This window comes from Taudactylus pleione, unplaced genomic scaffold, assembly GCF_031769625.1.
Source record: "Taudactylus pleione unplaced genomic scaffold, aTauple2 ptg000997l, whole genome shotgun sequence".
NCBI lineage: Eukaryota > Metazoa > Chordata > Amphibia > Anura > Myobatrachidae > Taudactylus > Taudactylus pleione.
In genome coordinates this window covers 766,370-832,344 of record NW_028285398.1, presented here as the reverse complement: position 1 = coordinate 832,344, position 65,975 = coordinate 766,370, and the positions used below count along the sequence as shown (strand labels likewise).

The 65,975-nt window shown below is 50.1% G+C and overlaps 1 protein-coding gene across 4 annotated transcripts; it reads left to right on the top strand.

The window, feature by feature from the left end:
* Nucleotides 1-20,685: 20,685 nt before the first annotated feature.
* Nucleotides 20,686-65,324, top strand: CGN (cingulin). 4 transcript variants are annotated; one of them, XM_088460959.1, is made up of 23 exons: nt 20,686-20,788; nt 38,551-38,667; nt 45,132-46,254; nt 46,376-46,464; nt 46,556-46,625; nt 46,854-46,952; nt 47,134-47,279; nt 48,860-48,998; nt 49,387-49,590; nt 50,731-50,879; nt 51,945-52,086; nt 52,573-52,785; nt 53,230-53,442; nt 53,584-53,790; nt 53,874-54,131; nt 54,219-54,389; nt 54,737-54,898; nt 55,953-56,042; nt 58,765-58,848; nt 59,106-59,224; nt 61,331-61,439; nt 61,572-61,735; nt 64,055-65,324. In XM_088460959.1, the coding sequence occupies exons 3-23, from the start codon at nt 45,148-45,150 to the stop codon at nt 64,182-64,184; spliced, it is 4,065 nt and encodes a 1,354-aa protein (XP_088317085.1). In that variant the 5' UTR covers nt 20,686-20,788; nt 38,551-38,667; nt 45,132-45,147; the 3' UTR covers nt 64,185-65,324. The 4 variants fall into 4 exon arrangements, with proteins under 4 accessions (XP_088317085.1, XP_088317083.1, XP_088317084.1 ...); XM_088460957.1 differs by having other exon boundaries at nt 47,131-47,279; XM_088460958.1 differs by lacking the exon at nt 38,551-38,667 and having other exon boundaries at nt 47,131-47,279.
* Nucleotides 65,325-65,975: the final 651 nt, after the last annotated feature.

Below are 65,975 nucleotides of genomic sequence, written 5' to 3'. Positions count from 1 at the left end.
CAGCCTATCCAGTCACTAGGAACCAGTGACATCACTGAGAGTGCAGCCTATCCAGTCACTAGGAGCCAGTGACATCACTGAGAGTGCAGTCTATCCAGTCACTAGGAACCAGTGATATCACTGAGAGTGCAGCCTATCCAGTCACTAGGAGCCAGTGACATCACTGAGAGAGCAGCCTATCCAGTCACTAGGAACCAGTGATATCACTGAGAGTGCAGCCTATCCAGTCACTAGGAACCAGTGACATCACTGAGAGTGCAGCCTATCCAGTCACTAGGAACCAGTGATATCACTGAGAGTGCAGCCTATCCAGTCCCTAGGAAAAAGTGACATCACTGAGCATGCAGCCTACTCAGTCACTAAGCGCCAGTGACACCACTAAGAAAGCAGCTCATCCAGTCACTAGGAACCAGTGACATCACCGAGAATGCTGCCTATCCAGTCACTAGGAACCAGTGACATCACCGAGAATGCTGCCTATCCATTCACTAGGAACCAGTGACATCACTGAGCATAAAGCCTATCCATTCCTTAGGAGCCAGTGACATCACTGAGCATGTAGCCTATCCAGTCATTAGGAGCCAGTGACATCACTGGAAATGCAACTTATCAAGTGACTGGGAACCAGTGACATCACTGAGAGTGCAGCCTATCCAGTCACTAGGAGCCAGTGACATCACTGAGAGAGCAGCCTATCCAGTCACTAGGAGACAGTGACATCACTGAGAGTGCAGCCTATCCAGTCACTAGGAACCAGTGACATCACTGAGCATGTAGCCTATCCAGTCACTAGGAGCCAGTGACATCACCGAGAGTGCAGCCTATCCAGTCACTAGGAACCAGTGACATCACTGAGAGTGCAGCCTATCCAGTCACTAGGAACCAGTGATATCACTGAGAGTGCAGCCTATCCACTCACTAGGAACCAGTGACATCACTGAGTGCAGCCTATCCATTCACTAGGAGACAGTGACATCACTGAGAGTGCAGCCTATCCAGTCACTAGGAGCCAGTGACATCACTGAAAGTGCAGCCTATCCAGTCACTAGGAACCAGTGACATCACTGAGAGTGCAGCCTATCCAGTCACTAGGAGCCAGTGACATCACTGAGAGTGCAGTCTATCCAGTCACTAGGAACCAGTGATATCACTGAGAGTGCAGCCTATCCAGTCACTAGGAGCCAGTGACATCACTGAGAGAGCAGCCTATCCAGTCACTAGGAACCAGTGATATCACTGAGAGTGCAGCCTATCCAGTCACTAGGAACCAGTGATATCACTGAGAGTGCAGCCTATCCAGTCCCTAGGAAAAAGTGACATCACTGAGCATGCAGCCTACTCAGTCACTAAGCGCCAGTGACATCACTGAGCATGTAGCCTATCCAGTCATTAGGAGCCAGTGACATCACTGGGAATGCAACTTATCAAGTGACTGGGAACCAGTGACATCACTGAGAGTGCAGCCTATCCAGTCACTAGGAACCAGTGACACCACTGAGAGTACAGCCAATACAGTCACTAGGAGCCAGTGATATCACCGAGAGTGCAGCCTATCCAGTCACTGGGAGTCAGTAACATCAATGAAAGTGTAGCCTATCCATTCACTAGGAGACAGTGACATCACTGAGAGTGCAGCCTATACAGTCACTAGGAACCAGTGACATCACTGAGAGTGCAGCCTAACCAGTCACTAGGAACCAGTGACACCACTGAGAGTGCAGCCTATCCAGTCACTAGGAACCAGTGATATCACAGAGAGTGCAGCCTATCCAGTCACTAGGAACCAGTGACATCACTGAGAGTGCAGCCTATCCAGTCACTAGGAACCAGTGATATCACTGAGAGTGCAGCCTATCCACTCACTAGGAACCAGTGACATCACTGAGTGCAGCCTATCCATTCACTAGGAGACAGTGACATCACTGAGAGTGCAGCCTATCCAGTCACTAGGAGCCAGTGACATCACTGAAAGTGCAGCCTATCCAATCACTAGGAACCAGTGACATCACTGAGAGTGCAGCCTATCCAGTCACTAGGAGCCAGTGACATCACTGAGAGTGCAGTCTATCCAGTCACTAGGAACCAGTGATATCACTGAGAGTGCAGCCTATCCAGTCACTAGGAGCCAGTGACATCACTGAGAGAGCAGCCTATCCAGTCACTAGGAACCAGTGATATCACTGAGAGTGCAGCCTATCCAGTCACTAGGAACCAGTGATATCACTGAGAGTGCAGCCTATCCAGTCCCTAGGAAAAAGTGACATCACTGAGCATGCAGCCTACTCAGTCACTAAGCGCCAGTGACATCACTGAGCATGTAGCCTATCCAGTCATTAGGAGCCAGTGACATCACTGGGAATGCAACTTATCAAGTGACTGGGAACCAGTGACATCACTGAGAGTGCAGCCTATCCAGTCACTAGGAACCAGTGACACCACTGAGAGTACAGCCAATACAGTCACTAGGAGCCAGTGATATCACCGAGAGTGCAGCCTATCCAGTCACTGGGAGTCAGTAACATCAATGAAAGTGTAGCCTATCCATTCACTAGGAGACAGTGACATCACTGAGAGTGCAGCCTATACAGTCACTAGGAACCAGTGACATCACTGAGAGTGCAGCCTAACCAGTCACTAGGAACCAGTGACACCACTGAGAGTGCAGCCTATCCAGTCACTAGGAACCAGTGATATCACAGAGAGTGCAGCCTATCCAGTCACTAGGAACCAGTGACATCACTGAGCATAAAGCCTATCCATTCCCTAGGAGCCAGTGACATCACTGAGCATGTAGCCTATCCAGTCATTAGGAGCCAGTGACATCACTGGGAATGCAACTTATCAAGTGACTGGGAACCAGTGACATCACTGAGAGTGCAGCCTATCCAGTCACTAGGAACCAGTGACACCACTGAGAGTACAGCCAATACAGTCACTAGGAGCCAGTGATATCACCGAGAGTGCAGCCTATCCAGTCACTGGGAGTCAGTAACATCAATGAAAGTGTAGCCTATCCATTCACTAGGAGACAGTGACATCACTGAGAGTGCAGCCTATACAGTCACTAGGAACCAGTGACATCACTGAGAGTGCAGCCTAACCAGTCACTAGGAACCAGTGACACCACTGAGAGTGCAGCCTATCCAGTCACTAGGAACCAGTGATATCACAGAGAGTGCAGCCTATCCAGTCACTAGGAACCAGTGACATCACTGAGAGTGCAGCCTATCCATTCACTAGGAGACAGTGACATCACTGAGAGTGCAGCCTATCCCGTCACTTGGAGCCAGTGACATCACTGAGAGTGCAGACTATCCAGTCACTAGGAACCAGTGATATCACTGAGAGTGCAGCCTATCCAGTCACTAGGAGCCAGTGACATCACTGAGGGTGCAGTCTATCCAGTCACTAGGAACCAGTGACATCACTGAGAGTGCAGCCTATCCAGTCACTAGAAGCCAGTGACATCACTGAGAGTGCAGCCTATACAGTCACTAGGAACCAGTGACATCACTGAGAGTGCAGCCTAACCAGTCACTAGGAACCAGTGACACCACTGAGAGTGCAGCCTATCCAGTCACTAGGAACCAGTGATATCACAGAGAGTGCAGCCTATCCAGTCACTAGGAACCAGTGATATCACTGAGAGTGCAGCCTATCCAGTCACTAGGAGCCAGTGACATCACTGAAAGTGCAGCCTATCCAGTCACTAGGAACCAGTGACATCACTGAGCATGTAGCCTATCCAGTCACTAGGAGCCAGTGACATCACCGAGAGTGCAGCCTATCCAGTCACTAGGAACCAGTGACATCACTGAGAGTGCAGCCTATCCAGTCACTAGGAACCAGTGATATCACTGAGAGTGCAGCCTATCCACTCACTAGGAACCAGTGACATCACTGAGAGTGCAGCCTATCCATTCACTAGGAGACAGTGACATCACTGAGAGTGCAGCCTATCCAGTCACTAGGAGCCAGTGACATCACTGAAAGTGCAGCCTATCCAGTCACTAGGAACCAGTGACATCACTGAGAGTGCAGCCTATCCAGTCACTAGGAGCCAGTGACATCACTGAGAGTGCAGTCTATCCAGTCACTAGGAACCAGTGATATCACTGAGAGTGCAGCCTATCCAGTCACTAGGAGCCAGTGACATCACTGAGAGAGCAGCCTATCCAGTCACTAGGAACCAGTGATATCACTGAGAGTGCAGCCTATCCAGTCACTAGGAACCAGTGACATCACTGAGAGTGCAGCCTATCCAGTCACTAGGAACCAGTGATATCACTGAGAGTGCAGCCTATCCAGTCCCTAGGAAAAAGTGACATCACTGAGCATGCAGCCTACTCAGTCACTAAGCGCCAGTGACACCACTAAGAAAGCAGCTCATCCAGTCACTAGGAACCAGTGACATCACCGAGAATGCTGCCTATCCAGTCACTAGGAACCAGTGACATCACCGAGAATGCTGCCTATCCATTCACTAGGAACCAGTGACATCACTGAGCATAAAGCCTATCCATTCCTTAGGAGCCAGTGACATCACTGAGCATGTAGCCTATCCAGTCATTAGGAGCCAGTGACATCACTGGAAATGCAACTTATCAAGTGACTGGGAACCAGTGACATCACTGAGAGTGCAGCCTATCCAGTCACTAGGAGCCAGTGACATCACTGAGAGAGCAGCCTATCCAGTCACTAGGAGACAGTGACATCACTGAGAGTGCAGCCTATCCAGTCACTAGGAGCCAGTGACATCACTGAGAGAGCAGCCTATCCAGTCACTAGGAGACAGTGACATCACTGAGAGTGCAGCCTATCCAGTCACTAGGAACCAGTGACATCACTGAGCATGTAGCCTATCCAGTCACTAGGAACCAGTGACATCACTGAGCATGTAGCCTATCCAGTCACTAGGAGCCAGTGACATCACCGAGAGTGCAGCCTATCCAGTCACTAGGAACCAGTGACATCACTGAGAGTGCAGCCTATCCAGTCACTAGGAACCAGTGATATCACTGAGAGTGCAGCCTATCCACTCACTAGGAACCAGTGACATCACTGAGAGTGCAGCCTATCCATTCACTAGGAGACAGTGACATCACTGAGAGTGCAGCCTATCCAGTCACTAGGAGCCAGTGACATCACTGAAAGTGCAGCCTATCCAGTCACTAGGAACCAGTGACATCACTGAGAGTGCAGCCTATCCAGTCACTAGGAGCCAGTGACATCACTGAGAGTGCAGTCTATCCAGTCACTAGGAACCAGTGATATCACTGAGAGTGCAGCCTATCCAGTCACTAGGAGCCAGTGACATCACTGAGAGAGCAGCCTATCCAGTCACTAGGAACCAGTGATATCACTGAGAGTGCAGCCTATCCAGTCACTAGGAACCAGTGACATCACTGAGAGTGCAGCCTATCCAGTCACTAGGAACCAGTGATATCACTGAGAGTGCAGCCTATCCAGTCCCTAGGAAAAAGTGACATCACTGAGCATGCAGCCTACTCAGTCACTAAGCGCCAGTGACACCACTAAGAAAGCAGCTCATCCAGTCACTAGGAACCAGTGACATCACCGAGAATGCTGCCTATCCAGTCACTAGGAACCAGTGACATCACCGAGAATGCTGCCTATCCATTCACTAGGAACCAGTGACATCACTGAGCATAAAGCCTATCCATTCCTTAGGAGCCAGTGACATCACTGAGCATGTAGCCTATCCAGTCATTAGGAGCCAGTGACATCACTGGAAATGCAACTTATCAAGTGACTGGGAACCAGTGACATCACTGAGAGTGCAGCCTATCCAGTCACTAGGAGCCAGTGACATCACTGAGAGAGCAGCCTATCCAGTCACTAGGAGACAGTGACATCACTGAGAGTGCAGCCTATACAGTCACTAGGAACCAGTGACATCACTGAGAGTGCAGCCTAATCAGTCACTAGGAACCAGTGACACCACTGAGAGTGCAGCCTATCCAGTCACTAGGAACCAGTGATATCACAGAGAGTGCAGCCTATCCAGTCACTAGGAACCAGTGACATCACTGAGAGTGCAGCCTATCCATTCACTAGGAGACAGTGACATCACTGAGAGTGCAGCCTATCCCGTCACTTGGAGCCAGTGACATCACTGAGAGTGCAGACTATCCAGTCACTAGGAACCAGTGATATCACTGAGAGTGCAGCCTATCCAGTCACTAGGAGCCAGTGACATCACTGAGGGTGCAGTCTATCCAGTCACTAGGAACCAGTGACATCACTGAGGGTGCAGCCTATCCAGTCACTAGAAGCCAGTGACATCACTGAGAGTGCAGCCTATACAGTCACTAGGAACCAGTGACATCACTGAGAGTGCAGCCTAACCAGTCACTAGGAACCAGTGACACCACTGAGAGTGCAGCCTATCCAGTCACTAGGAACCAGTGATATCACAGAGAGTGCAGCCTATCCAGTCACTAGGAACCAGTGATATCACTGAGAGTGCAGCCTATCCAGTCACTAGGAGCCAGTGACATCACTGAAAGTGCAGCCTATCCAGTCACTAGGAACCAGTGACATCACTGAGCATGTAGCCTATCCAGTCACTAGGAGCCAGTGACATCACCGAGAGTGCAGCCTATCCAGTCACTAGGAACCAGTGACATCACTGAGAGTGCAGCCTATCCAGTCACTAGGAACCAGTGATATCACTGAGAGTGCAGCCTATCCACTCACTAGGAACCAGTGACATCACTGAGAGTGCAGCCTATCCATTCACTAGGAGACAGTGACATCACTGAGAGTGCAGCCTATCCAGTCACTAGGAGCCAGTGACATCACTGAAAGTGCAGCCTATCCAGTCACTAGGAACCAGTGACATCACTGAGAGTGCAGCCTATCCAGTCACTAGGAGCCAGTGACATCACTGAGAGTGCAGTCTATCCAGTCACTAGGAACCAGTGATATCACTGAGAGTGCAGCCTATCCAGTCACTAGGAGCCAGTGACATCACTGAGAGAGCAGCCTATCCAGTCACTAGGAACCAGTGATATCACTGAGAGTGCAGCCTATCCAGTCACTAGGAACCAGTGACATCACTGAGAGTGCAGCCTATCCAGTCACTAGGAACCAGTGATATCACTGAGAGTGCAGCCTATCCAGTCCCTAGGAAAAAGTGACATCACTGAGCATGCAGCCTACTCAGTCACTAAGCGCCAGTGACACCACTAAGAAAGCAGCTCATCCAGTCACTAGGAACCAGTGACATCACCGAGAATGCTGCCTATCCAGTCACTAGGAACCAGTGACATCACCGAGAATGCTGCCTATCCATTCACTAGGAACCAGTGACATCACTGAGCATAAAGCCTATCCATTCCTTAGGAGCCAGTGACATCACTGAGCATGTAGCCTATCCAGTCATTAGGAGCCAGTGACATCACTGGAAATGCAACTTATCAAGTGACTGGGAACCAGTGACATCACTGAGAGTGCAGCCTATCCAGTCACTAGGAACCAGTGACACCACTGAGAGTACAGCCAATACAGTCACTAGGAGCCAGTGATATCACCGAGAGTGCAGCCTATCCACTCACTAGGAACCAGTGACATCACTGAGTGCAGCCTATCCATTCACTAGGAGACAGTGACATCACTGAGAGTGCAGCCTATCCAGTCACTAGGAGCCAGTGACATCACTGAAAGTGCAGCCTATCCACTCACTAGGAACCAGTGACATCACTGAGAGTGCAGCCTATCCAGTCACTAGGAGCCAGTGACATCACTGAGAGTGCAGTCTATCCAGTCACTAGGAACCAGTGATATCACTGAGAGTGCAGCCTATCCAGTCACTAGGAGCCAGTGACATCACTGAGAGAGCAGCCTATCCAGTCACTAGGAACCAGTGATATCACTGAGAGTGCAGCCTATCCAGTCACTAGGAACCAGTGATATCACTGAGAGTGCAGCCTATCCAGTCCCTAGGAAAAAGTGACATCACTGAGCATGCAGCCTACTCAGTCACTAAGCGCCAGTGACATCACTGAGCATGTAGCCTATCCAGTCATTAGGAGCCAGTGACATCACTGGGAATGCAACTTATCAAGTGACTGGGAACCAGTGACATCACTGAGAGTGCAGCCTATCCAGTCACTAGGAACCAGTGACACCACTGAGAGTACAGCCAATACAGTCACTAGGAGCCAGTGATATCACCGAGAGTGCAGCCTATCCAGTCACTGGGAGTCAGTAACATCAATGAAAGTGTAGCCTATCCATTCACTAGGAGACAGTGACATCACTGAGAGTGCAGCCTATACAGTCACTAGGAACCAGTGACATCACTGAGAGTGCAGCCTAATCAGTCACTAGGAACCAGTGACACCACTGAGAGTGCAGCCTATCCAGTCACTAGGAACCAGTGATATCACAGAGAGTGCAGCCTATCCAGTCACTAGGAACCAGTGACATCACTGAGAGTGCAGCCTATCCATTCACTAGGAGACAGTGACATCACTGAGAGTGCAGCCTATCCCGTCACTTGGAGCCAGTGACATCACTGAGAGTGCAGACTATCCAGTCACTAGGAACCAGTGATATCACTGAGAGTGCAGCCTATCCAGTCACTAGGAGCCAGTGACATCACTGAGGGTGCAGTCTATCCAGTCACTAGGAACCAGTGACATCACTGAGAGTGCAGCCTATCCAGTCACTAGAAGCCAGTGACATCACTGAGAGTGCAGCCTATACAGTCACTAGGAACCAGTGACATCACTGAGAGTGCAGCCTAACCAGTCACTAGGAACCAGTGACACCACTGAGAGTGCAGCCTATCCAGTCACTAGGAACCAGTGATATCACAGAGAGTGCAGCCTATCCAGTCACTAGGAACCAGTGATATCACTGAGAGTGCAGCCTATCCAGTCACTAGGAGCCAGTGACATCACTGAAAGTGCAGCCTATCCAGTCACTAGGAACCAGTGACATCACTGAGCATGTAGCCTATCCAGTCACTAGGAGCCAGTGACATCACCGAGAGTGCAGCCTATCCAGTCACTAGGAACCAGTGACATCACTGAGAGTGCAGCCTATCCAGTCACTAGGAACCAGTGATATCACTGAGAGTGCAGCCTATCCACTCACTAGGAACCAGTGACATCACTGAGAGTGCAGCCTATCCATTCACTAGGAGACAGTGACATCACTGAGAGTGCAGCCTATCCAGTCACTAGGAGCCAGTGACATCACTGAAAGTGCAGCCTATCTAGTCACTAGGAACCAGTGACATCACTGAGAGTGCAGCCTATCCAGTCACTAGGAGCCAGTGACATCACTGAGAGTGCAGTCTATCCAGTCACTAGGAACCAGTGATATCACTGAGAGTGCAGCCTATCCAGTCACTAGGAGCCAGTGACATCACTGAGAGAGCAGCCTATCCAGTCACTAGGAACCAGTGATATCACTGAGAGTGCAGCCTATCCAGTCACTAGGAACCAGTGACATCACTGAGAGTGCAGCCTATCCAGTCACTAGGAACCAGTGATATCACTGAGAGTGCAGCCTATCCAGTCCCTAGGAAAAAGTGACATCACTGAGCATGCAGCCTACTCAGTCACTAAGCGCCAGTGACACCACTAAGAAAGCAGCTCATCCAGTCACTAGGAACCAGTGACATCACCGAGAATGCTGCCTATCCAGTCACTAGGAACCAGTGACATCACCGAGAATGCTGCCTATCCATTCACTAGGAACCAGTGACATCACTGAGCATAAAGCCTATCCATTCCTTAGGAGCCAGTGACATCACTGAGCATGTAGCCTATCCAGTCATTAGGAGCCAGTGACATCACTGGAAATGCAACTTATCAAGTGACTGGGAACCAGTGACATCACTGAGAGTGCAGCCTATCCAGTCACTAGGAACCAGTGACACCACTGAGAGTACAGCCAATACAGTCACTAGGAGCCAGTGATATCACCGAGAGTGCAGCCTATCCAGTCACTGGGAGTCAGTAACATCAATGAAAGTGTAGCCTATCCATTCACTAGGAGACAGTGACATCACTGAGAGTGCAGCCTATCCAGTCACTAGGAGCCAGTGACATCACTGAAAGTGCAGCCTATCCAGTCACTAGGAACCAGTGACATCACTGAGAGTGCAGCCTATCCAGTCACTAGGAGCCAGTGACATCACTGAGAGTGCAGTCTATCCAGTCACTAGGAACCAGTGATATCACTGAGAGTGCAGCCTATCCAGTCACTAGGAGCCAGTGACATCACTGAGAGAGCAGCCTATCCAGTCACTAGGAACCAGTGACATCACTGAGAGTGCAGCCTATCCAGTCACTAGGAACCAGTGACATCACTGAGAGTGCAGCCTATCCAGTCACTAGGAACCAGTGATATCATTGAGAGTGCAGCCTATCCAGTCCCTAGGATAAAGTGACATCACTGAGCATGCAGCCTACTCAGTCACTAAGCGCCAGTGACACCACTAAGAAAGCAGCTCATCCAGTCACTAGGAACCAGTGACATCACCGAGAATGCTGCCTATCCAGTCACTAGGACCAGTGACATCACCGAGAATGCTGCCTATCCATTCACTAGGAACCAGTGACATCACTGAGCATAAAGCCTATCCATTCCCTAGGAGCCAGTGACATCACTGAGCATGTAGCCTATCCAGTCATTAGGAGCCAGTGACATCACTGGGAATGCAACTTATCAAGTGACTGGGAACCAGTGACATCACTGAGAGTGCAGCCTATCCAGTCACTAGGAACCAGTGACACCACTGAGAGTACAGCCAATACAGTCACTAGGAGCCAGTGATATCACCGAGAGTGCAGCCTATCCAGTCACTGGGAGTCAGTAACATCAATGAAAGTGTAGCCTATCCAGTCACTAGGAACCAGTGACATCACTGAGCATGTAGCCTATCCAGTCACTAGGAGGCCGGTGACATCACCGAGAGTGCAGCCTATCCAGTAACTAGGAGCCAGTGACATCACTGACAATGCAGCCTATCCAGTCACTAGGAGCCAGTGACATCACTGAGAGTGCAGCCTATCCAGTCTAGGTGCTAGTGACATCACTGAGAGTGCAGCCTATCCAGTCTAGGTGCTAGTGACATCACTGAGAATGAATTATTATGAACACTGGTTCAGCCACATCATTACAGCCTCTACATGTGCATGTTTCAGGTTTACTTTCTTACGGAATATAAGAATCTTATTAGGGCTATTTCACACACAACGGTTTTGTCCGTCCTGAAAAAAAAAGAAAAAGAAATTTTTTTACAATTGTTAAACTTTAGTGGACGTTAAGAATAGATTAGGGCTTCCACGCTGCATGAACACGGCATGGTCGCCGTGTTACAGCCGTTTTAACCACTGACTAAGATGTCTGCCGTGCACAGTTTAATTGTTAAGGATTGATTACACACGACAAAAAACACACACACGGCACAAAACCGTTGTGTGTGAAAAGGACTGACCCACAGGAAAACAAAGGTCATGTTTTTATTTCGGTCAGAAAAAATAACATTCTGTGTGAAACTAGCCTTATGGCTATTTCACACACACTGGTTTGGACAGGCCGGGCGTTTTTTTGACGTGTACTAATTTTAGGGAACTATGGGCCTGATTCAGAGCCGGACGCTCTGACAAGACCACTCGCTCTGAATCAGGGCCGTCCTACCTATTATTGAAGCGTCCTCCTGGCCGCTCGCATAGCTGTGGGTGACCATCCACAGCTTATGCGAGCGGCCAAAAAGATGGTCGCGATGGTCTTGACCATCGCGACCATCGGGCTTGCGACGAGACCCTTGTGGTAGGGTCTCGTCTGCCGCAAACCCGGAGTGCTTTTGGCTCTATCAGAGCCAAAAGCACTCCCACTGACATCACTAGTGATGTCAGTGGGGCCGGACCCAGACGGTAGGCGTTTCCATGGGAAAGCCTCCGTTTGGGCAGCAACGCCCCCGGCACGCCCACCAAAGGGGGCGTGCTGTCACTCACCATCGACAGCACGCCCCCTTTGGTGCGAGACCCATAGTGACGGCTTGGCCGTCGCTATTCGGGTCTCGCTCAGCGCTCGCGAGCGGGTCTGAATCAGGCCCTATGTAAATAGATGGGTCTAGCACGGACGCCGTGTTAGAGACAAGAACATCCACTGACAAGTACGGCTGCCGACCATGGTTTCAGTGTTAAAGATTGGAAAAAAATTCATACACACCGCAAAAACCACCACACACGGCACAAAACCGTCGTGTGTAAAAGGAACATATACACAGGCAAAAACAAACACACCTTTTTTTTGACAGCCGGTCAAAACCGGTGTGTGTGCAATAGCCCATAGGCTCATAAAACCACCTTTAATATCCATTGTTATATAAATACACTATATATTACTTGACCTAAAATATTCTATTGTATTTAAATGATTTGTAATTGGATGACGCTGCCAGGCCAGCCTGCACAGACAATACGAGGTGCTATCAATTATACCAGATCCTTCAATTGATTCTAGCAGAAATAAGTAAGACAGGGTGCTTTGTACACTGAGTAATATCTTAATTACAATGCTGCCTCACTCATCACACTTTACAGGGTTAATAAGCCATCAGCCATATACAAGTAATTACATTTACAGGGCTGTGATACAAGGAATCCCACTGAGAGAGCTGAGATAGGGAGTCACCTACTAATGCTGGCTGCTGTCACCCCCAGCGTGATGGGGCAGCTCGGTGTGATGTCATCTCTCCCTAGACTGGACAAGTGGGTAAGATCCTGGAGCGGCCGGGGACTGTGACTGTACAGCCCACATACCTCTAACTACTGGAAGCCTTGTGCACCTGCTCCCTATAACAGTGAATAGGGAAGGTGGGAGACTGCTATCTATTCCAAACATGACAGCTCACAAGTAGATAGGATGCAATAACATTAAATGATAATTCCCTCCATTTCTTTCTTTTTTTTTTTACACAAACCAGATGTGCGATCATACTGACTATTGACCTGCCGTATTATAGACAAACACAGGGGGGGGGGTCCTGTTGCCCGAAAATCCCCTTTTACCAGCCTGCAGCTAGAATCATGACTATAGAAGAAGTGTATAATGCAATGTTACCAGAGCTGCGGAAAGAACATATAGTATAATTGACGGGGTGAAGTTGCTGCCCATGCTCAGTGGTAGCAGCTCCTGCTATCAAGTCTGTTGTGTGTGGATCTGAGTTCTCAATCAGCGAACTGTACCATAGAGACCAGAGAGCAGTTACCAGCCAGAAGAGACGGGATTCTTACCATGAGGTGGGAGAATGTGTGCCTATAGAGATCAGTTCTGACATCTACTGGTTATTTTATGTATGTTTCTTTTCTAAGAGATGTTTAACCATTTCAGCTCAGACGGGCCGGCCCTACTGGCGCATCTAACGGCTCGTGGCGATATGTTACATACACTTTGTATGATCAGACTATAGCTTCAGTGCTAATTATATCCTCTACATGGACTGGCCACAGTCACTAGTTATCCCACACTCTCATGTAGGACATCAGTACCCAATTATAATGGCTGGTTCATGTACCTGAACATGTAGGAAATATCATTTCTAGTTACAACAATGTGATGTGAATGGTAAGATATTCTCTGTAAAGCGCTGCAGAATATGTGTGCGCTATATAAATAACTGGTAATAATAATAATAATAATAATACCAATATCACATGCAGGTACATGAGAAATATGAGTAATCAGCTTAACGGGGATCATTAGAGAAATGGATAATAAACACTTTCATAATCGCCTGATCTGCGACTAATGCTGAATCTTTCTGCGCAATTCTTTGGATATGCGCAGCCGCCATAAGGCGTCTAAATACAGATTATTACATTACTGACCTCTCTAGTGATCTGCAGAACATTGCTCTGTCCCATCTACCCCCTGACAGCTATATAGTGATATATTCTGCAGATTATTACATTACTGACCTCTCTAGTGATCTGCAGAACATTGCTCTGTCCCATCTACCCCCTGACAGCTATATAGTGATATATTCTGCAGATTATTACATTACTGACCTCTCTAGTGATCTGCAGAACATTGCTCTGTCCCATCTACCCCCTGACAGGTACATAGTGATATATTCTGCAGATTATTACATTACTGACCTCTCTAGTGATCTGCAGAACATTGCTCTGTCCCATCTACCCCCTGACAGCTATATAGTGATATATTCTGCAGATTATTACATTACTGACCTCTCTAGTGATCTGCAGAACATTGCTCTGTCCCATCTACCCCCTGACAGCTACATAGTGATATATTCTGCAGATTATTACATTACTGACCTCTCTAGTGATCTGCAGAACATTGCTCTGTCCCATCTACCCCCTGACAGGTACATAGTGATATATTCTGCAGATTATTACATTACTGACCTCACTAGTGATCTGCAGAACATTGCTCTGTCCCATCTACCCCCTGACAGGTACATAGTGATCTATACTGCAGATTATTACATTACTGACCTCTCTAGTGATCTGCAGAACATTGCTCTGTCCCATCTACCCCCTGACAGGTACATAGTGATATATTCTGCAGATTATTACATTACTGATCTCTCTAGTGATCTGCAGAACATTGCTCTGTCCCATCTACCCCCTGACAGGTACATAGTGATATATTCTGCAGATTATTACATTACTGATCTCTCTAGTGATCTGCAGAACATTGCTCTGTCCCATCTACCCCCTGACAGGTACATAGTGATATATACTGCAGATTATTACATTACTGACCTCTCTAGTGATCTGCAGAACATTGCTCTGTCCTATATACCCCCTGACAGGTACATAGTGATATATTCTGCAGATCATTACATTACTGACCTCTCTATTGATCTGCAGAACATTGCTATGTCCTATATACCCCCTGACAGGTACACAGTGATATATTCTGCATATTATTACATTACTGACCTCTCTAGTGATCTGCAGAACATTGCTCTGTCCCATCTACCCCCTGACAGGTACATAGTGATATATACTGCAGATTATTACATTAGTGATCTGCAGATCATTGCTCTGTCCCATCTACCCCCTGACAGGTACACAGTGATATATACTGCAGATTATTACATTACTGACCGCTCTAGTGATCTGCAGATCATTGCTCTGTCCCATCTACCCCCTGACAGGTACATAGTGATATATTCTGCAGATTATTACATTACTGACCTCTCTAGTGATCTGCAGAATATTGCTCTGTCCCATCTACCCCCTGACAGGTACATAGTGATATATACTGCAGATTATTACATTACTGATCTCTCTAGTGATCTGCAGAATATTGCTCTGTCCCATCTACCCCCTGACAGGTACATAGTGATATATTCTGCAGATTATTACATTACAGACCTCTCTAGTGATCTGCAGAACATTGCTCTGTCCCATCTACCCCCTGACAGCTACATAGTGATATATACTGCAGATTATTACATTACTGACCTCTCTAGTGATCTGCAGAACATTGCTCTGTCCCATCTACCCCCTGACAGGTACATAGTGATATATACTGCAGATTATTACATTACTGACCTCTCTAGTGATCTGCAGAACATTGCTCTGTCCCATCTACCCCCTGACAGGTACATAGTGATATATACTGCAGATTATTACATTACTGACCTCTCTAGTGATCTGCAGATCATTGCTCTGTCCCATCTACCCCCTGACAGGTACATAGTGATATATTCTGCAGATTATTACAGTACTGACCTCTCTAGTGATCTGCAGAACATTGCTCTGTCCCATCTACCCCCTGACAGGTACATAGTGATATATACTGCAGATTATTACAGTACTGACGTCTCTAGTGATCTGCAGAACATTGCTCTGTCCCATCTACCCCCTGACAGGTACATAGTGATATATACTGCAGATTATTACAGTACTGACCTCTCTAGTGATCTGCAGAACATTGCTCTGTCCCATCTACCCCCTGACAGGTACATAGTGATATATACTGCAGATTATTACATTACTGATCTCTCTAGTGATCTGCAGAACATTGCTCTGTCCCATCTACCCCCTGACAGCTGCATAGTGATATATTCTGCAGATTATTACATTACTGACCTCACTAGTGATCTGCAGAACATTGCTCTGTCCCATCTACCCCCTGACAGGTGCATAGTGATATATACTGCAGATTATTACATTACTGATCTCTCTAGTGATCTGCAGAACATTGCTCTGTCCCATCTACCCCCTGACAGGTACATAGTGATATATTCTGCAGATTATTACATTACTGACCTCTCTAGTGATCTGCAGAACATTGCTCTGTCCCATCTACCCCCTGACAGGTACATAGTGATATATACTGCAGATTATTACATTACTGACCTCTCTAGTGATCTGCAGAACATTGCTCTGTCCCATATACCCCCTGACAGGTACATAGTGATATATTCTGCAGATTATTACATTACTGACCTCTCTAGTGATCTGCAGAATATTACTCTGTCCCAATCTGCAGAACATTGCTCTGTCCCATCTACCCCATGACAGGTACATAGTGATATATTCTGCAGATTATTACATTACTGACCTCTCTAGATATCTGCAGAACATTGCTCTGTCCCATCTACCCCCCGACAGGTACATAGTGTTATATCATGCAGATTATTACATTACTGACCTCTCTAGTGATCTGCAGAACATTGCTCTGTCCCATCTACCCCCTGACAGGTACATAGTGATATATACTGCAGATTATTACTTTACTGACCTCTCTAGTGATCTGCAGAACATTGCTCTGTCCCATCTACCCCATGACAGGTACATAGTGATATATTCTGCAGATTATTACATTACTGACCTCTCTAGAGATCTGCAGAACATTGCTCTGTCCCATCTACCCCCTGACAGGTACATAGTGATATATACTGCAGATTATTACATTACTGACCTCTCTAGTGATCTGCAGAACATTGCTCTGTCCCATCTACCCCATGACAGGTACATAGTGATATATTCTGCAGATTATTACATTACTGACCTCTCTAGAGATCTGCAGAACATTGCTCTGTCCCATCTACCCCCCGACAGGTACATAGTGTTATATCATGCAGATTATTACATTACTGACCTCTCTAGAGATCTGCAGAACATTGCTCTGTCCCATCTACCCCCTGACAGGTACATAGTGATATATTCTGCAGATTATTACATTACTGATCTCTCTAGTGATCTGCAGAACATTGCTCTGTCCCATCTACCCCCCGAGAGGTCATAGTGATATATTCTACAGATTATTACATTACTGACCTCTCTAGTGATCTGCAGAACATTGCTCTGTCCCATCTACCCCCTGACAGGTACATAGTGATATATTCTGCAGATTATTACATTACTGATCTCTCTAGTGATCTGCAGAACATTGCTCTGTCCCATCTACCCCCCGACAAGTACATAGTGATATATTCTGCAAATTATTACATTACTGACCTCTCTAGTGATCTGCAGAACATTGCTCTGTCCCATCTACCCCCTGACAGGTACATAGTGATATATTCTGCAGATTATTACATTACTGATCTCTCTAGTGATCTGCAGAACATTGCTCTGTCCCATCTACCCCCCGACAGGTACATAGTGATATATTCTGCAGATTATTACATTACTGACCTCTCTAGTGATCTGCAGAACATTGCTCTGTCCCATCTACCCCCTGACAGGTACATAGTGATATATTCTGCAGATTATTATATTACTGATCTCTCTAGTGATCTGCAGAACATTGCTCTGTCCCATCTACCCCCACGGCCTAACGCAGACATTAACGTGGCAAAGGGCCTAATGCCCGTTAAAAAAAAAGATAATACCCTGGTGGTGGAGTGACTATAGGAAAGGTAGCGACACTACACTGGGGCTTATCTAACTTAGCCAACTTTAGCAGGCACAGAGGGGAACACCCTGCGCAAGACCATCCCCGCAGGGATCAGCGATGCTCCTCAACATCGCAGAATCCTCTCTAGGCATTCGCTTGACTCTCGCCAGGCTGCACCATGACAGCGAGGGGACATCAGATTTTTGCTCAACAGCCTCCTTTGGCGAAAACACTCAGGTGTATATCTTCTGACCCGATCCGGCATCTTCCTCCTTCCTTCCAGCTCCTTTTCTCTCCTTCCATCTTCTGGCATCTTCTATCTCCCTCCCGCTGGGTCTTCTCTCCTCTGTGGCATCTCTTCTTCTCTGCGATCTTCAGGACCTCTTCTGTGCTACCGCGCCGCTGGCAAACCTTCCGTGAGCCACTCGCGAAGGCTAATAAAAGCTGGAGTGAGGGGCCGGAGCCATAAAGCGTCGAGCTGTGATTGGCTCACCGCGGCGGCCCCCAATTGGTGGAGCCTGAATCCTTTCTCTGGGAACCCTGCTACGACTGACATCTCTAGAGATCTGCAGGACATTGCTCTGTCCCATCTACCCAGACTTGCCTTCTTCAGGGAGATTGTGAAAGCAACACCTATGAGCGAGGTGGTAAAGTGGGCGTATACTGTTATATCCGAGAGGCGTGTCAAAAAATGGACTTACTTCCAAATGTAAATGAGCCCCAAAACAGTTAGTAAGAGCTACTTGTATTTTTTTTTACAAGTGGTTCCACATAAGTGGTCACGAGAAACCTTATATGAAAATGCACGTAGCCATAGGGATTATTGTGCCTTATAACCAATGCAAGGAAATGGCGCTGATGATCCCATTTGAATGTGTATCTATATTTCCAAGTATATAACAGCTACATAATGGGGGTAAGGTGCAATCAGGGAGATTGCTCAACTCTTCAGGGAGTCAGGGAGGGAATCGGTATTTAATGCCAACGGATCAAATACCGACAGCGGAACCCCGACGGACCGAATTCCCCACTGGGGCTGGATTACTTCTATGTCAGGGAGTCTCCCTGACAATCCGGGAGAGTTGGCAAGTATACATCTACCGCCTGACAGATACATAGTGATATATTCTGCAGAGTATTACATGACTGACCTCTCTATAGACACATGCAGAACATTGCACTGTTCCATCTACCCCCAGACAGATACATAAATACTGATATAGGCAGACATGGGGTTCTCTGTGTAAATAATCCATTCCTTGTAATACATAACCATGATTATATGATTGTTGAGCATATAGTTCTGCATTAAGTAACATACAATGCTATATTGTTCCTACACAGTATGTGGATTTTGTCTCTTTGGAATGAATTTATTGCTGCGATAATACGTGGTGCACTGTGCCCTTTCCCGCTGACACACCCTATGTGATATTAGTATGGACTGTGCATCTCGCGCCTGTCTCTGTGTAATGTATATACTCTCCCAGTAAATCTGCATTATCAGTAAATCGTACATGCGATATAGTTTTGCTTTACGTCACTGATATAAGCGATGGAGCGCCATCCCACCGACAATCCCTACTATCTGTCAGCCGTGAGGAAAGCATTGCCCGGTAACCTGCCATAGCTACGCATGCCCTGGTAAAACATGACACCGCCTGAAATGTTAGGGACTTATTTATTATTACCCCTTTGATGGCACTTAAATTCTTTACTTGTATCATTGCAACAATAGATCTCTTAGTGACGCAATGGTTTGTTAAAAAATTATCAGAGGCGGCTGAGCGATACTGAGCGGGAAGAGTTAGCTCCGCCATGACGATAATTTTAAGTAAGTGTAAAACTAGATTCAGTTTCTAATAAACTTTTCTATTTTGTTTACAGTTATTAAAATGAATCTGCTCCGTTGCCACCGACCGACAAAATTATTATTATTCTTTATTTATATGGCGCCATAAAGGTTCCGCAGCGCCTTACACAGTACATAAATGAGCACACAACAAAAACAGTTAGTAGTAATACAAAACAATGCAGGACAAGGGCATGGCTTATACACATAGCCAAAAGAATGGATGCTGAGGAGCGCACGGCAGAGGAGGCCATTTTGTGGGGTAAGGTAACATTTGTGGAACCGCAGACCACCCAGGCAATGGATGCTGAGGAGCGCACGGCAGTGGTGGCCATTTGGTGGGGTAAGGTAACATTTGTGGAACCGCAGACCACCCAGGCAATGGATGCTGAGGAGCGCACGGCAGTGGTGGCCATTTTGTGGGGTGAGGTAACATTTGTGGAACCGCAGACCACCCAGGCAATGGATGCTGAGGAGCGCACGGCAGTGGTGGCCATTTTGTGGGGTGAGGTAACATTTGTGGAACCGCAGACCACCCAGGCAATGGATGCAGGGCATGAGGTGCTGCTTAATAGACAGCTAAACTGACTGACTTCATTCTTCCTGTCAGCAAATGACTAACAGCTGGCACCACAAGCATTCTGCATTGCTGCATGTGCTAAGCAATAACATGGCTGCTAGATGATCCCACCTGTACAGTATATAGGACATATATATCTGTCAGTGATAACATATAGGGGACTTTGTATATTAGCCATGTACACACAGCACAGGTGTCACCAGCCCTGGTTGCTTAACAACCAAAAACATGGCTGCGGCTCGTCAGCTGTCACGTGACAGAAACCAGCTCCACTCCAGGTTGTGCCTGAGCTCACCTTCTGCCCCCGCCCCCTCTTGCTATAAGCCAGTAAGACGCAGGGGAGGCTGAGCGGTATGCGGGATGAGGGCGTGTGATTGGTGAAGGTGCGGCTAGGGGGCGGGGTAGCAGGGAGGGGCAGTATGCGGCTGGAGGTGCAGTCTAGTGTCAGGCTTGCCACTGGAGAGGAGACGGACTGAGTTCCGGAGGTGAGAGCCGGGAAGGGGCTACGGAGGGTGGACGCCTTCTCCGGGCAGTGAGCGATCATTATATGTGCCTTATTATGTATTATATTTATTCCATCCATTTCATCTATCACTAGGGGGGTTGTTATATATACATTCCCTATATTATTACATACGCTCCCTGTATTACACCTGTCACTGGGGGTTATTATATATACATTCCCTATATTATTACATACACTCCCTGTATCACACCTGTCACAGGGGGTTATATATACATTCCCTATATTATTACATACATTCCCTGTATTACTCCTGTCACTGGAGGTTATTATATATACATTCCCTATATTATTACATACGCTCCCTGTATTACACCTGTCACTGGGGGTTATTATATATACATTCCCTATATTATTACATACACTCCCTGTATCACACCTGTCACAGGGGGTTATATATACATTCCCTATATTATTACATACATTCCCTGTATTACTCCTGTCACTGGGGGTTATTATATATACATTCCCTATATTATTACTTACACTCCCAGTATTACACCTGTCACTGGGGGTTATTATATATACATTCCCTATATTATTACATACATTCCCTGTATCACACCTGACACTGGGGGTTATTATATATGCATTCCCTGTATTACACCTGTCACTGGGGGTTATTATATATACATTCCCTGTATCACACCTGACACTGGGGGTTCTTATACTGTATATATATATTCCCTATATTATCACATACTCTCCCTGTATTACACCTGTCACTGGGGGTTATTATATCTACATTCCCTATATTATTACATACATTCCCTGTATCACATCTGACTCTGGAGGTTATTATATATACATTCCCTATATTATTACATACATTCGCTGTATTACACCTGTCACTGGGGGTTATTATATATACATTCCCTATATTATTACATACATTCCCTGTATCACACCTGACACTGGGGGTTCTTGTATATACATTCCCTATATTATTACATACACTCCCTGTATTACACCTGTCACTAAGGGGTTTTTATATATACATTCCCTGTATCACACCTGACACTGGGGGTTCTTATACTGTATATATATTCCCTATATTATCACATGCTCTCCCTGTATTACACCTGTCACTGGGGGTTATATATACATTCCCTATATTATTACATATACTCCCTCTATTACACCTGTCACTGGGGGTTATTAAATATACATTCTCTATATTATTCGATACACTCCCTGTATTACACCGGTAACTGGGGGTTATTATATATACATTCTCAATATTATTACATACACTACCTATATTACTCCTGTCACTAAGGGTTTTTTATATATACATTCCCTGTATTATTACATACATTCTCAGTATCACATCTGACACTGGGGGTTCTTATATATACATTCCTTATATTATTACATACTCTCCCTGTATTACACCTGTAATTGGGGGTTATTATATATACATTCTCTATATTATTACATACACTCCTTGTATTACACCTGTCACTTAGTATTATTATACACATGCTGTATTACACCTGTCACTTAGTATTATTATACACATGCTGTATTACACCTGTCACTTAGTATTATTATACACATGCTCTATTACACCTATCACTGAGTATTATTATACACATGCTCTCTATTACACCTGTCACTTAGTATTATTATACACATGCTCTCTATTACACCTGTCACTTAGTATTATAACACCGCTTTTACACAAAAATTCCGGGTCTGACCCGGAGGTTGGAACAGGGTTCCTATCCGGATCAGACCCAGGATTTTCCCGAGCTGGTGCCGTTCGTACCGGAGCCAGGTATGCATAGACCCGGCTTTTCCGGCGTGGAAGTGGACGCTTGGAGATTACGTCATCTCCAAGCGCCACTGAGGCCGGCCAATCGGCAGGCATGCAGCACGATCCATGTCACTGTGACTCGGATTGCGCCGTTTACAATGCAGGGTTTCACGGGATATTCCCATGTTAAACTCTGCTAGTTACCTGGGTTGGATTGCCGGGTCACTGGACCTGGCGATCCAACCCACACCCTTTTTACACCAAGGAGTTACCCCTGCAATAACCCCGGTTTTAGCTCTGGTGTAATACAGTCTCTCTATTACACCTGTCACTTAGTATCATTATACACATGCTCTCTATTACACCTGTCACTTACTATTATTATATACACGCTCTCTATTACACCCGTCGCTGATTATTATTATATACATTCTCTTACACCCGTCACTGAGTATTATTATATACATTCTCCATTACACCTGTCGCTTAGTATTATTATATCCATGCTCTCTATTACACCTGTCACTGGGTATTATTATATACATTCTCTATTACACCCGACACTGAGTATTATTATATACATTCTCCATTTCACCTGTCGCTTAGTATTATTATACACATGCTCTCTATTACACCTGTCACTTAGTATTATTATATACATTCTCTATTACACCTGTCACTGAGAATTATTATATACATTCTCGTTATACCTGTTGCTTAGTAGTATTATATACATGCTCTCTATTACACCTGTCACTTAGTATTATTATATGCATTCTCTTTATAACACCTGTTAAATAGTATTATTATATGCATGCTCTCTATTACACCCGTCACTGAGTATTATTATATACATTCTCCATTACACCTGTTGCTTAGTATTATTATAGACATGCTCTCTATTACACCTGTCACTGGGTATTATTATATACATGCTCTCTATTACACCTGTCACTTAGTATTATTATATACATGCTCTCTATTACACCTGTCACTTAGTATTATTATACACATTCTCTCTATTACACCTGTCACTTAGTATTATTATATAGATGCTCTCTATTACACCTGTCACTTAGTATTATATACATGCTCTCTATTACACCTGTCACTTAGTATTATTATACACATGCTCTCTATTATACCTGTCACTTAGTAGTATTATATACATGCTCTCTATTACCTGTCACTTAATATTATTATACACATGCTCTCTATTATACCTGTCACTGAGTATTATTATACGCATGCTCTCTATTATACCTGTCACTGAGTATTATTATACACATGCTCTCTATTATATCTGTCACTGAGTATTATTATACGCATGCTCTCTATTACACCTGTCACTTAGTATTATATGCATGCTCTCTATTACACCTGTCACTTAGTATTATTATACACATGCTCTCTATTACACCTGTCACTTAGTATTATTATACACATGCTCTCTATTACACCTGTCACTTAGTATTATTATACACATGCTCTCTATTACACCTGTCACTTAGTATTATTATACACATGCTCTCTATTACACCCGTCACTTAGTATTATTATAGACATGTTCTCTATTACACCCGTCACTTAGTATTATTATACACATGCTCTCTATTACACCCGTCACTTAGTATTATTATACACATGCTCTCTATTATATCTGTCACTGAGTATTATTATACGCATGCTCTCTATTACACCTGTCACTTAGTATTATATGCATGCTCTCTATTACACCTGTCACTTAGTATTATTATACACATGCTCTCTATTACACCTGTCACTTAGTATTATTATACACATGCTCTCTATTACACCTGTCACTTAGTATTATTATACACATGCTCTCTATTACACCCGTCACTTAGTATTATTATAGACATGCTCTCTATTACACCCGTCACTTAGTATTATTATAGACATGTTCTCTATTACACCCGTCACTTAGTATTATTATACACATGCTCTCTATTACACCCGTCACTTAGTATTATTATACACATGCTCTCTATTACACCTGTCACTTAGTATTATTATACACATGCTCTCTATTACACCTGTCACTTAGTATTATTATACACATGCTCTCTATTACACCTGTCACTTAGTATTATTATACACATGCTCTCTATTACACCTGTCACTTAGTATTATTATATACATTCTCTCTATTACACCTGTCACTTAGTATTATTATACACACGCCCTCTATTACACCTGTCACTTACTATTATTATATACACGTTCTCCATTACACCTGTCGCTTAGTATTATTATATCCATGCTCTCTATTACACCTGTCACTGGGTATTATTATATACATTCTCTATTACACCCGACACTGGGTATTATTATATACATTCTCCATTTCACCTGTCGCTTAGTATTATTATACACATGCTCTCTATTACACCTGTCACTTAGTATTATTATATACATTCTCTATTACACCTGTCACTGAGAATTATTATATACATTCTCGTTATACCTGTTGCTTAGTAGTATTATATACATGCTCTCTATTACACCTGTCACTTAGTATTATTATATGCATTCTCTTTATAACACCTGTTAAATAGTATTATTATATGCATGCTCTCTATTACACCCGTCACTTAGTATTATTATACACATGCTCTCTATTACACCCGTCACTTAGTATTATTATACACATGCTCTCTATTACACCTGTTGCTTAGTATTATTATATACATTCTCTATTACACCTGTCGCTTAGTATTATTATATACATTCTCTCTATTACACCTGTCACTTAGTATTATTATACACATGCTCTCTATTACACCTGTCACTTAGTATTATTATATACATTCTCTCTATTACACCTGTCACTTAGTATTATTATACACATGCTCTCTATTACACCCGTCACTTAGTATTATTATACACATGCTCTCTATTACACCTGTCACTTAGTATTATTATACACATGCTCTCTATTGTGAACACTCCGCTCTTGAAGTTGATGAATTGGAAGCAGGAGACAGGTAGTGTAATGCCGGGTACACACTAGACGATTTGTCTTCAAATCAAGGGGATCGGACAACGTATTCGGCACATCCAGCAGTGTGTACCTGCTATGCCGCTGACTATGCGTGCTCCCGTGCGTCACCAGTGACATCGCCCGTTGGACCTGCACGCCAAATATTGATGTCTGGATGACTGGGTCAGAGCATCTCCAAAATGGCATTGGTTCATTGGTATTTAATTCACCGGCGTACGGATATGTGTCTCCATTGCCTGCCAGTTATTATATGTGTCTACATTTACATAGGCTGGGCCACCGTCCTTGTGAGAAGGGGACAGCACTATATGCTGTGTGAACGTGTTAGTGCATGCACAGGTGGGATACATTATACAGGCAGAAAGTGTTGGAGGCCGCAGTGCGTTTGTGCGCATCAGTGAGGAGCGTAGACTGGACATACATTGTCACTTATAGTTTCCTATATGGCAGGATTGTTCAGAGGACCCTCCCAGAGTCCCGCCTGATCTGGCAGCAGCAGGGACGGGGTAATTGTAGCTCTGATCAGGAGCTTCCTATTCTGTCTGTTCCAACAGTGACACTAATTGCTGTGCAGTGAAACTTGCCCATCCCAGGTCAGTCCGTTCCCTGGCTGCTCGTGTCATCCACACCTGGGAACCAGGCCCCGGGACTCAGGTGGTTAATGCTTCCACGGGAACATAACCCCTTCACTGCCATATGTGTATATATAATCTATATCTAATAATATATACATCTATATCCGCCCAGCATTCCCCTGCACACAGTCACTGTGTGTTACTCTGCTGCCTGTCTCCTCTGCTCGGTGTGTGATATGGGTTTGGGCTGGTGTGTGATTAACATGCTGTAATTATTTCCTAATGTAGACACTGCAGGCCTGTTCAGTGGTGGGATTTAGGGGTCTATTTACTAAGCCTTGGATGGAGATAAAGTTCCAACAGATCAGCTCCTAACTGCCATGTCACAGGCTGTGTTTGAAAAATGACAGGAGCTGATTGGTTGGGACTTTATCTCCATTCACTTTATCTCCATCCAAGGCTTAGTACATAGACCCCACCGTGCCCCAATGTCTGCTGGGGTTTATAGGGTGGATACAGTGAGGCTGTATGGGAAAATCTTATCTCTTCTCTACTTGTCCGATCTCACCCGATTCCCTCTCCTGTTTTACTGATGTCTCATCTTCTCCACTCAATGTATAAACTGTAGAATCTCTATTCTCCTTAGGCACGCCAGTGGCTGTCCATCATCCCTCCCTCCCGCGCCAGTGGCTGTCCATCATCCCTCCCTCCCGCGCCAGTGGCTGTCCATCATCCCTCCCTCCCGCGCCAGTGGCTGTCCATCATCCCTCCCTCCCTCCCGCGCCAGTGGCTGTCCATCATCCCTCCCTCCCTCCCGCGCCAGTGGCTGTCCATCATCCCTCCCTCCCGCGCCAGTGGCTGTCCATCATCCCTCCCTCCCGCGCCAGTGGCTGTCCATCATCCCTCCCTCCCTCCCGCGCCAGTGGCTGTCCATCATCCCTCCCTCCCTCCCGCGCCAGTGGCTGTCCATCATCCCTCCCTCCCTCCCGCGCCAGTGGCTGTCCATCATCCCTCCCTCCCTCCCGCGCCAGTGGCTGTCCATCATCCCTCCCTCCCTCCCGCGCCAGTGGCTGTCCATCATCCCTCCCTCCCTCCCGCGCCAGTGGCTGTCCATCATCCCTCCCTCCCGCGCCAGTGGCTGTCCATCATCCCTCCCTCCCGCGCCAGTGGCTGTCCATCATCCCTCCCTCCCGCGCCAGTGGCTGTCCATCATCCCTCCCTCCCGCGCCAGTGGCTGTCCATCATCCCTCCCTCCCGCGCCAGTGGCTGTCCATCATCCCTCCCTCCCGCGCCAGTGGCTGTCCATCATCCCTCCCTCCCGCGCCAGTGGCTGTCCATCATCCCTCCCTCCCGCGCCAGTGGCTGTCCATCATCCCTCCCTCCCGCGCCAGTGGCTGTCCATCATCCCTCCCTCCCGCGCCAGTGGCTGTCCATCATCCCTCCCTCCCGCGCCAGTGGCTGTCCATCATCCCTCCCTCCCGCGCCAGTGGCTGTCCATCATCCCTCCCTCCCGCGCCAGTGGCTGTCCATCATCCCTCCCTCCCGCGCCAGTGGCTGTCCATCATCCCTCCCTCCCGCGCCAGTGGCTGTCCATCATCCCTCCCTCCCGCGCCAGTGGCTGTCCATCATCCCTCCCTCCCGCGCCAGTGGCTGTCCATCATCCCTCCCTCCCGCGCCAGTGGCTGTCCATCATCCCTCCCTCCCGCGCCAGTGGCTGTCCATCATCCCTCCCTCCCGCGCCAGTGGCTGTCCATCATCCCTCCCTCCCGCGCCAGTGGCTGTCCATCATCCCCTCCCTCCCGCGCCAGTGGCTGTCCATCATCCCCTCCCTCCCGCGCCAGTGGCTGTCCATCATCCCCTCCCTCCCGCGCCAGTGGCTGTCCATCATCCCCTCCCTCCCGCGCCAGTGGCTGTCCATCATCCCCTCCCTCCCGCGCCAGTGGCTGTCCATCATCCCCTCCCTCCCGCGCCAGTGGCTGTCCATCATCCCCTCCCTCCCGCGCCAGTGGCTGTCCATCATCCCCTCCCTCCCGCGCCAGTGGCTGTCCATCATCCCCTCCCTCCCGCGCCAGTGGCTGTCCATCATCCCCTCCCTCCCGCGCCAGTGGCTGTCCATCATCCCCTCCCTCCCGCGCCAGTGGCTGTCCATCATCCCCTCCCTCCCGCGCCAGTGGCTGTCCATCATCCCCTCCCTCCCGCGCCAGTGGCTGTCCATCATCCCCTCCCTCCCGCGCCAGTGGCTGTCCATCATCCCCTCCCTCCCGCGCCAGTGGCTGTCCATCATCCCCTCCCTCCCGCGCCAGTGGCTGTCCATCATCCCCTCCCTCCCGCGCCAGTGGCTGTCCATCATCCCCTCCCTCCCGCGCCAGTGGCTGTCCATCATCCCCTCCCTCCCGCGCCAGTGGCTGTCCATCATCCCCTCCCTCCCGCGCCAGTGGCTGTCCATCATCCCCTCCCTCCCGCGCCAGTGGCTGTCCATCATCCCCTCCCTCCCGCGCCAGTGGCTGTCCATCATCCCCTCCCTCCCGCGCCAGTGGCTGTCCATCATCCCCTCCCTCCCGCGCCAGTGGCTGTCCATCATCCCCTCCCTCCCGCGCCAGTGGCTGTCCATCATCCCCTCCCTCCCGCGCCAGTGGCTGTCCATCATCCCCTCCCTCCCGCGCCAGTGGCTGTCCATCATCCCCTCCCTCCCGCGCCAGTGGCTGTCCATCATCCCCTCCCTCCCGCGCCAGTGGCTGTCCATCATCCCCTCCCTCCCGCGCCAGTGGCTGTCCATCATCCCCTCCCTCCCGCGCCAGTGGCTGTCCATCATCCCCTCCCTCCCGCGCCAGTGGCTGTCCATCATCCCCTCCCTCCCGCGCCAGTGGCTGTCCATCATCCCCTCCCTCCCGCGCCAGTGGCTGTCCATCATCCCCTCCCTCCCGCGCCAGTGGCTGTCCATCATCCCCTCCCTCCCGCGCCAGTGGCTGTCCATCATCCCCTCCCTCCCGCGCCAGTGGCTGTCCATCATCCCCTCCCTCCCGCGCCAGTGGCTGTCCATCATCCCCTCCCTCCCGCGCCAGTGGCTGTCCATCATCCCCTCCCTCCCGCGCCAGTGGCTGTCCATCATCCCCTCCCTCCCGCGCCAGTGGCTGTCCATCATCCCCTCCCTCCCGCGCCAGTGGCTGTCCATCATCCCCTCCCTCCCGCGCCAGTGGCTGTCCATCATCCCCTCCCTCCCGCGCCAGTGGCTGTCCATCATCCCCTCCCTCCCGCGCCAGTGGCTGTCCATCATCCCCTCCCTCCCGCGCCAGTGGCTGTCCATCATCCCCTCCCTCCCGCGCCAGTGGCTGTCCATCATCCCCTCCCTCCCGCGCCAGTGGCTGTCCATCATCCCCTCCCTCCCGCGCCAGTGGCTGTCCATCATCCCCTCCCTCCCGCGCCAGTGGCTGTCCATCATCCCCTCCCTCCCGCGCCAGTGGCTGTCCATCATCCCCTCCCTCCCGCGCCAGTGGCTGTCCATCATCCCCTCCCTCCCGCGCCAGTGGCTGTCCATCATCCCCTCCCTCCCGCGCCAGTGGCTGTCCATCATCCCCTCCCTCCCGCGCCAGTGGCTGTCCATCATCCCCTCCCTCCCGCGCCAGTGGCTGTCCATCATCCCCTCCCTCCCGCGCCAGTGGCTGTCCATCATCCCCTCCCTCCCGCGCCAGTGGCTGTCCATCATCCCCTCCCTCCCGCGCCAGTGGCTGTCCATCATCCCCTCCCTCCCGCGCCAGTGGCTGTCCATCATCCCCTCCCTCCCGCGCCAGTGGCTGTCCATCATCCCCTCCCTCCCGCGCCAGTGGCTGTCCATCATCCCCTCCCTCCCGCGCCAGTGGCTGTCCATCATCCCCTCCCTCCCGCGCCAGTGGCTGTCCATCATCCCCTCCCTCCCGCGCCAGTGGCTGTCCATCATCCCCTCCCTCCCGCGCCAGTGGCTGTCCATCATCCCCTCCCTCCCGCGCCAGTGGCTGTCCATCATCCCCTCCCTCCCGCGCCAGTGGCTGTCCATCATCCCCTCCCTCCCGCGCCAGTGGCTGTCCATCATCCCCTCCCTCCCGCGCCAGTGGCTGTCCATCATCCCCTCCCTCCCGCGCCAGTGGCTGTCCATCATCCCCTCCCTCCCGCGCCAGTGGCTGTCCATCATCCCCTCCCTCCCGCGCCAGTGGCTGTCCATCATCCCCTCCCTCCCGCGCCAGTGGCTGTCCATCATCCCCTCCCTCCCGCGCCAGTGGCTGTCCATCATCCCCTCCCTCCCGCGCCAGTGGCTGTCCATCATCCCCTCCCTCCCGCGCCAGTGGCTGTCCATCATCCCCTCCCTCCCGCGCCAGTGGCTGTCCATCATCCCCTCCCTCCCGCGCCAGTGGCTGTCCATCATCCCCTCCCTCCCGCGCCAGTGGCTGTCCATCATCCCCTCCCTCCCGCGCCAGTGGCTGTCCATCATCCCCTCCCTCCCGCGCCAGTGGCTGTCCATCATCCCCTCCCTCCCGCGCCAGTGGCTGTCCATCATCCCCTCCCTCCCGCGCCAGTGGCTGTCCATCATCCCCTCCCTCCCGCGCCAGTGGCTGTCCATCATCCCCTCCCTCCCGCGCCAGTGGCTGTCCATCATCCCCTCCCTCCCGCGCCAGTGGCTGTCCATCATCCCCTCCCTCCCGCGCCAGTGGCTGTCCATCATTCCCCTCCCTCCCGCGCCAGTGGCTGTCCATCATTCCCCTCCCTCCCGCGCCAGTGGCTGTCCATCATTCCCCTCCCTCCCGCGCCAGTGGCTGTCCATCATTCCCCTCCCTCCCGCGCCAGTGGCTGTCCATCATTCCCTCCCTCCCGCGCCAGTGGCTGTCCATCATTCCCTCCCTCCCGCGCCAGTGGCTGTCCATCATTCCCTCCCTCCCGCGCCAGTGGCTGTCCATCATTCCCTCCCTCCCGCGCCAGTGGCTGTCCATCATTCCCTTCCCTCCCGCGCCAGTGGCTGTCCATCATTCCCTCCCTCCCGCGCCAGTGGCTGTCCATCATTCCCTCCCTCCCGCGCCAGTGGCTGTCCATCATTCCCTCCCTCCCGCGCCAGTGGCTGTCCATCATTCCCTCCCTCCCGCGCCAGTGGCTGTCCATCATTCCCTCCCTCCCGCGCCAGTGGCTGTCCATCATTCCCTCCCTCCCGCGCCAGTGGCTGTCCATCATTCCCTCCCTCCCGCGCCAGTGGCTGTCCATCATTCCCTCCCTCCCGCGCCAGTGGCTGTCCATCATTCCCTCCCTCCCGCGCCAGTGGCTGTCCATCATTCCCTCCCTCCCGCGCCAGTGGCTGTCCATCATTCCCTCCTCCCGCGTCCACATCCTCCTCCCGCGCCAGTGGCTGTCCATCAGGCTGTCCATCATTCCCTCCCTCCCGCGCCAGTGGCTGTCCATCATTCCCTCCCTCCCGCGCCAGTGGCTGTCCATCATTCCCTCCCTCCCGCGCCAGTGGCTGTCCATCATTCCCTCCCTCCCGCGCCAGTGGCTGTCCATCATTCCCTCCCTCCCGCGCCAGTGGCTGTCCATCATTCCCTCCCTCCCGCGCCAGTGGCTGTCCATCCATCCCTCCCTCCCGCGCCAGTGGCTGTCCATCCATCCCTCCCTCCCGCGCCAGTGGCTGTCCATCCATCCCTCCCTCCCGCGCCAGTGGCTGTCCATCATCCCTCCCTCCCGCGCCAGTGGCTCCACTGCTTGTCTCCCCAAGGGTCTTTCTCCCTCTTGTCTCTCTCCCATCCATGGGGGTTTTTCCTTCCTGTCTCTCTCCCCCATGTCTCCCTCCCACGCATGGGGCTTTCACTCTCTCCCACCCATGGGGCTTTCTCCCTCTTGTCTCCCTCCCACCCATGAGGCTTTCTCCCTCCCACCCATGGGGCTTTCTCCCTCCCACCCATGAGGCTTTCTCCCTCTTGTCTCCCTCCCACCCATGGGGCTTTCTCCCTCTTGACCCTCTCTCACCCATGGTGCTTTCTTCCTATTGTCTGTTTCTCTCACCCATGGGGCTTTCTCCCTATTGTCTGTCTCTCTCACCCATGGGGCTTTCTCCCTATTGTCTGTCTCTCTCACCCATGGGGCTTTCTCCCTCCCACCCATGGGGCTTTCTCCCTCTTGACCCTCTCTCACCCATGGGGCTTTCTCCCTATTGTCTCCCTCCCACCCATGGGGCTTTCTCCCTCCCACCCATGGGGCTTTCTCCCTCTTGACCCTCTCTCACCCATGGGGCTTTCTCCCTCTTGTCTCCCTCCCACCCATGGGGCTTTCTCCCTCTTGACCCTCTCTCACCCATGGGGCTTTCTCCCTCTTGTCTGTCTCTCTCACCCATGGGGCTTTCTCCCTATTGTCTGTCTCTCTCACCCATGGGGCTTTCTCCCTCTTGACCCTCTCTCACCCATGGGGCTTTCTCCCTCTTGACCCTCTCTCACCCATGGGGCTTTCTCCCTCTTGACCCTCTCTCACCCATGGGGCTTTCTCCCTCTTGACCCTCTCTCACCCATGGGGCTTTCTCCCTCTTGACCCTCTCTCTCTCACCCATGGGGCTTTCTCCCTATTGTCTCTCTCTCTCACCCATGGGGCTTTCTCCCTCTTGACCCTCTCTCACCCATGGGGCTTTCTCCCTATTTTCTCACCCCCCATGGGGCTTTCTCCCTCTTGACCCTCTCTCACCCATGGGGCTTTCTCCCTATTGTCTCTCTCTCTCACCCATGGGGCTTTCTCCCTATTGTCTCTCTCTCTCACCCATGGGGCTTTCTCCCTCTTGATCCTCTCTCACCCATGGGGCTTTCTCCCTATTGTCTCCCTCCCACCCATGGGGCTTTCTCCCTCCCACCCATGGGGCTTTCTCCCTCTTGACCCTCTCTCACCCATGGGGCTTTCTCCCTCTTGTCTCCCTCCCACCCATGGGGCTTTCTCCCTCTTGACCCTCTCTCACCCATGGGGCTTTCTCCCTCTTGTCTGTCTCTCTCACCCATGGGGCTTTCTCCCTATTGTCTGTCTCTCTCACCCATGGGGCTTTCTCCCTCTTGACCCTCTCTCACCCATGGGGCTTTCTCCCTCTTGACCCTCTCTCACCCATGGGGCTTTCTCCCTCTTGACCCTCTCTCACCCATGGGGCTTTCTCCCTCTTGACCCTCTCTCTCTCACCCATGGGGCTTTCTCCCTATTGTCTCTCTCTCTCACCCATGGGGGTTTCTCCCTATTGTCTCTCTCTCTCACCCATGGGGCTTTCTCCCTATTTTCTCACCCCCCATGGGGCTTTCTCCCTCTTGACCCTCTCTCACCCATGGGGCTTTCTCCCTATTGTCTCTCTCTCTCACCCATGGGGCTTTCTCCCTATTGTCTCTCTCTCTCACCCATGGGGCTTTCTCCCTCTTGATCCTCTCTCACCCATGGGGCTTTCTCCCTATTGTCTCTCTCTCTCACCCATGGGGCTTTCTCCCTATTATCTCTCTCTCTCACCCATGGGGCTTTCTCCCTATTGTCTCTCTCTCTCACCCATGGGGCTTTCTCCCTCTTGACCCTCTCTCACCCATGGGGCTTTCTCCCTATTGTCTCACCCCCCATGGGGCTTTCTCCCTCTTGACTCTCTCCCACCCATGGGGCTTTCTCCCTCTTGACCCTATCTCACCCATGTAGCTTTCTCCCTCCTGTCTGTAACCCCCGAGACTTTCTCCTATCTATTGTTTTTATAATGCCTCCTACCTCCTGTGAAAATCCTCTTTTCAGGCACGTGACGGAGACCAGACAGACCACCCTCCATTATTATTACTTATTAGCAGTTTCTTCCTTTGCATTTTACAATTGGGAACAAAACTGTAATAGAACAGTAATAGAAGAAGACGTAAAGGGGTAAGGATGTGTTAGTTGTCGGGTTTGGTGGTCCCTGACGTTCCTCTATTAGTCTAGTAGTGATATTGCCCTAGCAGGAGTACTGCATTATAGTATATGGTAAGGTCATTAACCTGTTCTTATTGCACATTATGCATTAGTAATATCTGAGTGTTACTGCCTGTGAGTGACCTCTATTTATCAATGTGGATAAATGAGTATTCTGCTCAGACTTGTCAGCTGTATATCATCTCTCACTGGTTGGGGGCTGCCATGATGATTCCATAGGGTGGGCGGGGCTAAGCCGCATATACGGAGAGCTGGGAATTCTTTCATCACCGGACAACGTAGAAATGCAAACAGCGCACCCTTATGGGGTATTGGTGGCTTTCTGCTATCAGTACAGCTGATTTATAGCTCTCAGTAAGTGGCAAAGGGATATACCACAGTGATTCTCCCAGGTGATACGTTACGTTACATTTCTGGGTTGTGTTTCACTTTAAGGCGATTCATCTTGCAGTCAGCCATGACTTGTGTTACACGCTATCTTTGCATTTCTTACCGTCACGCATGAATAAACTTCGTACACGGTCCAGCAAAGGACATTGTTAGAGCTGCTGGGGAGGTTCTCCCACTGTGTGTGTGTATGTATATATATAATATATATATATATTATAACAAGAATGCTGCTGTTCATATATTGCTGGATATAATGTAGGATCTTTCTTATATGAGAAGTGCTCTGTACGTGAATAGCACAGAGTCCTATACATTGAATGGCCAGATTATTGAGATCGCCTATCCTGCTTTCTGATTGGCTTCTCAGTCAGTGGTGACTGGGACCTACAGATCATGTCTGTGTACAGCTGCTAGCGTCATAGTACAGATTTATGTGGGTCCTGTGTATGTACAATATATTGGTTAGAAATTGCTGCCCTTTTCCTATATATTATATACTTCTCAGTGGGTATTACGTGCTGGCAATTTTCAGGGTTTGATGTGCTGGTCATTTTCTGTATATGTATAATGCTGGTTCATATAGGGTATGACAAGCTGGCTATTGCTGGGTCTGATAGGCTAGTTGTTTCAGATGCTGGGTATGACATGCTGGCTATTGCTGGGTCTGATAGGCTGGTTATTTTGGTTGCTGGGTGTGATGTGATGGTCATTTGTTGGATATGACATGCTGGCTATTGCTGGGTCTGATAGGCTGGTTATTTTGGTTGCTGGGTGTGATGTGATGGTCATTTGTTGGATATGACATGCTGGCTATTGCTGGGTCTGATAGGCTGGTTACTTTGGTTGCTGGATATGATGTGATGGTCATTTGTTGGATATGACATGCTGGCTATTGCTGGGTCTGATAGGCTGGTTATTTTGGTTGCTGGATATGATGTGACATGGTCATTTGTTGGGTAGGAGATGCTGGCTATTGCTGGGTCTGATAGGCTGGTTATTTTGGTTGCTGGGTGTGATGTGATGGTCATTTGTTGGATATGACATGCTGGCTATTGCTGGGTCTGATAGGCTGGTTATTTTGGTTGCTGGATATGATGTGACATGGTCATTTGTTGGGTATGACATTCTGGCTATTGCTGGGTCTGATAGGCTGGTTATTTTGGTTGCTGGATATGATGTGACATGGTCATTTGTTGGGTAGGAGATGCTGGCTATTGCTGGGTCTGATAGGCTGGTTATTTTGGTTGCTGGATATGATGTGACATGGTCATTTGTTGGGTATGACATGTTGGCTATTGCTGGGTCTGATAGGCTGGTTATTTTGGTTGCTGGGTGTGATGTGATGGTCATTTGTTGGGTATGACATGCTGGCTATTGCTGGGTCTGATAGGCTGGTTATTTTGGTTGCTGGGTGTGATGTGACATGGTCATTTGTTGGGTATGACATGCTGGCTATTGCTGGGTCTGATAGGCTGGTTACTTTGGTTGCTGGGTGTGATGTGACATGGTCATTTGTTGGGTATGACATGCTGGCTATTGCTGGGTCTGATAGGCTGGTTACTTTGGTTGCTGGGTGTGATGTGACATGGTCATTTGTTGGGTATGACATGCTGGCTATTGCTGGGTCTGATAGGCTGGTTATTTTGGTTGCTGGGTGTGATGTGATGGTCATTTGTTGGGTATGACATGCTGGCTATTGCTGGGTCTGATAGGCTGGTTATTTTGGTTGCTGGGTGTGATGTGATGGTCATTTGTTGGGTATGACATGCTGGCTATTGCTGGGTCTGATAGGCTGGTTATTTTGGTTGCTGGGTGTGATGTGATGGTCATTTGTTGGGTATGACATGCTGGCTATTGCTGGGTCTGATAGGCTGGTTATTTTGGTTGCTGGGTGTGATGTGACATGGTCATTTGTTGGGTATGACATGCTGGCTATTGCTGGGTCTGATAGGCTGGTTACTTTGGTTGCTGGGTGTGATGTGACATGGTCATTTGTTGGGTATGACATGCTGGCTATTGCTGGGTCTGATAGGCTGGTTACTTTGGTTGCTGGGTGTGATGTGACATGGTCATTTGTTGGGTATGACATGCTGGCTATTGCTGGGTCTGATAGGCTGGTTATTTTGGTTGCTGGGTGTGATGTGATGGTCATTTGTTGGGTATGACATGCTGGCTATTGCTGGGTCTGATAGGCTGGTTATTTTGGTTGCTGGGTGTGATGTGATGGTCATTTGTTGGGTATGACATGCTGGCTATTGCTGGGTCTGATAGGCTGGTTATTTTGGTTGCTGGGTGTGATGTGATGGTCATTTGTTGGGTATGACATGCTGGCTATTGCTGGGTCTGATAGGCTAGTAGTTTTGGTTGCTGGGTGTTACGTGCTGTCTAGCTATTTGGGTGCTGGATGTGATATGCTGGTCATTTGCTGGGTATAACTCATTATATAAGTACTGAAATGAGCAATAATTATATGTATAATAATCAGCCACTGCCCTGTTATTCCATCGCTTCTCTCTACAGTGAGACCTATGACACCAATTAATGACACATTTTGACTTGGGAACAATTTTTACCCAAACCATGTTGTGCTTCAGCAAGGGGCAAAATGAATATGAGTAGACAGATTTAGATTTGGAAGGGGGTGATAACTCAAGGTGTATTAATATAGGTGGTATTTTACCTACATGCAGAAAAAATAAAAAAATATATAAAAACATTTGCACCCTACCGACTGTTTCACTTATGTTAGTTCTCATCAGTGTATTGTGTTTGTGAGTAGAATATGTATCTTCCTTCCCTGCATATGTGAAGGCTGTGGTGAGGGAATGATCCCATAAACACCAGCAGGTCACAGTTTCTTATACCCTAATGCAAGAGATTGTAAGCTCTGTGGGTTAGTGTCTGATTACGTGATACTTGTTCTCTTCTACACTCTTAATTTTTCATGTGAAACCGGGTCCTGTGCGCCATTCCAGCCACTCATGTTCTGTTATTAATCATTTCCTGTGACATTTCTTTTATTATGCTGTGTGTAATGATAGATTAGTGGCAGATAAACACCCAGCCAAGGTTAATTGCATGTACCTGAGTATGGCTTAGTCAGGACAAGTGCTTCCTCTATTGTACATTCACACAGTTTAACGCTTCCATTGCTAGTAAGCTGGTAGTTAGCTGTGCCACCCTATCCCGTCCAGCAGTGATGTCATTATAATGAAGTGTTCACTGTGATATAACGCAGGGGTGCCCAGCCTCCTCACTGATATAATGCAGGGGTGCCCAGCCTCCTCACTGTGATACAATGCAGGGGTGTCCAGCCTCCTCACTGTGATATAACACAGGGGTGCCCAGCCTCCTCACTGTGATACAACGCAGGGGTGCCCAGCCTCCTCACTGTGATACAACGCAGGGGTGCCCAGCCTCCTCACTGTGATACAACGCAGGGGTGCCCAGCCTCCTCACTGTGATACGACGCAGGGGTGACCGGCCTCCTCACTGTGATACGACGCAGGGGTGACCGGCCTCCTCACTGTGATATGACGCAGGGGTGACCGGCCTCCTCACTGTGATATAACGCAGGGGTGACCGGCCTCCTCACTGTGATATAACGCAGGGGTGACCGGCCTCCTCACTGTGATATAACGCAGGGGTGCCCAGCCTCCTCACTGTGATATAACGCAGGGGTGCCCAGCCTCCTAACTGTGATATAACGCAGGGGTGCCCAGCCTCCTCACTGTGATATAACGCAGGGGTGCTGTAATATAGGGGGTTACAGACTCCCTCAATGTATTATAATACAGGGGTGCTCCCCCTCACTGTGATGTAATAAAGGGTTGCCCACCCTCACCCCTTCATATAAAGACAAAGTTCTCAGCCCCTACCTTATATAATCGCCAGCTGCTTTGGCATGACAGGAACCATTGTGTAGTCCAGGTGAGGAGGAGGGTACATGAATTGATAAGAGGTTGGTGATGTACAGCTATGCAGGGCACGTCTCCCCTCCCCCGTTCGTTCTCCCCTGGCAGTGTACATACTGTGTTACTATGTCTCCTTTATCTGTGCAGTCTGGATAAGAGCCCAGCGTCGGATTCCTCACACAGGCTGCACTGCAGGACCTCTGGCCACCTTTCTGCTCCCCCCATCTCTGTCTGGTACCTCCGCCGGGGGTCTCTCTGTGCCTGGTAAGTGAGAAATGTATGGTATCTCTGGCTGCAGAGAACTGCTGGATGCTGATCAGACGCCTTGTATCCTCTGTTACACAGCACGGGCAGGAGTAGCTTCTGATTGTATCGTTCATACATTGCATTGTATCCCAGGAATAGTACTGTGTCAGTATCTCTAGCTTATGACATCAATTGGCTGATAATCGTGCCGGCATGTGCTCTGTGTTATATGGAGGTAAAGCCCCTGTAATATATTGCTGCTGGCAGTGCCCATAGATCGGCGTAGTGGGCTCTAGATTTGTGATAAGACGCCCTGAAGGATCACAGTCACTGCATTACCAGGTCTTTTGCCCAACAGTACACTAATACCCAGGCCCAGATGCCAGCTCTGTGGGCGCTGCCACATGACTATGGTTGGCTTGTGGAGGCATTAATAAGAATGCCCCCAACCCATTTATATAATCTCTACAATGCACCTAGGGGCCAAAAATTGGCAGCCAAGAGATTTGGATAAAAAAAAAATATATATAGCCTATAAATTCCACATCTGCGTTAAAGACCGTAATCCCTATTGTGTGCCATGTGTAATGCCAGGGCTCCTGGTGTGCAATCACTGTAACTACTACCTAACCACGCTGCTATTCTATCCCTGAGATCAGTGGTGTATGTCATGTTGTGTAATGCTAGAGTTCCCAGGGTGTAATCACTGTAACTACTACCTGACCACGCTGCTATTCTATCCCTGAGATCAGTGGTGTATGTCATGTTGTGTAATGCCAGGGCTCCTGGTGTGCAATCACTGTAACTACTACCTGACCACGCTGCTATTCTATCCCTGAAGTTCAGTGGTGTATGTCATGTTGTGTAATGCCAGGGCTCCTGGTGTGCAATCACTGTAACTACTACCTGACCACGCTGCTATTCTATCCCTGAGATCAGTGGTGTATGTCATGTTGTGTAATGCCAGGGCTCCTGGTGTGCAATCACTGTAACTATTACCTGACCACGCTGCTATACTATCCCTGAGATCAGTGGTGTATGTCATGTTGTGTAATGCTAGAGCTCCCAGGGTGCAATCACTGTAACTACTACCTGACCACGCTGCTATTCTATCCCTGAGATCAGTGGTGTATGTCATGTTGTGTAATGCTAGAGTTCCCAGGGTGTAATCACTGTAACTACTACCTGACCACACTGCTATTCTATCCCTGAGATCAGTGGTGTATGACATGTTGTGTAATGCTAGAGCTCCCAGGGTGCAGTCATTGTAACTACTACCTGGCCACGTTGCCATTCTCTCTAGGGGGTGACATGGTTGCTGGGTATATGTCATGTGGTGTAATACCAGAGTTTCCGTAGAGCAATCATTTTTACTACTACCTCATTGCACCATTATTCTTTGCCTGAGATCAGTGAGATAACATGGTTGTTCAGTGTACGGCATGTTGTGTAATACCAAAACTCCCAGTGTGCAATCACACTAGCTGCTACCTGACAGTGCCGCTGTTCTATCCCTGAGATTAGTGAGGTGTCATGTAGTGTAACACTGCGGCTCCCAGTGTGCAATCACTGTAACTACTACCTGACTACACTTCTATTCTAACCCTGAGATTAGTGAGGTTACATGGTTGCCGGGTATATGTCATGTAGTGTAACACTGTGGCTCCCAATGTGCAATCACTGTAACTACTACCTGACTACACCTCTATTCTAACCCTGAGATCATAGAGGATGACATGGTTGCTAGGTGTATGTCATGTTGTGTAATACCAGCGATCTTGGGATGCAATCATTGTAACTACTACGTGACATCACTCCTATTCGAGCCCTGAGATCAGTGAGGGTGACAAGGTTGCGAAGTGTATGGCATGTGGTGTAATGCCACGGCTCCCGGTGTGCAATCACTGTAATAATTACTTGACTGCACCGCTATTCTATACCTGAGCTCAGTGATGGTGACATTTTCTGTAATGAATATAGATGCCACTAACAATGCTCTTTTCAGGCTCCCGTCTGTAGTGCCAGGTACTGGGCAGCTTATAAACCACAGACAGCAGTCCTTTGATCCAGAAGTTGTTATTTGGCAGAGTTGCCCTGTGTAATGGTAAATTACCTGGTGTGTACATTATGTATTGATTAAAAGACAGGAACATGCCCTTCGCCCTCCAATTCCCTGGGATCTATAGGATGACCCCTGATTTCTAGGCTGTAGGTGTGATTGTCATATGGAGGTGTGGGTGATGGGCACAGCCTATGCTGGCTCTTTGTGTTGGAATGTGAGAGGGTTAAACGCTGTGTGCAGTGCTGGAGTCTGTATTTCCTCTCCTGTGTCACTAGCAGCAGGTAAATAATCTCTCTGCCAGCAGAGTCCTATCCGGAGCCAGCCGCAGCCTGACTGCATGTGCCGTGCCCGCCAGCAGGTACCGTATGTGCAGTGCAGTGTTACTGTGTGAGGGGAGTGTAGACCTGGTCAGTGTGGTGCAGTGTATGTGTGTGAGGCAGGTATGGACAGTATGGTATAGTGTCACAGGGTGTGGGGAGGGTAGTCCTGGTCAGTGTTGTCCAGTTTTACTGTGTATGTGTGAGGTGAGGCAGGTGTAGAGCTGGATAGTGTTGTATAGTATTAGTGTGTGTGTGTGTGTATGTATGTGAGGGGTGTGTAGTCCTGGTCAGTGTGGTGCAGTGTATGTGTGTGAGGCAGGTATGGACAGTATGGTATAGTGTCACAGGGTGTGGGGAGGGTAGTCCTGGTCAGTGTTGTCCAGTTTTACTGTGTATGTGTGAGGTGAGGCAGGTGTAGAGCTGGATAGTGTTGTATAGTATTAGTGTGTGTGTGTGTGTGTGTGTGTGTGTGTATGTATGTGAGGGGTGTGTAGTCCTGGTCAGTGTGGTGCAGTGTATGTGTGTGAGGCAGGTATGGACAGTATGGTATAGTGTCACAGGGTGTGGGGAGGGTAGTCCTGGTCAGTGTTGTCCAGTTTTACTGTGTATGTGTGAGGTGAGGCAGGTGTAGAGCTGGATAGTGTTGTATAGTATTAGTGTGTGTGTGTGTGTGTATGTGAGGGGTGTGTTGTGCAGTGTTACTGTATCAGACAGGTGTAGCAGGGATGGATATTGTATAGTATCACAGTGTGTACATGTGGATGCCAGCGTCTGTGTGTCCCAGCAGTGTGTGGGGGTCTGTGTATACACGGTGAGGATAGCAGTGTGTGGAGGTCTGTGTATACACGGTGAGGATAGCAGCGTGTGGGGGTCTGTGTATACACGGTGAGGGTAGTAGTGTGTGGGGGTCTGTGTATACACGGTGAGGGTAGCAGTGTGTGGGGGGGTCTGTGTATACACGGTGAGGATAGCAGTGTGTGGGGGTCTGTGTATACACGGTGAGGGTAGTAGTGTGTGTGGGGGTCTGTGTATACACGGTGAGGGTAGCAGTGTGTGGGGGGGTCTGTGTATACACGGTGAGGGTAGCAGTGTGTGGGGGTCTGTGTATACACGGTGAGGGTAGTAGCAGTGTGTGGGGGTCTGTGTATACACGGTGAGGGTAGTAGTGTGTGTGTGGGGGTCTGTGTATACACGGTGAGGGTAGTAGTGTGTGTGGGGCTCTGTGTATACACGGTGAGGGTAGTAGTGTATCCCAGCAGTGTGATGTAGGTGATATATAAGTCCCCTGTGACTCGCAGCGTCATACTAGTCGCCTCGGGCACGGGTGTCCATGGGAATGGTACAATGACTGGCACGGTATTCCGGGTGTGGGGGGGGGGAGGGAGTGTAGTAGAGACCTAACTGTGCGATGATGATGGTTCTGCAGTGTGGGCACCATATGACACCACATTCCCACTGATGCACCCTGATGTATGAGCCCTTTGCCACTTGGCAGCACCCCCCAGGGTATAGCCCCCCATGTATTGCGCCTGAGTGTGGAAGTAGACTGTGTATTGCGCTGGGGTGAGCATTCGCTCTCACTTCTTCCTGTAACCAGTCCGTGTTATGGGATTAATGAGTGACAGTCTCTGTGGCAGGAATGTGAGGCACACCCTTCCCTACGTCACCTGGGTACATAATCACTGAGTCAGCTCTGGGCATTGTTTTGCCGCCGTTCCCGTCACTTTCTCTCTGGCTAGGAGATTTGGGAAGCAGGTTTATAGTCCCTGTGTATTGATCTGTCTGGTCTCTTAGCTCCCTGATAGACCCAGTCAGGGTGACAGGAGATTTATCATGGCTACGTGTTCTCTGAAATGGCGTTTGTCCATAGTGCCTTGTGCGCTCTGCACATATATTAACGTTCCATATACCTCTGTTCCCACGTTACCGGTGCAGCCTGAGAGGGGTTTATGGCACTGTGTCCCTATCTGGGCCCTGCACAGCGATAAGCCTCACCTAGGGATCTCTCTCCCTCCACTTAGTGTTGGCTGCAGACTGTGACTGTGTAGATATGAGGACACTGGGCTAATGTTCAGCTCTTTGTGTCCAGTCCAGAGGGGGGGGGGGTGCTGACAAGCCCAAGTTAGAGGACCTGTCGGAGAATCTAGCCGTCACAATAAAAAGCATGACACCGTAAAATACGTACATTCTACGCAGTTATAACTGCTATATAATGCACTGCTGAATGGGAGGGGATGCAAGGCTGGTCTGACCTTTATTATCAATATGCCCGGTACCTTTCTGTTACCAGAATAAAGTGTCAGCTCTTTAGGTTATGCAATGTATTTTAAATTATAGCTGCATGGCTGTCCATAGACTTGAAGGTGATATGCGCTGTAAGTGAATTGCATATTCCTGATTGTACTGTTTATCAGGTTAGAGGACATGAAGGGGCTGAAAAATGCTGCCTGGCAGGTTACTGCCTATACAACGGCCATAGTACTGGGATAACTCTGGGAGGAGTTATTCCATAGCCCAAGGTGATCGGCCCGGCCTGTTATGTGCCGGGCGACGGGCCCGGCCTGTTATGCGACGGGCCCGGCCTGTTATGCGTGCGACGGGCCCGGCCTGTTATGCGTGCGACGGGCCCGACCTGTTATGCGTGCGACGGGCCCGACCTGTTATGCGTGCGACGGGCCCGGCCTGTTATGCGCCGGGCGACGGGCCCGGCCTGTTATGCGCCGGGCGACGGGCCCGGCCTGTTATGCGCCGGGCTACGGGCCCGGCCTGTTATGCGCCGGGCGACGGGCCCGGCCTGTTATGCGTGCGACGGGCCCGACCTGTTATGCGTGCGACGGGCCCGACCTGTTATGCGTGCGACGGGCCCGGCCTGTTATGCGCCGGGCGACGGGCCCGGCCTGTTATGCGCCGGGCGACGGGCCCGGCCTGTTATGCGCCGGGCTACGGGCCCGGCCTGTTATGCGCCGGGCGACGGGCCCGGCCTGTTATGCGCCGGGCGACGGGCCCGGCCTGTTATGCGCCGGGCGACGGGCCCGGCCTGTTATGCGCCGGGCGACGGGCCCGGCCTGTTATGCGACGGGCCCGGCCTGTTATGCGCCGGGCGACGGGCCCGGCCTGTTATGCGCCGGGCGACGGGCCCGGCCTGTTATGCGCCGGGCCCGGCCTGTTATGCGCCGGGCGACGGGCCCGGCCTGTTATGCGCCGGGCGACGGGCCCGGCCTGTTATGCGCCGGGCGACGGGCCCGGCCTGTTATGCGCCGGGCGACGGGCCCGGCCTGTTATGCGCCGGGCGACGGGCCCGGCCTGTTATGCGCCGGGCGACGGGCCCGGCCTGTTATGCGCCGGGCGACGGGCCCGGCCTGTTATGCGCCGGGCGACGGGCCCGGCCTGTTATGCGCCGGGCGACGGGCCCGGCCTGTTATGCGCCGGGCGACGGGCCCGGCCTGTTATGCGCCGGGCGACGGGCCCGGCCTGTTATGCGCCGGGCGACGGGCCCGGCCTGTTATGTGCCGGGTGATGGGCCCAGGACTGAGCGCTGTGTCTTACAATGACAGTCCCTGTACTATAATACTGACGGTGATTCCTTATTACCTCATGTGAGCGTCAGCATTATTTATCAGGTGTTACATGTCTGTAGGCCATATTGCATGCATGGTTTTAGATTAGATTTTATGACTTTGCTTATTCTTTCTAACATTAAACCGTTTTAGTATCACTCTTTCGTATAATTTTGTTTTATTTCCTAAAATGCATACTTTCCGAAATATATTCAGAAGCTAAAAATGTTTCAGAAATGGAGAAAAAAACCACACAATTTCTGGCGAATTCCATTTACAGAAACAATTAGGGAGTAGAGCGACTCCGGGGACCTAAGAACAGACAGCGGCCACGATAAAAATTCTCTTAACTTGAAGGATGCGTCTAGTTTATGGGTGTGACGGTAACAGGTCTATTGGCTTCTCGCTAGAGACCTGTTGGATACACCATTAACATATCCGACAGGATAGACCCGCGTTTGGGCAGCATAACTAAATAGAATACAAGGAAGTGAGACCAGATCCTCAACGTGTCCCCCCTCTCTCCTCTCCCTCTCTCTGCAGAAAGGCCTCTCGGTGAATGGAAAGGAATATTCATGGCGACATGGCTGACCAGTACATGCCTATGGGTCAGGGTGTCCAGATCCGATTCATCGATGACCTGAAGGAAAACAGAAAACCAAAAAGCCGAAGGTCCAAGAAGGAGTCCTATGGCGTGGCTGTCCGCGTGCAAGGGATAGACGGACAACCGTTCGTGGTGCTGAACAGCGGGGACAAATCCAAATCTTCTTATGGCGTGCAGATCAAAACGGACAACACTTACGGAAACTTGTCTCCCAACCCCACACCCGAGTACCAGGGAATCACTTCAAAGGCTAGCAGGACAGTCCGATCCACTAGCTCGGAGTTGGACTTGCCGGAGAACCCCTATGAAAGTAAAGGCTATGCCCAGGCTGGCTCACAGTACAGCAGCACCTCTGACGAGGAGCAGAGCACCAGGCACCGCAGCAAGCCCCGGGCCCTACAACCTGCCCGCCGGGAGGAGCTGAGGAGGTCCCAGTCACATGGCTCCTTAGCAGACCCTGAATTAGAGGACTCCTATGGCTTTGACGGGCATTACAGTGAGCGGTCTTACACCCTCGACACTAACTACTCCCAGTCGTCGAGCAGTCGCAGCAGCCTAAGGAAAAAAGACAATGGCGAACAAACGACCGGCGGGTTCAAACCAGCGACCAGTCAACAGCCGACATCCTTTTCCTCCCGTTCATCGCTGCACAGGAACAACGGCCTTCCCTCATCGCCAAAGCTGCCGAGCGAAGACATCGACACGAAGCCACTCTCCTCTGTTGATTCACTCATCAACAAATTTGACAGCAAGGTCCAGATGAGGGGACGGACGGCAAGGAGAAGCCAGGCCATGAAAGATGAGCGGAAGCGCTCTCAGAGCCTGGACGGACGAAGGCCTCACCAGGACGCGGCGGATTCCAGAGAAGTGCAAACCACAGAGAGGAACATACAACAAGAGCAGAACCAAAATCTCAACCCTGCCAGCCGATCTTTTAACAGGCAGCCTGTGGAACGTCAGGACATCAATAAGACCAAGCTGACTACAGAATGGCTGACGCAGTTGGTGGACGAACCGGTGACCCAGAGGCAGCAGCAGAGGACTGTCCAATCAGAACTGCAGGTAACGTGTCACCTTTACACTTTGTCTCCCAGTACAAAGAGGAATAAAACTGGGAAGTTGTTTTTCTTGTGCGCTGTAGTAATTATAAGTGTAATAGATTGTTTTATATTCTTGTCACCAGTTGAAGAGCACCCCAGACCTTCTGAAGGACCAGCAGCAGGATGGAAGCGATCCCACCTGCGAGATCATCTATAATATCCTCCGGGACGGGTTAGTTTGTCTGAACCGCCACCTTTTTGTTTCCATTATTCTTTGTGTACGTTCTCTTTCTGTGTTATATACCTGCTTTTCTCTCTCTTAGGTCCAACGACAGTGAAACTTTTCTGCGAAAAAAGACCAACCTCCTCCTGGAAAAGTTTCAGTCTTTCCGGGTAAGCAAGCAAAGAAAAAGGGACGGTATCCCAGGCCCCTTACGGAGGTGTCCTCAGCATGACATCTCGGTGTTACAAAACTGCACCTGTCGGCTGCATGGTCTATAAAGGTCCGCTGGCGCGAACACCATTTCTGTGGCGGTTGGTGTTCAGGCTGCCTGTCAGTCATTGTGGGCGGTGGGGAACTGTCTTGTCTTGTGACATAAGTGACTGGTGATATCTCTGTAGGCTTCCCCAGCAGAAGACACCAGGACTCTGGTCTCTCAGAAGAAGGAACTGGAGAGGAGAGTTTCTGAACTGCTGCAGCAGCTGGATGATGAGATGACGGTAAGACCACACGGATATCCCTGTAATGGCGGGCAGCCGTAGTGACCTTTTATACTGCCGTTCCCTTTTGTTGTAGCAATGAAGTCTACATAGTCTTTGTTTCCGTGATTTGCTTCATATGCTAGAAAACTAGGTTTTGGGGTTACTCTTAATAAGCGCATCATATCGGTCCCTACAGCAGAGGATGAGGCAGGAGGTATCTCGAGATCGTCCCAAGGCCCCAGTGCAAAAGCTGGAGATCCAGCTGGAGGAGAACATGGAGGAATGCAAGAAGCTGAAGGAACACTTGGAGAAGAAGAAGAATGAGCTGAACGCCATGTCTCAGGAGTAAGTGCAGCTCCGTCCACGTCTGAGCAGTCAGATGTATGGGCCTGATTCAGAGTCACTCATAAGCGGCCGCTCGTTCGCTCCGAGCGATGTTTGCCCAACTGCGCATGCGTACGGATCGTTATAAGCATGCGCGAACCAGTCAGTGCGGCCGAAATTCATGTGCTCGCAAAATAGCGAGTGCCTGCTATTTTGAGTGACAGGTGGAGGCGTATGTGGGTGGTAACAGGGGAAGGTGCTTGAAAACGGGGAGTGGAGATCAGAACGCAGGCGTGCTTAAAGGTCAAAATGGGCGTTTTATGGGTGTGCATAATTAATACAGCAGCGTCATTGACCACGTCACTGGTTTTTTTTTTAGCCAGAACTGCTCGCAAAATTCTGGTAACAAAAACCAACCACAAGAATAGCGAGCAGTTCATACCCTGTTCGATGTACTCGATTAATCTAATAAATAGCGGACATGACGTAGGATGCGAGCGGCCAGGGGGCGTAGTTTCCCAAAAAACGACCGCAAGTTTTGTTTGCTCATTCAAACCTAGAGGCGTGAACAGACCGCAAACAGCGAACGGTTCATTTGAATAGCCACCCCTATTTTCTGGACGAACGAGCGCAAATAGCGACCGGCTCTGAATCAGGCCCTATGTTCCCTTCTGTCAGAAATAACTCTCTGCCTTCAGACGCCATAAACACACCTGAAATCCCCATTCCGTAGACTCTCTAGTAGTATATATAGAAATAGTGTGGCTTAGAGAGCACGGGGACGTGTTACATGTTTATGTGAGGGGGAAGGGGGGGCACTTTACAGGCTGCAAGTTAATTTGTAACATTGATATCAGTATACCCTCGCCTTGGAGCAGGATGCGGGACGAGTTTCTCACGCAGCAGAAAAAAAGCGTAAACTGTGGGATACTGCATGTATTATGAGGTCAATAGTGCCACCTGTAGGCACACCACATGTACTGTTTCATAGCCGAGAAACAGCGTCTATTCGTAACATGGCTGCCGCATTGTCCAGTAGCTTTATCCTGCAGACCGCCGGCCATTTTTATATAACACACCTGAAGTTTTATGGTTTGGCAGCAGCTGAGCTGGGAAGGTTATGTTATTGTTTGTTACTGGGCTGCATATGATATATACTGAGCGTATATGAAGCTGTGACGTTTAGCCTGGGTAATGTGCACTAAGGACGGGTCTCAGGCTTGGTGATCATTTCCATGACTTGTATTTGTATTGGCGTTTTTACTTACTGTGGCGTTATGTCTAGATAATGGTCGCATTATTACATTATTTACCATACCAAGCCAGACAGTTGTGCCGTAACAGCCACAATCACAGCACACAAGCTTACAGGAGAATGGCCCCATGAGAATGACCTCCTGGACAGTCCTAGAGCTGATCTATGGACCTGGCCTTGGGTACAATGTGTACCTTGTGCCATGTTAGGAGTAATGAAGGAGTGTGGTGTCCCCTGACCACCTTGAGGTGGCGCTGTGCTACTGTATTAGAGCCTCTGGAAGCAATATCCTATACTCTGGGCAGAAGAGCTTACATGTCGGTGACTGTTGGCTTCTATTGGATAGGTTAATTGAAGTGCGGATGAGCAAAGAGCAGGTGGAGACGAAGCTGAGGTCGCTGGAGGTGAAACTGCTGGACACCAAGGAAGAGGTGAACCAGCTAAGAACAAAGGGGTTGCCTGGAGACAAGCATGCCATACTCAAGGTAAGCGTTGCCCCCTTTTGTCTGGGCCCCAGGCAAGCTACTCCCTTGTGTGCCAGCTTGATGCCATGGCTTGCTTTAGCTGCCGCTGCTAGTGCCTGTTTTACAGAGGTGGGTAAAACGGAGCCTCTGCTTTATCTCCAGCATTACTAACATGATTGATAACCCCGATCAGTCACCTTCAGTTCTGACCGACCCATCATGTGTCCACAGTCCCTCCCCTTGGAATATAATGTCCGTCATTATGGCAGTCATTTCCTATATGGTTCGTAGAATAACAGGCTCTATCTGCCCAACATATGAGATCCATATTATCAGTACGTATTCGCTGTCAGAAGAGTGAGCTCACCAGAATGCGTCAGGTCCCACCACACTCGCTCCGCCCCTGTAGGAGCTGCAGGAGGATCTGGACGAGGTGCTGCAGGTTCGGCACAAGCAGGAGGAGGTGCTGAGACAGAAGGAGCGAGAACTGACTGCCCTGAAGGGGGCGCTGAAAGATGAAGTGGCCAATCACGACAAGGAGATGGAGCATGTGAGGCAGCAGTACCAGAATGACGTGCAGCAGCTGAGGAAGAACATGGACAATGTGTCCCAGGTACTAGAGAGTGACAGGGATACACACTCTAGTGTAGATATCATCTTCATTACAGTTCTTTGTCCAGCTGTGTGTTCTGCCATGCTAGGTGTCTGCTTCCGTCGGTGATGGGTTCTAAACTATCTCAGAAAAATGTGCATGCTTAAAAGTTTGTCCTACGTCGTCTTGTCCTGCCAGTCCTACATCTTCTCCTCATCCTGCCAGTCCTACATCTTCTCATCATCAAGCTTGTCCTATGGCTTCACCTGATCCTACCTATCCTATGGCTTCTCCTCATAATGCCAGTCCTACATCTTCTCATCATCCTGCCTATCCTATGGCTTCTCCTCCTCATCCTGCCTATCCTATGGCTTCTCCTCCTCATCCTGCGTATCCTATGGCTTCTCCTCCTCATCCTGCGTATCCTACGGCTTCTCCTCATCCTGCCTATCCTATGGCTTCTCCTCATCCTGCCTATCCTACATCTTCTCATCACCCTGCCTATCCTATGACTTCTCCTCATCCTGCGTATCCTACGGCTTCTCCTCCTCATCCTGCCTATCCTATGACTTCTCCTCATCCTGCCTATCCTATGGCTTCTCCTCCTCATCCTGCCTATCCTATGACTTCTCCTCATCCTGCCTATCCTATGGCTTCTCCTCCTCATCCTGCCTATCCTACGGCTTCTCCTCCTCATCCTGCGTATCCTACGGCTTCTCCTCATCCTGCCTGTCCTACATCTTCTCATCACCCTGCTTGTCCTACATCTTCTCATCACCCTGCTTGTCCTGTGGCTTCTCCTCATCCACACACTATTCATCCTGTCTTATATCCTCTTATCCCTCCTGTCCTTTATCTTTTTCTTGTGCCATCCTACACCTCCTCCCTGCCATGCCTGTCCCATCTCTTATACTTATCCTACCTGTGTTATAATGTCCTCATCCTATTTTCCCTTAATTTCCATTAGTCAGTTTTGCTCCCCTTACTTGTTTCCATCTTTTGACTACCTGTCTACCCAGCATTAACCTCTCTGTATTCTCCATCGGTTTGTCCAGTCACACCTCTATCGCCCCCCATCCCCCTCAATCTGTCAAGCCACTACCCTATCTGTCTGTCCCCGCCCGCCCCTAGGCTGTAGCTCTGTCTGTATTCGCTCCTTAGGACCAGCTGAGTCTGGAGTCTGAGCGTCAGAAGATAAATCAGGTTGTGAGGAACTTGCAGCGGGAGTTGGAGGAGAGCAGTGATGAGATGAACCAGTGGAAAGAGATGTTCCAGAAGAATAAAGAGGAGCTGCGCAGCGCAAAGCAAGAGTGAGTATCACCTGGGGGGCCCATTAGCCCTCACATCTGCTCTGGCTGGTATTATTTTCCCATCTCCTCACATTCACATCAAGAGTATAATTTCAGTGTTTAAAGTGAAAGTTTATGCCCCATTTATATGTTATGTAACAGAGCCCAGTATTATGGGACTTACTGACCTGATTGTGTAGTGAGGGTGCAGGGTGTGGGGTAGAGGGAAGGGTCGGGTGTGGTGAAGGGAAGGGCATGTTGCTGAGGGAAGTGCAGGATGAGGAGGGTTGGGGTGAAGGGAAGGGCAGGGTATGGCGGGGTGGGGTAAAGGGAAGGGCATGTTGCGGAGGGAAGGGCAGGATGAGGAGGGTTGGGGTGAAGGGAAGGGCAGAGTGCGGCGGGGTGGAGGGCAGGGCAGGGCGTGGTGGGATGGGGTGGAGGGAAGGGCAGGGTGAGGAGAGATGGGGTGGAGGGATGGGCAGGGTGAGGGGAGATGGGGTGGGGGAAGTCAGGGTGTGGAGGGAAGGGCAGGGTGAGGAGAGATGGGGTGTAGGGAAGGGCAGGGTGTGGCGGGATGGGGTGGAGGAAAGGACAGGGTATGGCGGGATGGGGTAGAGGAAAGGGCTGGGAGCAACGGGATGGGTTGGAGGGAAGGGAAACCTGTCTGTAGGGTATTGCTGTGGCAGCTGCTGGTGGAAGATATCCTCCGTCATTATATCAATGTATCACCAGAAGCTGAATCATGGGGACTGTAGCTCATCTGACACCAGCAACTGCCTCATGGGGACTGTGACTGTAGCTCATCTGACACAAGCGACTGCCTCATGGGGACCGTGACTGTAGCTCATCTGACACCAGCGACTGCCTCATGGGGACTGTAGCTCATCTGACACCAGCAGCTGCCTCATGGGGACTGTGACTGTAGCTCATCTGACACCAGCAACTGCCTCATGGGGACTGTGACTGTAGCTCATCTGACACCAGCGACTGCCTCATGGGGACCGTGACTGTAGCTCATCTGACACCAGCAGCTGCCTCATGGGGACTGTGACTGTAGCTCATCTGACGCTTCTCTCCGGGCCCCAGGGTGTTGCAGTTGAAGCTGGAGAAGGAGGAGTTTGAGGATGAGCTGAATGAGATGAAAGGCCGCTACTCCCTCCTGCAGTCAGAGCTGGGCCAGGTGAAGAAAGGCTCTGTGGATCCTGGGGAAGTTGAGACTGCGAGAAAGGTTGGCACCATTGTAATTATCTTATTCCATTGCGCTGAACAAGTATAGAACATAGACAGATGTATGCAGACCCCTGAAGGATTGGTCAGGACGTGTCTACGCGTAGTACCTACAGTACGTTACAGCTTTCCAGTGTCCTGTAGGGCATCCATTGTGAAGTTCGTGGCCATAGTGCTCAGTTCAGGACGGAATGGCTTCCAGGCCTTTGCATAAAGGCTGGCTGTGTCCTCTTTGGGGAAGCTCATCCACACATCGTGCTGCCTTATACCCCTGCTCTTACATAGAACAGTTTGGGACCAATTGTCTGGCAAATGTGACCAAGGATTTTATTGCAGTATTGATAGATGGTTGGGGCACACGTCAACCTGCTCCTTAGAGGGAATGTTATGCGTCCAGGGACAGTCTGGGAGGGGGTAGCGATGGACTTTATACTGATGTAATATATTTTACACACACCTTGCATTACATTCCATCTGTGGCTGGCAGGACCTGCAGCGGTTCCAGGAGCAAGTGAAGCAGCTCTTACAGGAGAAACAGCGGCAGGAAGATATTCTGCACCAGCGGGACAGGGAGCTCTCCGCCCTGAAGGGGGCACTAAAAGACGAGGTGTCCGGTCATGACCAGGAGACTGAGAAACTGCAGCAGCAGTTCAACAGGGAGCTGCAACAGACCAAGAGGGACTACGACGAGCTCCTGAAGGTGAGGAGCCAGGAGGGCTCATTGTCTGATTCTAGGCCTGCTTAGAGGCCTACAGTCTGTGTTATCTGTCTGACGCCATCACAATGACGGAGAATCAACAAATACATATTTAGGAGGGTTGTCCGTTCATTTTAATTACCAGTTTTCTCCCTAAGTTCCTGATTTTGGGGCCTTTGGCCAGGGAACCTCAGCAGCCTGCAGCAATAAGTCCGGTGGTCTCTTTTGTTGGTCCAGACTAGGAGAAGATTTAGCAGCTATTTAGGCCCTAGATGGACGAGTTTTACAATTTGATGAGTTAAGCACGTGACCTGCTTCCTCCATGACTCTAAAGGTTATTCACGTCACCATAATCCTGACCACCACCTTCTGTGTAATTTTGGGTTCCGCATGAAACGTTCTGTGGCTTTGTATTCCAAATGTTACATCTGCATTGTCCCTCCACAGGAGCTGCAGCAGTTCCAGGATCAGGTGAAACAACATTCCCAGGAGAAACAGCGACTGGAAGACAGTCTGCACCAGCGGGACAGGGAGCTTTCTTCTCTGAAGGGGGCGCTGAAACAGGAGGTGTCCGGACATGACCACGACACAGAGAAACTGAGAGATCAATTCAACAGAGAGCTGCAACAGACCAAGAAGGACTACGAGGAGCTCTTCAGGGTGAGGTTCTGAGCTCTGATTTATTCAGGTCAAAACAAACGTGATAAAAGAACACATGACGGCACAGAAGCCGCAGGACGATGTCACGTGCCGCTCCCAACATTAGTGTTGCCCTAAATATTGTAATATTTTCCCTTGTAGACCAAGAAGAAGTTAGAGGATGAGAAGGCGGATTCAGATCGTATTCGGCAGGTTATTGAGAACTCCCTGCAGGACGCCCGGGATGAGAACGATGATCTCAGGAGGAAGATCCTGGGACTGGAGGCCCAGCTGAAGGAGCTGAAGACGTTCTGTGATGACCTCCAACGAGCAGAGACTCGGCTCAAGGACAAAGTCGGCAAACTAGAAGTGAGCGTTAATGTCCATAAACCACCTGTGCAGTAGGAGGTTGTAGGCCCGGGGGAAATTAATAATTGCTCTCTCCCTTTAAGGCTCAGAAGAAGATGATGGAGGAGTCTCTGGGAGAAGCCACCGACCAGGGCCAGGAATTTTCCATGCAAAGGAGGGAACTGGAGAGCAGGCTGGATGAGGCTCAGAGGAGCTTGAAGCGTCTGACGTTGGAGTACGATGAGCTACAAGAGTGTTACCAGGAGGAAATGAAGCAGAAGGACCAGCTGAAGAAGACCAAGAATGAGCTGGAGGAGCAAAAGCGCCTGCTGGACAAATCCATGGAGAAGCTGACCAGAGAGGTGAGGGCTGGTGACCGGGAGGGAGGAGGTGGGCCGGTGGGTACATGGTCAGATTCATGGTGCTGACTGGTGTTTCTCCTTCCTCAGCTTGACAACATGTCGGACGAGTCTCGGGACTCCCTACAGATCTTGCAGAAGCAGTTGGAAGAATACAAAGAGAAATCCCGCAGGGAGATAAACGAGTCTCAGAAACAGGCCAAGGAGAAGGCAGCCGAGGCTGAAAAACTGCAGCTCGGTGTCAGCCGGCTGCAGGAAGAGGTAAGGTGCCCAGCGCGGGTAGTCTGTCCCTAATGGACAGCTGCAGCCAGGAGCTCTGCTGCCTGCTGGGGATCCTAGAAATTGCACTTTAGACAGTCAGAAGAATCTGTAGGGAGCAGTCATATTTTATAGATTGCAGATCACGACGAGAGACCTTTATAATGTATATAGACAGGGAAGTAGGAGATATAACATCTGTCATAAATTCCATTGTGTTCACTAAACATTACACCGACTGGAAGATGCTGACCAAGAAGGAAGTATTGCTTATTAAACTGTACTTCTATCCTGTCCAGTGTCAGTAGGTGGCGCTCTTGCACATCAACACACTCTACCTCTATTCCCAGGTGCTGCGGCAGAAGCAAGCTCTGCAGGACAGTCAGACTGAGCGGGAGAATGCTGTGCTGGACAAGGAGCTGGCCAGTCAGAGGCTGCAGAGCCTAGAGCAGGACATAGAGTCCAAGAAACGCTTCCAGGACGACCGCTCCCGACAGGTGAAAGTGCTGGAGGTGAGTCTTACTGACTGAGCGCTGTGTCCTCCAGCAGCACAGAGTATATCAGGAGATGAGTGATGTGTCAGTGAGGACAGGGCTGCATGTGACAGGGGCAGTGACATGATGTGAGGAGGGGAATGGAGGCAGCAGGAAGTCACAGACTGAGAGGTATATAGTGGGAGGAGCAGGGTCCCCAGCAGCACAGAGTATATCAGGAGATGAGGGATGTGTTAGTGAGGACAGGGCTGTATGTGACAGGGGCAGTGACATGATGAGAGGAGGGGAATGGAGGCAGCAGGAAGTCACAGACTGAGAGTTATATAGTGGGAGGAGCAGGGTCCCCAGCAGCACAGAGTATATCAGGAGATGAGTGTACTGAGGGCCTGATTCAGCAAGGAACGCACGCTAGCAGACGCACGCGCCCAGCCGCTGCGTGTATATGCTAATCAATGCATACACACAAAGACCGCAGCACAAAATGCAGACGCCCAGCCCCATATTAAAGTGCCCATCTCCCTTTACTCAAAGCCTGATCAGTACGCAAGATAGCGTAAACATTGGTAACATCGAGAACCATCGACCACATTTGCATAACAGTGGTTGACCAGACCTTGCACAGGATCTTGGCAACTTCCTGTGTGCACGGAGTCTCCCCACTGCGTCCGTCACCTGCGTTCACCCGACCACCCCCCGTCACCACCCACAAACGGCACATCCTGTCAATCACTGTCGGAAGGGGTCGTATAGTCTTCGTTCGCTTACCCGATTGCACTGGCTAGCTTGCGCAAGCACAGTGCAATGCATATGCATTTCGGAAAAATCGTCCAAGTGCGTGCGTACTCTCATGTGCGTATCTGGCTGAGTCAGGCCCTGAGTGTTGGGCTCCTGTCGCACTGATGTGAGAAGATTGTGGAGGGAACACATGGAACTATAAATCCTGAGTTCCTGTCCTGTAATCACAGTTCCCTATTTGTGCCAGTACCAGCCTATCAGAGTCGCTGGGTAAAGGGCAGTTACTTTCATATGTGAGAAGCTGATATTGTATAATATAACAGATTCATTTCTACAGGACAAACTGAAACATCTGGAGGTGGAGCTGGACGAGGAGAAGAACACGGTGGAACTTCTGACCGACCGGGTAAACCGCAGCCGGGACCAGGTAATGCCGTCTATAAATGAATCTGGCGGGCTCCTATTGGGAGGTCTTGCTTTGCTGGGGAGGGGCAGTGGTGGGTGCGCAGTCCTCCATCTGGGGCATTCATGGCGACCCTTGGTGAGCAGACACAGACCTCATTGACTCATTATAGTTCTTATGACCCATCAGGTGCCCCATAAATGGTCACACTGGTACCAATCCAGGCACGGTAGGCAGGCTGCTGTGTTGTCACTGGGTGTTACCTGAGGGGCCCCGGGATCCAGCTCTGCTGTTCGCTATTATTGTGTATGGCCCATGTAACTAATGGCTAATGTGTTCTAATTACCTGCTGTTCTGTATTATTGTGTATGGCCCATGTAACTAATGGCTAATGTGTTCTAATTACCTGATGTTATGTATGATTCACCTGTTAATACCAAGGTGCTGTGCTCCCTACACTGCTCTGCTAATACTAAGGTGCTGTGCTCCCTACACTGCTCCCTACACTGCCCTGCTAATACCAAGGTGCTGTGCTCCATACACTGCCCTGCTAATACCAAGGTGCTGTGCTCCATACACTGCTCTGATAATACCAAGGTGCTGTGCTCCCTACACTGCTCTGCTAATACCAAGGTGCTGTGCTTCATACACTGCTCTGATAATACCAAGGTGCTGTGCTCCATACACTGCTCTGATAATACCAAGGTGCTGTGCTCCATACACTGCTCTGATAATACCAAGGTGCTGTGCTCCCTACACTGCTCTGATAATACCAAGGTGCTGTGCTCCCTACACTGCTCTGCTAATACTAAGGTGCTGTGCTCCCTACACTGCTCTGCTGATACCCTGGTGCTGTGCTCCCTACACTGCTCTGATAATACCAAGGTGCCGTGCTCCCTACACTGCTCCCTACACTGCGCTGCTAATACCAAGGTGCCGTGCTCCCTACACTGCTCTGCTAATACCAAGGTGCTGTGCTCCATACACTGCGCTGCTAATACCAAGGTGCTGTGCTCCCTACACTGCGCTGCTAATACCAAGATGCTGTGCTCCCTACACTGCTCTGCTGATACCCTGGTGCTGTGCTCCCTACACTGCTCTGATAATACCAAGGTGCCGTGCTCCCTACACTGCTCCCTACACTGCTCTGATAATACCAAGGTGCCGTGCTCCTTACACTGCGCTGCTAATACCAAGGTGCTGTGCTCCATACACTGCGCTGCTAATACCAAGGTGCTGTGCTCCCTACACTGCTCTGCTAATACCAAGGTGCTGCGCTCCCTACACTGCGCTGCTAATACCAAGGTGATGTGCTCCCTACACTGCTCTGCTAATACCAAGGTTCTGTGCTCCCTACACTGCTCTGCTAATACTAAGGTGCTGTGCTCCCTACACTGCTCTGCTAATACCAAGGTGCTGTGCTCCCTACACTGCTCCCTACACTGCGCTGCTAATACCAAGGTGATGTGCTCCCTACACTGACCAAGGTGATGTGCTCCCTACACTGCTCTGCTAATACCAAGGTTCTGTGCTCCCTACACTGCTCTGCTAATACCAAGGTGCTGTGCTCCCTACACTGCTTTGCTAATACTAAGGTGCTGTGCTCCCTACACTGCTTTGCTAATACTAAGGTGCTGTGCTCCCTACACTGCTCTGCTAATACCAAGGTTCTGTGCTCCCTACACTGCGCTGTTGATACCAAGGTGCTGTGCTCCCTACACTGCTCTGCTAATACCAAGGTTCTGTGCTCCCTACACTGCTCCCTACACTGCGCTGCTAATACTAAGGTGCCGTGCTCCCTACACTGCTCCCTACACTGCCCTGCTAATACCAAGGTGCTGTGCTCCCTACACTGCTCTGCTGATACCAAGGTGCTGTGCTCCCTACACTGCTCCCTACACTGCGCTGCTAATACTAAGGTGCCGTGCTCCCTACACTGCCCTGCTAATACCAAGGTTCTGTGCTCCCTACACTGCGCTGTTGATACCAAGGTGCTGTGCTCCCTACACTGCTCTGCTAATACCAAGGTTCTGTGCTCCCTACACTGCTCCCTACACTGCCCTGCTAATACCAAGGTGCTGTGCTCCCTACACTGCTCTGCTGATACCAAGGTGCTGTGCTCCCTACACTGCCCTGCTAATACCAAGGTGCCGTGCTCCCTACACTGCTCCCTACACTGCCCTGCTAATACCAAGGTGCTGTGCTCCCTACACTGCTCCCTACACTGCTCTGCTGATACCAAGGTGCTGTGCTCCCTACACTGCGCTGCTAATACCAAGGTGCCGTGCTCCCTACACTGCTCTGCTAATACTATGGTGCTGTGCTCCCTACACTGCTCCCTACACTGCCCTGCTAATACCAAGGTGCCGTGCTCCCTACACTGCTCTGGTGATACCCTGGTGCCGTGCTCCCTACACTGCGCTGCTAATGCCGTGGTGCCGTGCTCCCCACACTGCTCTGCTAATGCCGTGGTGCCGTGCTCCCCACACTGCTCTGCTAATTCCGTGGTGCCGTGCTCTCCACACTGCTCTGCTAATGCCGTGGTGCCGTGCTCCCTACACTGCTCTGCTAATGCCGTGGTGCCGTGCTCCCTACACTGCTCTGCTAATGCCGTGGTGCTGTGCTCCCTACACTGCTCTGCTAATGCCGTGGTGCTGTGCTCCCTACACTGCGCTGCTGATTCCGTGGTGCTGGTCACCATCTAGTGGTCATGTCTGATATTTCTCCCTTCTCTATCCTCTGGCAGATGGATCAGCTGAGAGCAGAGCTGATGCAGGAGAGAACCAGTCGCCAGGATCTGGAGTGTGACAAGATCTCTCTGGAGAGACAGGTAGGTGCTGGGCCGGGCGGGACCTCATTCCTCCCTCATCTGTCTTCCATGTAAAGGCACTGGCTTGTGCATGGGTGCAGTTATCTTCCTTGGCCTCTAGGTGGCGATAATGCTTAGGAACTGCTACACAAGACATGGCAACACTGGGACACTGCATTATGCTATGTATATAATACACGTTATATAATATGAGTACATTAGACAAGGCGGTACTCCCAGCATTCACAGTCTCTGTTGCTTTATTTATCACTTTATAGAACAAAGATATGAAGAGCCGCCTGGCTAGCATGGAAGGCCAGCAGAAGCCCAGCGCCAACACGTCTCAGATGGAGGCCAGACTGCAGGAGATCCAGGAGAGGCTGCAATCTGAGGAGAGGTACCCGGGGGACGGGTGGCTGGGGGAGGGTCATTATAGCAAAGGTGGTGTTATACTGAGGGTGACATGTACCGGTATATAGAGAGGGTAGTGTTATACTGAGGGTGACCTGTACCGGTATATAGCGAGTGTAGTGTTATACTGAGGGTGACATGTACCGGTAGTATAGCACAACCCTCGCTATATGAGGGTGACCTCTACTGGTATATAGAGAGGATGGTGTTATACTGAGGGTGACATGTACCGGTATATAGAGAGTGTGGTGTTATACTGAGGGTGACATGTACCGGTATATAGAGAGTGTGGTGTTATACTGAGGGTGACCTGTACCGGTATATAGCGAGGGTTGTGCTATACTGAGGGTGACCTGTACCGGTATATAGAGAGGGTTGTGCTATACTGAGGGTGACCTGTACCGGTATATAGAGAGGATGGTGTTATACTGAGGGTGACATGTTCCGGTATATAGAGAGTGTGGTGTTATACTGAGGGTGACCTGTACCGGTATATAGCGAGGGTTGTGCTATACTGAGGGTGACCTGTACCGGTATATAGAGAGGATGGTGTTATACTGAGGGTGACATGTTCCGGTATATAGAGAGTGTGGTGTTATACTGAGGGTGACCTGTACCGGTATATAGCGAGGGTTGTGCTATACTGAGGGTGACCTGTACCGGTATATAGAGAGGGTTGTGCTATACTGAGGGTGACCTGTACCGGTATATAGAGAGGATGGTGTTATACTGAGGGTGACATGTTCCGGTATATAGAGAGTGTGGTGTTATACTGAGGGTGACATTTACCGGTATATAGCAAGGGTGGTGTTATACTGAGGGTGACTTACCGGTATATAGCGAGGGTTCTGCTATACTGGGGGTGACATGTACCGGTATATAGAGAGGGTGGTGTTATACTGAGGGTGACATGTACCGGTATATAGAGAGGGTGGTGTTATACTGAGGGTGACATTTACCGGTATATAGCAAGGGTGGTGTTATACTGAGGGTGACTTACCGGTATATAGCGAGGGTTCTGCTATACTGGGGGTGACATGTACCGGTATATAGAGAGGGTGGTGTTATACTGAGGGTGACATGTACCGGTATATAGAGAGGGTGGTGTTATACTGAGGGTGACGTACCGGTATATAGCGAGGGTTCTGCTATACTGAGGGTGACCTGTACCGGTATATAGAGAGTGTGGTGTTATACTGAGGGTGACATGTACCGGTATATAGAGAGGGTAGTGTTATACTGAGGGTGACATGTACCGGTATATAGAGAGGATGGTGTTATACTGAGGGTGACATGTACCGGTATATAGAGAGTGTGGTGTTATACTGAGGGTGACATGTACCGATCTATATCAAGGGTGGTGTTATACTGAGGGTGACATGTACCGGTATATAGAGAGTGTGGTGTTATACTGAGGGTGACATGTACCGGTATATAGAGAGTGTGGTGTTATACTGAGGGTGACATGTACCGGTATATAGAGAGTATGGTGGTGTTATACTGAGGGTGACATGTACCGGTATATAGCGAGGGTGGTGTTATACTGAGGGTGACATGTACCGGTATATAGCGAGGGTGGTGTTATACTGAGGGTGACCTGTAACGGTATATAGAGAGTGTGGTGTTATACTGAGGGTTACCTGTACCGGTATATAGCGAGGGTGGTGTTATACTGAGGGTGACATGTACCGGTATATAGAGTGGATGGTGTTATACTGAGGGTGACATGTACCGGTATATAGAGAGGGTGTTGTTATACTGAGGGTGACATGCACCGGTATATAGAGTGGATGGTGTTATACTGAGGGTGACATGTACCGGTATATAGAGAGGATGGTGTTATACTGGGGGTGACATGTACCGGTATATAGAGAGGGTGGTGTTATACTGAGGGTGACATGTACCGGTATATAGAGAGGGTGGTGTTATACTGAGGGTGACATGTACCGGTATATAGAGAGGGTGGTGTTATACTGAGGGTGACATGTACCGGTATATAGAGAGGATGGTGTTATACTGAGGGTGACATGTACCGGTATATAGAGAGGGTGGTGTTATACTGGGGGTGACCCCTCCCTCTATTGTGTGTCAGGGAGAAGAACATGTTGCTGTCTTCTAACCGGAAGCTGGAGAGAAAACTGAAGGAACTGAACATCCAGCTGGAAGATGAAAGACTTCAGGTCAATGACCAGAAGGACCAGGTGAGAACCGAGGAGAGGAGGGGGGTGCTCCATACGTCTGTCCGTCCGTCAGGCACTATAGCGCCCATCGCCCTCCTCTTATGTCACAGTCCAGTAATAAATGACCTGACGGCTTCTCTGCTCTTCTCACAGCTCAACCTGAGGGTGAAGGCCTTGAAGCGACAGGTGGATGAGGCTGAGGAAGAGATTGAGCGGGTGGAAGGTTTGCGGAAGAAAGCGCTGCGAGACATGGAAGAAGCGCACGAGATTAATGAGCAGCTGCAAGCGCGCGTCAAAGCGATGGAGAAAGAGTCTAAGTAAGTGAATCTCTTTTACTTATTGAAGAGAAAACGGAGGAGAGGGGTACGGAATGGGGAGAACGAAGTAGGGGAGGATGAGGCAGAGCAGGGGAGGAGCTGGATGGAGGCAGATTGTAGGAGGATGAGCAGGATGGAGGCAGATTGGAGGAGGATGAGCAGGATGGAGGCAGAGTAGGGGAGGATGAGCAGGATGGAGGCAGATTGGAGGAGGATGAGCAGGATGGAGGCAGAGTAGGGGAGGATGAGCAGGATGGAGGAGGATGAGCAGGATGGAGGAGGATGAGCAGGATGGAGGCAGATTGGAGGAGGATGAGTAGGTTGGAGGCAGATTGGAGGAGGATGAGCTGGATGGAGGCAGATTGTAGGAGGATGAGCAGGATGGAGGCAGATTGGAGGAGGATGAGCAGGATGGAGGAGGATGAGCAGGTTGGAGGCAGATTGGAGGAGGATGAGCTGGATGGAGGCAGATTGTAGGAGGATGAGCAGGATGGAGGCAGATTGGAGGAGGATGAGCAGGATGGAGGCAGAGTAGGGGAGGATGAGCAGGATGGAGGAGGATGAGCAGGTTGGAGGCAGATTGGAGGAGGATGAGCAGGTAGGAGGCAGATTGGAGGAGGATGAGCAGGTAGGAGGCAGATTGGAGGAGGATGAGCTGGTTGGAGGCAGATTGGAGGAGGATGAGCAGGATGGAGGCAGATTGTAGGAGGATGAGCAGGATGGAGGCAGATTGGAGGAGGATGAGCAGGATGGAGGGAGAGTAGGGGAGGATGAGCAGGATGGAGGAGGATGAGCAGGATGGAGGAGGATGAGCAGGTTGGAGGCAGATTGGAGGAGGATGAGCAGGTTGGAGGCAGATTGGACGAGGATGAGCTGGATGGAGGCAGATTGGAGGAGGATGAGCAGGATGGAGGCAGATTGGAGGAGGATGAGCAGGATGGAGGCAGATTGGAGGAGGATGAGCAGGATGGAGGCAGATTGGAGGAGGATGAGCAGGATGGAGGCAGATTGGAGGAGGATGAGCAGGATGGAGGCAGATTGGAGGAGGATGAGCAGGATGGAGGCAGATTGGAGGAGGATGAGCAGGATGGAGGCAGATTGGAGGAGGATGAGCAGGATGGAGGCAGAGTGGAGGAGGATGAGCAGGATGGAGGAGGATGAGCAGGATGGAGGCAGATTGGAGGAGGATGAGCAGGATGGAGGCAGATTGGAGGAGGATGAGCAGGATGGAGGCAGATTGGAGGAGGATGAGCAGGATGGAGGCAGAGTAGGGGAGGATGAGGAGGATGAGCAGGTTGGAGGCAGATTGGAGGAGGATGAGCAGGATGGAGGAGGATGAGCAGGTTGGAGGCAGATTGGAGGAGGATGAGCTGGATGGAGGCAGATTGTAGGAGGAAGAGCAGGATGGAGGCAGAGTAGGGGAGGATGAGCAGGATGGAGGCAGAGTAGGGGAGGATGAGCAGATTGGAGGAGGATGAGCAGGTTGGAGGCAGATTGGAGGAGGATGAGCAGGATGGAGGCAGATTGGAGGAGGATGAGTAGGATGGAGGCAGATTGGAGGAGGATGAGCAGGATGGAGGCAGATTGGAGGAGGATGAGCTGGATGGAGGCAGATTGTAGGAGGATGAGCAGGATGGAGGCAGATTGTAGGAGGATGAGCAGGATGGAGGCAGAGTAGGGGAGGATGAGCAGATTGGAGGAGGATGAGAGGGTTGGAGGCAGATTGGAGGAGGATGAGCTGGATGGAGGCAGATTGGAGGAGGGTGAGCAGGACAGAGGCAGATTGGAGGAGGATGAGCAGGGTGGAGGCAGATTGGAGGAGGATGAGCAGGTTGGAGGAGGATGAGCAGGATGGAGGCAGATTGGAGGAGGATGAGCAGGATGGAGGCAGATTGGAGGAGGATGAGCAGGACAGAGGCAGATTGGAGCAGGATGGTGATTTAGCCACTAGATTTAATGGTTGTTTTAATAAATTGCCTCTTTAGAGCTCGCAGCTAAATCCGTGACACCTGACTGCTGCCTGTAACTCGCAGGCTGTCACACTTGAGCCTCTGAGAATGCAGAGTAGAGTCCTCACTATGACATCCCAGATAGATGTATGAAACCTATCCCCTGTATAACCGGCCAGGCAGCTGATGCAGGGATGACCGTACTGCTGTCCGCGTAGCGTTACTTTGCGTGAATTCGCACTCTGCATGCTCACAAATGAACGCACGCAAATGGTTTTTAGAGTAATGTGCGCCCAATTTACTCACAACTTTGCATCGACCCCTAGCTCCGTAAGACGCTATTACAATGTCTTTACATTACTCCCTGCAGACGCAAGCTGGTCCGCCCTGTCGCAGATGACGATGACTTCAGCTCCGACGGCGAGTTTGGTGGCTCATATAACCCCAGCTCTATAACCTCTCTCCTGACCGAGGGTAATCTCCAGACCAGCTCCTGCTGACCAGTTGGGTGGAACAGACACTTCATCTCTTGGCAATGCCGTTATCCAGCGCCCCAGATACTGGGCCAATACCGGACGAGATAATTCAGCTACTGTGTTACCCAGGGATCTGCTCGGGCCCAGCTGCGTGTCTCACTCTCATGGAACGGCCTCTAGATGAGCCTGAGCTTTGGATGACCTGTTCTCGGTGAATGTAAATACCTGCCTTGCACTGCTGGACACTGTACCCAGCTTCCACCCAACCTTACCCCAGCTCCAAACATTCATTGTCCGTTCCATCCGCACCAGACATTTGCTGCAGGAGGTGTGACCTGAGCATGAGGGGTGAATGTAGCCCACTGTGCCTTTCCAAGGAAGCGATCCCTACTGCTGACTACAGCCTGATCCCTACTGCTTGTATGTAACTAGTCAGGGCTCTTCCTGCTGCGTCAGCCTCTGTGTGGGCCATTCTTCCTTCCCCAGAGACCTTTATAAGGTGCTAGATCCTCTCTCTCCAGCTCCATCCGATGAGTGCCTCACTAATGCTTACATGACCTCGCTCCATGACTGACTGCGAGCAGACACCAGCGAGCCTCATTTACGCTCTGCCTCCACTCACCGCCCGGGAAGCGTGCTGCTGAACGCACTCGTCATTGCGCCACGATTTCCCTTCTTTACCCACAGCCTGTTGCACGTTTGTAATTTTGTAACTTAATGTTTTATGACAGTGTTATATCACTGTACAAATCTTTGTTATATGGAGGAGGGGGCACAGAAATATATAGGTGATAGATTATAATGGGATGGTTCCTGGGAGTATATATATATTTGCATGGGTTATTAGGGGAAGGCATAGAAGTATAACTTACACACATCGGAGACTGAGCCCCATCAGACAGGTCTGGGCTGTGGCCGTATATCGTGCACCACACTCGGGAGTGATCCTGACGTCCTGCCCACAGCTGGGGATACGATAAGGTGTCTGTGTCCTGGGAAATAACGGGACTCCCACCTGCCCCGATCCCTACGGTTTATTCTGTGATGAGCGGATCCTGATTATTTGTATGGGGGAATATGTGATTTTATACCTGATCTGGGAGCGCTGTTCTCCGTGCCATGTATGATTCAGGCTCATGAAATAAAAGCACCTCTGATTTTGTACAGGGTTTTGTCATTCGTTTAGTAGGTGTAACGTTACTGGCAGGAAATAATATGACTGAAGTAGTCACGTATACCTTTGTTATAGAGCAATTAACCCCCTACGGGAATGGTTTACTGCACAAAACGCGTCCGTCCCGCTGCTGCCAGTCACTCTCTGTAACACGCAGCTTGGGGAGGTGGGACGGAGAGAACGCCATGACTGGGAAAAAGGGGTGAGTGTCGGGGGCGCATTTTGGCAGGATCTTCTCGTGACCAAGTTGGCCGACCTGGCTCGCGCTTCCCGAGTCACTGTGTCTCTGGTAATGTCAGCAGGGAAACCGTCCTCTGCAAAGGGCGACAACCCTCCTTCACCATGTTCTCAGCGAGCGGCCACGCACCTGCGGCTTGTGCCCATCAGCGAGGTGCTCTGGTGCATCTGTTGCTGTGGCATTTTCCTGGCCAGTTTCGGGTACAGTCGTTTTCTTGGTAGAGAAGGACGAAGCTAGTGACTATTTAATGGTCCCTAAATGATCGGCCCCCGCACTACGTGGCAGAGTGGCGTGTATTCCATAGTGACCACAGACCACGTGTGATCGCACAATGGTTTTATCACCACGACACAGATGTTCTATTATAGCCGCCTCCTTCCTGCGCTAATCCATAGATTGATGA

Excerpts from the sequence above, each read along its gene's own strand:
- CGN (XM_088460958.1), top strand. The coding sequence starts at position 45,148 with ATGGAAAGGAATATTCATGGCGACATGGCTGACCAGTACATGCCTATG. Across the intron at positions 46,255-46,375 it reads CTGTCCAATCAGAACTGCAG|TTGAAGAGCACCCCAGACCT; the intron begins GTAACGTGTCAC and ends TCTTGTCACCAG. Across the intron at positions 59,225-61,330 it reads AGGCTGCAATCTGAGGAGAG|GGAGAAGAACATGTTGCTGT; the intron begins GTACCCGGGGGA and ends ATTGTGTGTCAG.